Consider the following 66,655-nt stretch of genomic DNA (forward strand, 5'->3'; position numbering starts at 1 on the left):
GTTGGTTGGAGGTTGTAATTAGTGTTCAAAAGTATCATTTTATTAGTCTTAAAGTTTAAAATTAATTAAGTTTTAATTAATATTTTCATGGATCTATTGTCATATATTTTATATTTGAAAATATTAATTTTAATTTTATTTTTTGTTTAATTTTCAGGAAATAAAATCTATTTTAACACAAAGAAAAAGAAAGAAGAAAGAAAGAATTAAAATTGAAGAAATCATGAAAAAATGGCATTTTTGACAAAATTTGGCCCAAAACCGAGCCCAGGCCCAAGTGTACAGCAGTTGCCCCAAAGCCACGCGAGCCAGTAAGCCGAACCATTCCTCCAGCAGCTGCCACGTGTCCCTGCGCCTGCCACACCTGCCGCCTAACGCGCACCTGCCATGATCTGACGCTGTCCCATCTGCCTGACGCGCCTCCCTGACGAGCCAACTAAGAGACGCCATGCGTCCCACTGCCTGGTGGCTGTCCCCCATGCTCCTCCCACGCCTAAAGCCGAGCCAATCAGCTCCTGCCACGTCACCTTTCTGTCCCCCATGACCCAACATCACTTGCCCCACTTTCATCCGTTGTTGTAGCCACTTTCCCACTATTTTCTACACGATTTAACACATTTTGGGTCCTATTTCCATTATAAATAAAGAGCCAAATGGAGAAAAAAATGATCAGATTGTAGAATTAAAGTGGAGAGTATAATTAGAGAGAAAAACATTATTTTCCCTATTTTTCTTTAATTTTTTTTATATTTCTTTGAGTGAAAACAATGCCTATTTTGGGCTAAATTCTCTTGTGGAAATGCTAGAGTGAAAGTCATGATTTACATTATATTTTTAATATATTGATTTATTATTTTGTTCTTCATTTCTATATCTTTGTTATAATTAAATTTATTTTCTTCTAATTTTTATTATAAATTTATTAGTGTCTTTTACATAAGTCTAGTCATGCTCTACTTATGTAATTTAGGCTCTTGGTTTAATTTAGGATATTTGTTATATTATATGCTTTTTACTACATTCTGTTGTTGGTATTTTGTCGATATAAGGTATATAATATGATAGGTTTTTAAAATTAGAAGTTAGTATAATTTAATTAAGAACATATTTTAAGGTGATCTTTATTATATATATTTTCCAACTATAATTAATGGTGTAGAATTATAGTTGAGTAGAATGAATCAATTTTATTAAAATATATATGTCTGCATGAATGAAACTTATGCCTTCCATATTTTCTTTCTTATTCTAATTCCTCGATTTTGTTTATTTAATGTTTCTTCCATATTTATTTAATATTTTCTTTCTGTCCTCACTCACACGCTTCCTAGGAAAACTTTCCAGGAGGTCACCCATCTTGAGATTACTCTAGGTGAAGCACGCTTAACTTTGGAGTTCTCAAGTGATGGGCTACCGAAAAGAAGATGCATCCTTTTGATATAGGTAGTACCCATCAATCCATTTAAGCCCTCTTCAACTGTGTAGTCACATACCTACACAGTCTTAGAATCATCACACTTGACCTTCCGTAGGCAATGTGGGATTGCATAGCTTTACCCGGTCTTTCCCCCCACGGATCACGCGATACTGACTATCACAAACACCCCCCCCCCCTTAGGAGTCCGACGTCCCCGTCGGCCACACTTCCGGCTGGGTCAAGGCTCTGATACCATTTGTAACGCCCCACGTCATTATGGATGTTTCCTGGAATGACGAATGGCCCTACAAAACAACACGAGTCTTTCCAGCGTGCTTTGTCCTCACTCTCACGCTTCCTGGGAAAACTTCCCAGGAGGTCACCCATCTTGAGATTACTCCAGGTCAAGCACGCTTAACTTTGGAGTTCTCAAGTGATGGGCTACCGAAAAGAAGATGCATCTTGTTGATATAGGTAGTACACATCAATCCATTTAAGCCCTCTTCAATTGTGTAGTCCCATACCTACACAGTCTTAGAATCATCACACTTGACCTTCCCCAAGCAATGAGGGATTGCACAGTTTTACTCAGTCTTTCCCCCCACGGATCACAGGATATTGACTGTCACAGTTGAGTAGAATGAATCAATTTTTTTAAAATATATATATGTTTGCATGAATGAAACTTATGTCTTCCATATTTTCTTTCTGATTCTAATTCCTTGATTTTGTTTATCTAATGTTTAAAAAATATATATTCTTTTTCAAAGTTACATTATTTCAAAGTTTATTATTTCTAATTTACTAATATTTCTTTTTACTTGTATTTTACCTCTCTGTGGATACGACATAGTCTGATTACTACTGCGACCGCCTAGGAGTTATTGGGCGATATCAATGACCTTCTATACGAACAAGTCTAAGAATAAAAATAAAACAAAAACAGGATGCAAAACGCAGAGTTTAGTCCTAGTCTAGACCGTATAGACTGGGGGTGAAAAACCCAACTCCTAACAAAATAGGATGAAAGGCTTAGGCCCAGTCCTAACCCAGACGCACATGATCCAAGGGTTACAAAACCCAATATGATGCAAGGCTCAAGCCCAGTCCTAAATCGGACACACATGGTCTGGGAGTACATAAACCCAATAGGACATAAGGCCCAGGCCTAGTCCCAACCCGGATGTACATAGTCCGGAGGGTAAAAAACCCATAAGGAGGTAAGGCCTAGGCGTAATCCTAACTCGGACAAACATGGTCCGGAGGTATAATACCCAGTAGGAAATACGGCTCAGGCCCAATCCTAACTCGGATATGCATGGTCTGAGAATATGAAATACCTAAAAATCTGTTGACCTGATGTGGTCTCAAATTACCAATTACATGTCCATGTTTCCTCCATAATGGCTCGGAACCATTGGAACGTGAGTCTTAGGTTTAATTTTTTTTTTAAATTAGTCTTATAAATGGCCCAGGATGTTGGAACCTAACCCCTAGGTTCAAAATAAGCTAGTCAACAAATCTCTGATGGCCCAGGCCGTTGGAACCTGAACACCAGAATCAGGACAAATAAATGTGATGATAATTATTAGCTAACTAATGGTCCAGGCTGTTGGAACCTGGACATCAGGATTAAAGCGAGTCAACTAGTTAAATCATACCTAAAAGAAATCTTTGATGTTCTAGGCCATTGGAGCTTGAACTATAAAATCGGGATAAAAAAGGCTAAGTTATGTTGGCAAGTCCAAAGTGGTCCAGGTCGTTGGGACTCGAACACGAGTCCCCCGACGAGCCAAATGTTCTCTGCAACTTTTCCCTAATGGTCCCGACCGTTGGAACCAGTACCAAACATTCGACTCATGTTCATGCAAGGTTGTAAAACACTTAGTGAAATTTTGAGGAAAAAACAAACGAATGAAAAAGGGAAAATTTTGTGCAAGAGACAAAGTAAATATATATATATATAAAAAAGAAAGACAGATAAGAAAAATTGGTCTCGGACACACCCGCGTCCATAAAAGTGATACAAAAAAAGCCACAAGTACAATTTAAAGGCCCAAGCCTAGGCTTCGCCCTGCCCCGATGCCTCTGGAGCGACTTCATCTGACTCTTCCCCATCCATAAGCTCCACGTCAGCGTTCTCCTTAGCCTCGAACTCAGCTTTCTTCGTGGGGGGGTCGGGAAGGACCAGAAGGTTCATATTTTTTTCCTTGTGTCAGGCCATGTAGATGGCCTCATCGAAGGTGGCCTCCAGTAAAGCATCCACCTGCTCTTTCTCTTGGCGAACCTCCTCATGTCGTTTCACCTCTAGCTGAAGCAGGTCGTTTAGGGCCTGGATCCGAAATTCAAGAGCAGTGACCTTCTCCCAATCCTGGCAAGATTGGGCTTCAGCTGCCTCCAGGAGGGCCTTAGATGATGCCTCGGATCTTCGAACACGAAGAAGCTCCTCCTCCAAGCTATCCACCAACTTTTTGTGGTCGGCTTCCTTCCTGGACAAAGTTTCTTCAAGTTGGAACTGAACCCGGGCGGCCTCCTTGCAGTCAGCCTGAGCCCGAGTAGTTTCCTTGACTAGGCCCTCCACTCGAGAAACTTCCTTGGCCAGGGCCTCTGCTCGAGCATCTTCCTTGACTAGGGCCTCCCTAACGGCTTCCCGCTGGTTCATGACCCCCTCCAACTCCAGTTGGGCCATCTCTAGCTTCATTGCCATCTCTGGCACCAAGTCAGCATTCCTGTGGGCCAGGAAGGCATCCTGGAACAAATCAAAGTTAGAAAAAATACGGGTAAAAAGTATGGAAAGCAAAAGATCATGAGGACATATAACTTACAGCGGTGGCTTGGTGACGAATGGCCTGGGAGATGAACAAGGCGTTCCAATTGGCCATGGTGGCGTACCATTTCAGTTGGAGAGTAGACATGGTCATCCCGACCTAAGCCAACAGAGCAGTGGCAAGCAGGGCCGTGTCCTACCCTAATTTGGGACGAAACCCAGTTTCAGCAATGAGCCGGTCCATGATCGGTTGCGGAGCACTAAGGGCAGTCGGGCGCTCGGCGAACTCCACTTTTCACCGGACAGTTAAGGCCCGGTAGACCTCCTCCAGTCTATCCTAGCCATCTTCCCAGGCTTGGGATACCATCCTCAACCTCTCCTCCTGGAGGACCATGTCCCCCTCCTAGGGAAGGGCCGGATTGACAGGAAGCATGGGAACCTCCAAGATCTCCCGGGTGACGATCAATCTCTCCCCAGAAGAGTTCTCCTCAGCCAAGGCAAGATCTTTAGTCTTAGCCCTCTTTTCCTGATTCCCAGACACCTCAGCAGCCGAGTCCGCGACTCTTTTCTCCGACCCCCGACTCGCTAGGAGCTCCTGCTCCAAATAAATGATCAGGGGATGAGCAGGCGGAGACATGATGACTTCAATGCGTACCGCCGGAGTGGTAATCGCGGCTGGAGTCCTCTTGACAACCTCATACTCTGGCCTCGAGTCCCCAAGGACCAACTTTAGCACTTTACTCTTGGGCAAGCCCTTGGCAGCCTTTTTGCTGATGCTTTCGCCACGGCCGCCCAGGCCTCCATCACCTGTTTCATCTTGGCCACAGGGTTAGACATATCAGAGTCATCTGAAATAGACAAACAGAAAACGGTCAGCAAGATATACGAGTGGTGACAAAAAAAAAAAAGCTAGTCTAAGGTCCTCCGGGACGAACCCTTATCTAGAATTCGGGCTCGACTCAACTACCCTAAGGTGAAGGAATGGATGCGGTCCCCCATGTCCTCCAAGTCCAAGAAATTACTGTATTGAAGGAACCCAGACGAGTACATGAGAGTCAGCGAGTCTAAGAGAATGGGGGGTGGAAGCCCCATTTCTCTGACGGCCCCGAACAAGTAGCCTTGGTATATTTGCCTATCCCTAACTAAGTCCTTGAAATGAGGAGCATAAGTTGAAAGCAAAATCGAAATACCTTGCCCTGATATACTGGCCCCGGGAGCCCCTGTGTTCGGCTGGGCCTCGTCAGATGTGACCTTCTCCGTCTGGCGGGCCTACTCATTTTTCTTCTTCGCCACATCTGCTCTGGTCGCGGCCTCAATGGCCTCGATGTGGATGAAGGGCAGCTCCTCCCTCGGGGCGGGGTCCCTCTCACATTGCAACCCCCAGAGGCTAGGGGCCACAATCGTCTAGTTGGCTACTAACATCCAAACCAATCACAAATTCTTGGTGTTTATATAGTCCCCCACGTCCAGCTCCTCCGCGCTCATAGTGGCATATTAATTCTTCCGGTCCAGGATCAACTTGGAGAGAGGAGTCTGGGTGTATGGTCCTGTTATCCAGGAATGTGAGTGGGAAGCAGACAACAAAAAGAAGAGCGAAGAGGATCAAGGGGGAAGACAACTTACCCATGCACTAGAAGTCCAGCACCAACGTGGGATTCTGCTCCAAAAGGAACCTGGAGGTCATGAACCAGTAGAGTTTGACATCCGTGGGGTGCTTCCAGGAGCTGTAAGGGGCAAGATAATTGCCACGGGGCTTTAGTCTATAGAAGTCGTCTCAGGTCTTATCCTTGGAGTTGAGCTGCGGCTCCAACTTGTAGAAGTATAGCACCTCCACCGGGGTAGGCCCCAAAATGTCCTTCGCCACACAAAAAATGTGCCATCCCTTGAGAAACTTATAGGCCTGGGGCAGGAGCTGGAAAGGCACGATCCCCATGAATTTCAGGAATCGTGCGAAATAGTCATGGAGCGGGAGAGTGGCTCCCACACTAATGTGGCCCATGCTCCATGCCCCGAACTCGCTTAAGCTGATATGGGCCTTCTCCTCCCTCCTAGCCAGACGATTATAGAAGAGCCAGGGAGTCGATTCCACTCCTAGGTGCTTCTCCAAAGCATCCAACATCTGGTAGTTCCGAAATTCATTTTTCTCCACGTCCATCTCCCATGTGTTGCCACTGGGAGGTTTGCGTCCTTCCAGGACGATGGGGGCTGACTGGACATATTCCTCCGGGTGGTGAGTAACACCAAGGCTCATGGTCGATGATCTAGGAACAACAAAGGAAGCAAACAACCAGGCAATTAGCACCAGAACCCAAAAGGATTGGTTAAGGTACGGTGGCTCTCCTGAAAACTACTTGGAGGAGTCCCCTCCGGACTAGATGCGGGATCACTGGAGATCCCCAGAATTTTGATTGGGAACTAGGAAGAAGAAGTTTTTTCTTAGTTTTCCCAAGTCAGTCTAGAATGCCCTGAGAAGATCCGGAACGACCTAGGCTGCTTGTTCTACAAATCTATTATGCACAAAACCACCCTAAACGGTGGCCCTGGCTCTAATAACCCTATAGCCACAGATGTAATACTACAAAACGAAAAATATGAAGAAACATAAATAAAGGTTCAAAGAACATACTGTCAAGTACTAGTTGTGGAGGTTGTAATATTTTTGGTGATAAGGTCACCAAGATCTTGCTTTTGAACAGGTGGAGGCAACAAAAGACCTCGTCTAATTGTCGAACCGAGATCGCACTGTTAGATGATGGCACAGAAATAGAGCGTGTTTGAAAGAAGCGGTGACTAAAATAGAGTAGTCATCGGAGAAGTTCATCGGCGAATTCGGACATAAAAGGCTCTCTTTATAACTCTGATTGTTCAGAATGTGTAAACTTGCAAATGAAAATCTAGGGGTATAGAGCCAAAAGCACATTTCTTGATCCGACGGTTCAGGATGACTTCCCTCATTTAACGGTCCTGGATGACGCATGGGCTTTAATTAGCCCACTCGAGTATCGGATCACGGATTCGCCAAGTCGCGATTCGCGCCATCCCGATCCAACGGTCCAAAAAAGGAAATTTCAGAAATTTTCCCATCCGACGGTCCCAATTAAGGCAGAAATATTAAATGATCAACTTGATTACCCTATCAGCATCACTCGTACAGATAGGACGCCTCAGAATTTATGCTGACACCTGTCTGCCGACTCGATATTCAAGAGAGTCTCTCCAAATCTATCAGGCGCAGTGATACGGACGCACCAATTATAGGGTAACACGTACGTGTAGCATGATGAAGTTGAAAGGTCAGGGGTCACCCAAGCGTCCTTGAAGTAAATGAACCCGCCTCCTGGTAAACGAACCGGGCCGTTGGGATTTGATCAGGGATATTGGCGCAAACACTTTTCATGCGAGTTTACATCAAGCAGTCCCTCACGAAAATGATCCATTTCCCAGGGAAAAAACCGGGATACTGAAAAATTGATTACACAGGGTAACACGTACGTGTAGCATGATGAAGTTGAAAGGTCAGGGGTCACCCATGCGCCCTTGAAGTAAATGAACCCACCTCCTGGTAAACGAACCAGGCCGTTGGGATTTGATCAGGGATATTGGCGCAAACACTTTTCATGCGAGTTTACATCAAGCGGTCCCCCACGAAAATGGATCCATTTCCCAGGGAAAAAACCGGGATACTAAAAAATTGATCTGGGAAATGAAGCAAGCCTCCACTGTGCGAAGACAAATAAAGGCATGGGGTGTAAATTCGACCCCCGTTTCCTCCCTACACAGGTGGCATGATACACTAGGTCCATGGTCTATCCTGAAGGGATCCGAGGCCCAGACTGAGCCCAATGGATGGGGAAGGAATGAATCCTGGTGACCCAAATATCAGCAAGGCCAACATTATTCACTGGACATCCTCGCACCGAGGAATCCGGGACCATGACTAAGGCACAGTTCATCTTCCCGGACCCAATATAAGGCATCGTCCAGGTGTGAATAAGGAGGGTGTTTCCAAGTTTAAAAATGGACTGGGATGATAGAAGATGAACCCGAGCTCTGGTAAATAAACCAGGGTCCTAGTAAATGGACCAGGACGTTGATAAATGAACCTTGATTAGGCGTTCGGGTTAGGTATGATAGACTGTTCCCAACACTGACATCACCCGAAGAAACACAATGTTTTGTCTCCTCAACTAACCTACAGAAGAGGTTACATACAGAATGTATGCCGTTATTCAAAACAATACTGCCACTACTCTGATGGATCCTATTGCCAGGATCTCCTTAGAAGCCCACACGGACCAGACTAAAGCTGCATACTATTGTCAGTCATACAGCATGGTTATGCTTGAGCTGGCCCAATGGGCCTTGATTAGTGTATTTTATTTGATAGAACCCTTTGTATTAAGCTTCCGTTAGTGAGAAAATCCTAATTACATCCGTATTGGGCCCGGATTAGTCCGGCCCAAGTCCAGTACATCCAACTGCCTATAAATAGGGCCAGTTGTGCACTATAGAGAGGATCCGAGTTGTCTTTTGTAAGCATATACTCTGCCCAAGCTTGCAGAAGACTCTATTTCTAAATCTCTCTAAGCTCTAACACAACAGACTCATGGAGTAAGCCTCTTTAACGCCCCAACCACGTAAAAACCCTTGTGTGATTCTCTTTAAATCTTTTCTTTTTGCTCTCTTATCTTTGATAATTCAAGTTTTTGAAAAACTCGGTAAACACTTGCTAACCAGTCAATTTGTAGTGTGAGTAAGTCGTCCTTGGCACTAAATACGTTTTTGTAATGTCATCCTAATCCAATACCATTACACTGTGTATTTTAAATAGTTTCAGACTTGCTAATCAAGTCATTTGGTTATAAACGTGTAAGTAAGGTTAATGTCAAGAGTTAAGGTTAAAAATTTTGGTCAAAGGAAATGTTGACTTTTCATTTGAAAGTTTCACACATACATGGGGTCCCAAAATATTACAAACAGACGTTTAAAATGGTATATACAAATCAAAAGTTACAACCAGCCGGCCTGGGCGACAAAATAAGGGATACAACCCTAGTTCCTCTGAGATATCCTCTGTTGTGGTGGACGAGCAGTCGCATACACGCCACCACCAAAGCTCTCCAACTCATGGCTGGTCTAGCTTTCCTTTTCCCTTCCCTGCACCACATAGCACCTGTGAGCCAAGGCTCAACAAGAAAACTTAAACATGTGCAAGAACACTAAATACATAATTCAAATACGTACTCATGCCCAGCAGTAATAACCTACTCATGCATGCATACAATTACAAATAAATGATCATTGGCTCATTCTGGGTCCCGCTACCCTGAATAGCTGACCATAAAGTCAACCAGGGGCCCTACGCCCTATCTATCTAACCCTAAAGTCACCTGGGGTCCGCTCTCTTAGCTCTGAGTAACTAGCCATAGAGCTAGCCAAAGCTTTGCACTGATGTCTAGTTGTAAAATCCCTCTTGAGCGTAACCATTGGTTACCTAGGGCATTGATGATAATCTCAAACAAAGAACAGAGTAGGTGGATCCATATTGGCTCCTTGACACCTCTAGGTTTACCTGGTATACTTACCTCTTGGCTAAATGTCACGATAGCTAACCGGACCAAATAATAATAAATCACACTGGAGCATAAGCACTCCTAAGATCGTTCAGACTCCTAAGTTTACCTGGTATACTTATCTCTTGGCCAATTCTTACGATTTTGAACCGAATTAAAAGGAACTAACATAATTTAATCGAGCATAATCACCCCTAGGATCGTTCAGACTCCTAAGTTTACCTGGTATACTTATCTCCTAGGTCTCGGGCAAAACTCGAACTACCAATACATAATATCTCACGTGGCGCGTAAGCAAGCCTAGAGACAATCTCCAAATGAACCCTATCTTTATAACTAGCATATAAGCCCTTATTCTAGAAAGAAATACACTAGTTAACTCGTGTTGTAGACACGAAAATAATAAACCAACTTACAGAATTTCCTTAGCTACATGCAAAAAATCTTTTCTCGGAGAATTATGCTTTGTTAGCCAACATTGTAACTAACATATAGTGTACTCGAATTACTTATGGCATTATAGTAGATTAGCACTCTACTTTAGGCATTAAGGTCACAACAAAATACCTACCAAAGGTATTTTCATCCTCACACATTTTAAGTCATAACGACATTTAAAAGTTTTGGGAAAACTTCCCTTAACAAGTCTACTTATTTGAAAGTCGGCTTTGTATAACATTTCCCAATCCATTCTCTCTATCGAGCCTAGGTGGAAAAACTTAGTTTCGAAAGCTTTCAAGCTTAATCAATTTTACCCCTTTCTTTGATTTTTTTTTTTTACCAAAAATCCCATATTTTCTAGTAAAATCACTTTATTTATAAAGATTGGTAATTTAAATTGAATTAATTAGTTAAGAAAGAATTATAATAAATTTTGATTGGGTTTATATTAGTTAAGTTAAATTAATATAAATGTGGATTTTAGTTAAAAAGATTATTTTTGTTCATGCCTTGGAAAATTTTGGGTTTTGGACCAATTTTTAAATTTTCTTAAACCAAATTAATAAAATAGTAACTTTCTTATATTCAGACTAATCTTAATTTAGTTATTGGGTTACACCTACCTTAATAATTACTAAAACTAAAACACATCCCTTAGTCAAATACTTTGAAAAATTTTCATTATTTTCTTGAGTGAAAACTTTATACATTTAAGTTATAAGTACCCTAGTTTAGGAACTTATATTTTAAAAACTATAGCTCCAAAAGTCAAAAATCTTTGCAGAAATAAACTTGGATATTCCAAGATGGTCCTTTCCAAATTTCATTCAAAACTAATCATTTTTATTAGATGAAAATTATTTTCAAAAACCCTATTACAAAACTGCCTAAAGAAAGAGCAATTTTTTTAGTGAATTTTGGAAGTTCATAAAATCATTTTGGTTCATTATTTAGGTCTGAAATTTGTTAGGTTTATGCTAGGATATGCAAAAGTTATTCATAACAAAAATTAGGTCATTTGAACCATTTTCACTTAGTTAGACGGATTCCCAAACTTTGCTATCCAGAAGCTATTTTGAGCTTCCATAAATTTTTTGTAACTTTGAAAACCCATAACTCTCAGCTTTTTCATCATTTGTCTTTGACATTTTACAAGTTGATTTACCAATAAAAAAATTATTTTATTACAAAAATTAGCCAAAAATTCAATAATTTGGCCATGAAAAACGTAGTTCAAAGTTGGTTGTTTATCTAGTTTTTTAAAAGTAATTTTTCAGATTGCACATAAGTTTTGTAAAAATCATATCTTGTTCATTTTAAATCCTTTTTGCACGTTTCTAAACACTATTAATATTTACATATCTTAAAATTCAACATGAAAATAAAAAAATCTATAATTAGATTGGTACACATTTTACTTGACCATTTGGAAGTCAAGGCTTAAATATTTTTCTTACAAAGATCATGGTTTTACCTGTGGATTGTTGGATTTCAACCCTAACAAATATCCAAATACCCATGCACGAATGATCAGACAACAAATAAGCATTATTACAGTCCCAATATTTAATTTAAACACATCAAATAAATTAAGCAAGGTCGATTTAACAATAATTTTTAAACAAAACTCATAGGAGGTGACCATATACCTCTTGATGATCTTGATTGGGATTTAGGTGACCTATAACTCTTCAAAGTCTTTTCTTAGCTTTTAATATATATTTATGTACTCCCCAAAAGACCACAAGTCATTTTACACAAATATGCAAACATATATAAGAGCATAAACTAACCAAAACTCAATTTTTGACATGGTAGAGTTTAGCTTATGACCTTTGAAAGTCTAGCCTTTCCCTTAACTCAAACAAAACTCAAGTGACCTAGAACTAGGGGTGTAGAAGAAAGAGGATGAGAGAGAAAGTATTTAAATGAGAGTCTTGAAGAAAAATTCAAAGAATGAGCTATAGAGTGTTCAACCAACTAGAGAGAAGGGGGCAAATTTAGAGAGAATAAATTTTTTAGAGAAAAAGTCTTTGTGAAAAATGAAGAATTTTTTACTTTTTACCCATTTGTAGGTGGTTAAAATGGACCCGAAAAGACACTTATACCTCTCTAGCTTCCACCCCTTTTAAGCCCAAAAACCCTTTGAATAATTTCCTAATTAATGTAACTTAAGCTAATTAATCTTAGTCTAATGGTAATTTTCACCAAAAAGTCACGGTTGTGGTAATTTTTTTCTTGGTTTTCCTAATTGAGATTTCACTAAGTGGTCACACTCCAGTATTTGTTACTCAAAATAATTTAATTATCCAAAATCCTATTTTTGCCTAAAATGTGCATTTTTCACAAAACTACATTTCTAGAGATTTTTCTCACAAAAATCAAACTTTTTTACCTTAATATAAATTAATCCAATAATTTAATGCCTAATATTATTTTTTCATAATTATGCTTATGAAATAACAATTATCCGAGAATTTACCCGGTTAAGGTTTTCATTTCAGTCCAGGTCCGAAATGCTCGGTTTGTGCTCACCAAACTGCACATTACACACTTTGGCTAACATTTGCAACATGAAATTTTCTTCTCAAGCACATATTATTATTTTTAATAATATCCATATAAATTTCCCCGTTCATAGCTACTCATATGTGCCTGAAACGGGGGGCGTTACAGCAAGAACAATTGGCTAGAGAACACAACAGAACACCTGAATCAAATGTCACTCAATTGCACACACGCAGGAAATATAAGATCCACAATCCAGCAATAATGAAGAGCGAAGGGACTCCTCTTCTCAAAGGTAGTGATGGACAAGGGCGGAGAAAATGCAGCAACTGGAAGAGGCTAGGCCACAACAAGACGACTTACAAATATAAGAAAAACAATAAAGATGTCCTCGACGAGTCATATAGATCAGAAAATGATGACGGGGGCTGCTGCTGTGAATTTAAGTGATGATAACGATGGAATATTTGATGACTTCCTTGGGTTTGGGTACGAAGGAGACGAAGGATCAAGTGAAGGATTTGACGCAAACAATGTTGATGGACGAGCCCGAAACAACCAAGACACATTACATATGATGGAGCATAAAGAACAGGTAGCATGGTGGGGTCAACCATATGGAGCAAATGAAGATTAGCAATGTTATTTACACCTCAACTGTTTTTAAATTGATTGTGTATTCTTTTGCTTTCCATTTTTGATTTTCAGTGGTGAACTTAAAAATTGCAATGAAAATGGTCCTTGAAAAAGGATGAAAGAGTATAACTCTGTCCAAATTATAACTTGTAATTTTTTCATCCTTTACGGCAACCTTACTGCACTTGTCCTTATGAACAACTAGATTGTAATAGTTATAACTGGTTACATTCGATTGCAATACTTGACAAGAAATTCAGGTTCTAAAAGTGTAACCGATTACTAAAATCTATAATTGATATATAACAGGAGAATAATCACACTAAGGAACTTTAAAAAGATTACTATTGTAATAGTTGTAACTGGTTACAGTCGATTGCAATACTTGACAAGCACTTCAGGTTCTATTAGTGTAACCAATTACTAAAATCTATAATTGATATAAACAGGAGAATAATTACACCAAGAAACGTTACAATCGATTGCAATACTTTACAACCACTTCAGGTTCAATTAGTGGAACCAGTTAGTAAAATTTATAATTGATATAAACATGAGAATAATTACACCAAGGAACTTTAAAAAAGACGATTGTTGTAACTTGTTACACCATAATCTATTAAAAGAACCTCAAAATTATTGGACACAGATAAATAAAATGATTATGGTCAATAAACCTAATAAACCCCATAGGACATGTAATTACATTCAATAAGTTTACAATTTACAAGTCTAACACACACTACAAGAAAAAACAGTATTCATAAAACTTAAAAACTGCTAACCGGAATTATTGATAACACTTCTGAAAACGCTAACATAGCCCATGTTATTAAAAGTCCTGTCTTTTCTATAACAGCATTTGAATGTTATGTTCGATGTTATCTTAAACTATTCAATAACACATTTTTAGTTGCTATAATATTCAAATTATAACATTTAGTTAGAGTATTTGGTTATAAATTTGACAGTTAATCTTATACTTTTTGCATAACACTTTTCAAGTGTTACATTTGATTATTTTGATAGCGTTTTTAGTTTGTTATATTATATAAATCATAAAGATTTGTTACGCTTATAGTAATAAATTTTTGTTACTTTAGTGTGGATAATATATTTTAAATTTTATTTTGATAAGTATACTTGTAAGGTTTTTTTTAATTAAAAGATTTTCATTATTGTATTTTGATAAAAAAAAAATCAAAATTAATCATAAAATGTAATTCTCAATAGATTGATAAACTATAAGTATTACATTAAACAATAACTAATTCAAACAATGAATGTGTCTACTTCATGAGATCTTAGTTCTTGTAGTGCACCAAATTTTTTTTTTTTTTTATTATTTAAATTTTTGTGATTTATTTTATTTAAATGTTAAGTGTGATGAATTGTTTTATTTAAGTGTTGTTATTTTATTTAGTTGATTATTTGTTTTATTTGATTGTTTATTATTTTATTTAATTGTTAGAATTGTTTGGTATAATCTTTTGAATTTAAATTTGTTAATTGTTTGTTTGGTTAATTAATTTAATAAGTGAATAATTATGTAACATGTTTATTTTACTATTAGTGTTACATTTTAAATAAGTGTGACAATTGATGTGATTATGTGAGATTTGGTTGAATGCACTAAGGTGCATGGTAGATAGTGATGCACCCTAGTGATTTAGTGTGTGCTAGTGCATGGTAGCATGGTACACATGTGTAGATTTTCTACACACTTTATATTTCCTTATTTTAGATTTTATTTGAATTAATTTATAAAAAAAATAAAATGAAAAATGAAAGGGAATTAAAGGAAAATGGGGAAGAAAGGAAACTTACCATTTCCTCTTGATAGTGGCTTTATGGGAATGAGAATTTAAAAAGGGGATTAAGAAGAGATTAGGCCATTTGGCCGTGACCTAGAGAGGAGATAGAGAGAGAGGGAGGCGAGCTAGAGAGAGGGAAAGCAAGGGCTGCCATATTTTTCTAGAGAAGAAGAAGAAGAAAAGAAAGAGAAGGAGAAGAAGAAGAGGGTTTCGAACCCTAGGTAAGAATCTATCAACTAGTGTTTCACATATGTGCATTTGGATCTTCTCCTCTTCTCTAATCTAAGGTTAATTTTGTGGTTTCTTTCTTTGGGTATATGGTGTTTGGAAATCCTCTATAGGTGACAAGGTTTTCTTGCTAAAGTGTTCTTGATTTTACAATCAAGAGAGGTAATGGTCTTTCTTAGCCTATATATTGGTTTTGATGGGTTTATCTTTGAGGTTTTTGATGGTGATGCTAATGGTTGATTATTGTAGGATTGATGATTATGATTTGTATATTTTTGAGAATATGATTTGTTTAAAAAGGGTTCATGGGTATGATTGAGGGAATGGATTTGATAGGGTTTATAATGAGGATATATGTTGTGTTTATATTGCTATGGTTATCTTTGTAATCTTTGATTTATGTAAATGGTAAATGATGATTGTAGAAAAATATGATAAGAATTATGTTAGGGTTTTTGTAAAGGCATGTTCATGAGATATGGTGTTATGAATTTATGTATGCTATTGCCATGGTGGTTGTTGTTGGATTTCATGTGTAGATTCAATGGAATAGAAAAAAGATAGTTTTATAAGATTTCATGTGAATATGTTAGTAATATTAGAATCATGTATATAATAAGAGTATGATGAGATTGTGGACATGTATGATTTTATGTGAAATTTTTGGGATAAAAGATGAGTTTCATGAGAAATTAAGCTTGCTGATTTTTGTAAATAATTGGGTAAAAGTTTGATAAAAAGATGATTTGCATGCATAAGTAATGTCATTGATGTTATGTTAATTTTATGAAATTAAAAAGGGGATTTTAAGTCTCATTAAAATGATATTTTACTCAAATAACTACCTATAGAATTTTTATTGATTTTTGAGAAAATATGAGCTTTTAAATTGAATATGGTGATTTTTAATGATAAAAAAATAGTTGCTGGAATTTTTGTAAGAAAATATGAAGTGAGTTTCACTAAAATGAATGTGATGAGTTTTTGGAACAAATTATTTTTCCTGAGTTATGGTAATATTGAAAAATTGTATTTTTAATGGTATGAATGCATATTTTGATAAGTTATGATTTTCCCTTGTTTTGATTGAGAAAAATATTTAGATTCTATTTATTTGTGATTTTTGAAGAAAATAAATAGTGGCTGAAAGTTTGTTTTAAAAATGTTAAAAATTGTTATTTAATTGTCACATATGGATTTTTGTTGCATAAAACTAAGTCTTAAATAATTTAAATAAAAATATATTTTCCACACTTAAAAATATATTTTTCACATCATTTATGTAACACAATGATAAAATTTATTTTTCTAAAGAAACATATTAAAAAATAGGCATTTTAATTAAATCCAAGCTTTTTGGTTAATTCTTTGTAATTTGAGATTAATGAATGAAATTTGTCACATATTTTATTTTTGAGCTAAAATAAAATAATTTTATAAAATAAAATAATGTTTTGAGAAATTTAATCAACTTAGAAATTTTAAGAAAAATAAAGCATGTGATATGTCTATTGATTTTAAAATAATAAAAGTAAGAAATGAAGAATTATTGTTTTTGAAAACATTTCTCTTACGCAATGTTATCACGTATGCATGTTACATGCAAATCCACTTTTATGTCCAAAATTATGTTTATTATTCAACTATGTGGTTTTTATAAAACGATCATGCTAGTAAAATGGGTAAAACGAGCATTATTCTTTTATGGCGATAATTGCATGTTTTGTGTAACTGTTATTACATAAGTTGTGTGGAAGGGCAAAATAGTAATTTTATGAACCTAAGAAATGTTATTTTGATTATGATATAGGCTCGTTGAAAGATTGTGAAATTTCTTAGCTTGGACCTGAGGTAATGAAGTTAGATAGATTCTATGATTTTATGCTATGAATGGTAAGATTGTTGTATGAATGAATTGTTCTGAATTATGAATGTCATAATGTGATGATATGTTGAATGTGATATGTGTATGGATGTTAGATACATCAAACCAGTTACGATGTCAGATACATCGAACGAGTTACTAAGGACATTGAGACGTAACTCCTAGGGCGGACGCGCCGAGGTTATTCAAGGACCAGTGATCTCCTGTTTACCTCATAGGGTGACATGGACAACTAGAGATCCATGCTCATCATGTATGCTGTATGTTTGTGATATGATGATATGTCACGATTATGTTATGATATGATGATATGTTACGATTATGTTATGATATGATGATATGTTACGATTATGTTAAGACATACTTTGATGTTTTAGATGAACGTTAGTGTTTGTATTTGTTGTATTCTTACTTGCTTATTTGTTTGTACTTCCTTACTGGGCTTTTAGCTCACCCCCTTACTTTCCTTCCAGGTAGCAAATAGGATTTCTTTATGGCACGCGTGGTGACGTGAGGAGTTCTTTCATCATGGGGTGTATGGCGTGGGGTAATCCTATGGACAGAAAAACGATCAACGTAGAACGCCATTTAAATTATGTTTTGTTTTTAAGAGACTTTCCTAAATTATCAGTGGGACTCAGTTATTTAATTTTTGGTTTCTTTGAACTTTGCATAAAAATCTATGTTTTATTTTAAAACTTGTGGCGCCAACTTGCATGGTTTTAAACAAGTTCCCTTGAGACTTTGATAATGAATGGTATTCTTTTATAAACTATGTTATGCGAATGTTTTGCAAGTATTAAGCTAGGGCGTTCTTTACAGTTCTAACTTAAGTTTGAAAGCATAACATAATAAAGTTTTATAATCTTGAATATTTTTACTTCAAAAATGAAAAACAGAAACATTACAAGATACACAAAATTAAACCATGCATGAAACTTGCTCCATTCTTCAATTCATCATCCTTTGTGCACTTGTCTTTGTTGCGAGTTCATTTTCTTAGCTACAACAAAATTTGAATAATTAATGCTTCAACTTAAAGTTAATAGTAAACTAAAAGAGTACATAAAAAAAAGTTGAGTCATTATGCTCTTGTTTCCATTGTGACATCCACTTGCTCAACTACATAAGAAATTAAATGATTAATACTCAAATTCATACCTGATAGTGAACTATAAAATAGAACAAATAGAACTACCAAAAAAATGAATCAACAATTGTGACATCCACTTGCTCAACTACATAAGAAATTAAATGATTAATACTCAAATTCATACCTGATAGTGAACTGTAAAATAGAACAAATAGAACTACCAAAAAAAATGAATCAACAATTGTCATGGATGGTTTCCCTTGATTGCATGATAATTATCGTGAGACTCTTAAAACGAAATGGTATCATGATAAAACACAAACCAGATGATAAAACATAATGATAATAAAACTGAATCAGATATCCTTTTGGTGCCCGAAAGTACAAACTGTCACACAATAACTCACAAAAACAGAGTGAGAAAGAAAGCAAGAGGTTATTACACAAATATCAAACAGATTCCTAGATGCAATACAGAAAATGAACAAAAAGATAGCAGGAAGTAATTGAGCCTAATAATCTTGCAGTAAGACCAATTCAGGAAGAAAATCATTCCAACACTCTAATTTGGTGAAAAAATCATAGCATTTCAATTCCTATACTTATACGATTTTGAGGTCATTCTCATGTACAAACTCGTAAACATTTGAAATCTAAATGTCTAAGAAAATAAGAATGAGAAAATAGAGTCAGCCTGGACACAAAAAGACTAATCTAAACAAGATAATCAAGGCACTAATTCTGCCATAAGAAGATAATAAAAATACCAATGTTCAATCCAGTATCAAGTCAAAATACTAATTCAACCACTGACATATTTTTTCATTAATCCAATCACAATACTTTCAGCCACTATGACACCAAAATATACCAGTAAAAAGAAATCTCATTTTTTTAAACATTTTTATACAAAATAAATCTCATTTTTTATTAGTATTAGTTTTATAACATTTACATTATATATAATAATGTTTATCTATTTAGATTCTAAAGGGATTCATTTTACATGTGCCAACTCAATTAAGTTTAAGTATACCATTAAACATGGTGCAACATGACTGCAATAAAAATGATTTCAAAGAACTCTTCACATGTTAAAAAATAGCCTTAGACAAATAAAAAAACTGTCGTTCACTCAATAAATATAGGCAACATAAAGGCTAAGTCTTTCATTAAATTTCTATTATTAATTAAATAAACAACATAACTTATTATAAACTGCTGCAATATAAACGAAACCCTGCAGAACTAAACTCTTAAATATTCAATAATTTGGTGTACTTAAACAAAATACAGAAACAAAGAAGGCCAAAACCAGAAAAGAAAATTTTAACCTTTGTCCATGCATATAAAAGAGTTAAATTGAACAGATCTTAACTCACCTCACAAAATTTGAAGCCATAACTCACAACACAATATCGAACCATTGATTAAAAAAAAGACACAAAAAAAATGTAAATAAGATCTTCCTTACTAAGAATTATATATGTATGACATTTTTAACACCTCAAATTAACCCAATTCTAGTTTGAACAAACAACCACGTGCACAGAAGCAAACTATAAGGTTACACTAATTTTATCATTAAAACATTTTTGCAAATAAATGGTGTGCAATGTCAATATTCAGGGCAATAAAAGAAATATTCTTGAACTAAATTAGAATAACATCAGAAATCATGTTTAATAAATAGAGTCATACTGAACAAGACCCAAAGCAAAGGAAAAAAAAAATTCATATATAAAACAAATATAATCAGATTGGAATCATTAAAAGAGAGGAAGATAAAAGAGAGAATAATTAAATATGAGGTAGATCAACAACTACATTATTATAAAATTACTCCACAGTAGCTAGTAAGTAACTTACATTATGATACAGAGCATCTTCAGCAATTTGAAACATCAGAGCAATAGATGGATGTTTTTTGTTCTGACTTCACCACAGAAAAACCATACCCAAGTAAGGAAAAATGCTTTACACGGAAGAGTCAAACACTCAAGAAGACATGGAAGTGATTGGATATCCAATAAAACATAAGGGTGTTCTCTTAATCTCTTATAAATACCCATTAAAGGCTTCAATTACTAATATAAAAACTTGGTAAATACCCAATTTAAAATTAAATTAGTCATATTTATTTATATAACTAATTTAATTTAAGTTTCTACTTTTTTATTATAAACTTACCAAATTATACTTCTCAAGTGAAAAATAAAATTAAAAATTAATAACCTGGAGAGAGAATTTTTACTTAGAACAGTTAGAAAGAGTTATACTAAGAATCAAGTAAGGGTGCAATACGAAAGTTAAACTAAAAATTGGTATTTTTGTAATATTTTCACACAAGAGGCATTTTCCAACTAGAAATTCAAAAAAATGTGTGATTTTTGTGCTAAAATTAATTAGTAATTTCACACTCATTGGTTTTGTAAAACTCCTCTCCCTTTTTCTTCCCTGTAGCTTATGTTTGGTATTGGGGAAAAAAAATTACTGGATCCAAAATAATTATTTTTTCTTTTCTTTCCACTTTTTTACTTTATTTCTTTTCTCTTTTCTTCTCTACCAAACCTAGTACTAAAGAATAAATTTAAGAAGTTTTTGTAATTTTTTAAACTTCAAGGTGAATTGCATAATTTAATCGAAACAGGAACAAATGTTATCATATTTCTTAATTAATTATTATTTTTGTTGATGAAAATGAAAACTTCATCAATTGCTTTAACGAAAAATTGTTCAAATGAGGTTAGAAATGCCTAAAGAGTAGATACAAATCTTACACAAAGATGATCTATAATGATTAACCAAGTCAATTACAGAGGTAGAACACCAAAAAGCTAACACCTATGAAGATAAACCAATAAAATTTCCCACAAACATATACAACCCACCATGGAAGAAGAGCTTTAACAAATCTAAATGTAAAGTAAAGACCAGAATCAAAACTATGACAAAAGCTAGTGATTAAACATCACACATAAATAATTACAAAAAAACATTGCATACATATCAAAGGTCAAAGCTCCCCCAAAACAGCAAATAACTGCAAAAACACTACTTACACCATCCTCCATTTGACCAAAACTAAATCCAAGCGATCTTGTTGTTAGTGTAATTTTTGTCATGCTTTGAATTTCACGTTTAAATTATATAATGTCCTAAAAATGAATAAATGTAAATGATATAATGTCCCTTCTTTCTCATGATTTGAAGCTTTTTCAATATTAAAAGATAGATTGTAAAATCATTCACATAATTGCCAATTCAATTCCACATAATGGATAAGGGAAGCTTTGGTTGGGACAACCTTACAGTGAGGACACAGAAAGGTGAAGACAACCGTACTGTTGAGATTAGCTTACTATAATTGTTGAACGTATTTTAACTTAGAGGTGGATTTAGTTTTAAGATGAAGTTCTTGTAATTTTGAAAACTTAAAGGTGAGTTACATAATCATCATTTCTAATGATTCCTTTATTTTATGAAACTAGATTAAATATGCATCGTTTGCTATTACTTACCTCAAGCAAAGCACTAAGGGCGAGCTTGACAGTTTGTTGCCTAGTTGTCTCCTTGTAGTTTTTCTCAGGAAACTCACGTAATGAGTTAGAGTTTCTTCCAGTGCCATTTGCTTTCCAGGTTGAAAATGTCCCAGAAGGATCTGTCTGATATAGTGTCGGTGCACCTGTGTATGGGTCAAAGCCAATAATCAAAGTTGAAAGCCCAAACGATCTAACACACCCACTTTGTGTATACTTCTGTTGAAGACCAGCAATGTAGCAAGTAATATACTCAACAGTTACTAGATCCTCAACCGTAAGTTGGTGGCTTTGACATTCAATTCTCACCTTGTTTATCAAGACACGAGCATTAGCTTTGAGCCCAGGACATGCCAATGCAATGTGATCATCCAAATTCACAATCTTCCTCACCGTTCTACACAAAAACAACCAATGAGAGAAGATAATCTTCTGTTCATCAACATAAAATGATTCCAACACATGAGCATTGCCAACTCCCAGTTCTTATTTAACATAGACTCTAACTAGTTCAATCTCCATTTCTTATAAAACTACACAATCTAAAATAATCCAAATTTCAAGGCTCATGCCTCATGGGGTAAGGGATATAGCTAAATCTCTCTCTATTTCCTCTATCCCCAAAAACTAAACATTAATTCATACACCTATTGGGCTTAATTGAGTATCAAAGTTCAGTAAGATTATGCAAAAAAGAGCCAATTCCAAGATCAAATCAAAACCAATGAATTTCAATTTCCAGCAAAAGTACATTTAAAAAAAAAAACACTACATTTCCTTTCTTTCTTACTCCAAATAAAACCCCTAAAATCATAATTTCACAAAAACTAGATCAACCCAAACCCCCATAAAATGCAAACCGTTTCGGCCTCATCAGACTTTACAAACATCTAAACATAAAACCCTAGTTCAGGTTTAAAATCTCACTCCACTCAAATAAAAAAAAATGAGAAAATACCAAAATAAAACTCAGTTTGGAAAGAGAAAGAGAACCTGGAGTCCTGAAGTTTAGCAGTGGACTTTTTTTTAAGCCCCGTCGCGTTCTCAAATCCCACACATCGTCTCTGTAATTGCAAGTAGAGAGAGAGATATCATTCCATTGCAGAGACTGAGAGAGAACACGAGGGGAAGGCAAACAGTCCCTGCCTGAAGCCCATCGCTGAGACATAGCAGCCTCTGTAGCCTTCCATTCATCCTTCGGCCATGCGAGAGAAAGAGAGAGAGAGAGAGAAGTGATAGAGAGAGAGAGAGACCGAGTGAAGGGGAGAGGTGTGAGGCATGAAGGTTAGGGTAGAGAGAACCCATTTCAGGAGAGAATTTTCTTTTGTTTTATGATTTTAGAGAATGAAAATGTGAGTTAATAGTGGGGAAAAAGTAAAGGCGGGATGTTTTAACAAAAAACAAATCATTTGGCGCCAGTATTAATTTTATTTAGTTTTTTGGCTAATCAATAATAATGCTTTTAAAATTGTGTAATATTTTACTGTAATATTTAGTCAAATTTGTTGTGGTGACATGAGGCATAAGTGTATTTAACCAAAATCTGGTTACAAGGAGTTATAGTGTAATTGGTACAAAAAAAAAATATTAAATGCATCCACTACGCTACCCTTCATCCACCACAATACAAAATATAACTTTACAATGCTATGTTCATCCAACACTATAACAAATCGATCACAAAATCATTTACAGTGTGCTCCCTAAGGCCTTAGATTTCACTTTATCTCTTATTGTATTCTTGTTCAAGTTAAATATATTTGAGGCAAATCGAACCCGCTCGTTCTGGCTATCAAACTAGAAAAGATATTAATTACAAAAAACAATTATCACTTAAGATAAACACAAAAATTAACACAAACTCCAACAAATACAATGAAAACTAAGAAGAATCTCAATTTCTACTGTAAAAAATATATATACATATAGATAAAAAAAATTATGCTTGCCAAACCTTGCCCTTCGAAAGATAATCAAATATGCGACGTTCCATTAAGTTAATGACAAATATACCACAGTCAAGCCCGTTCGGTATGGTAACTCAGTCATTATCAATTTTTAAATTTCTTGAAATACCATTGCACACCGTAAATTTTGGGAATATCATTGCAAAGTTCTATATCCAAAACACCAGCCTATTGCAAAGCAAACAAAATCACTAATCAACCCCTCCAATAAAACTTTTGTCACAACTTTAAAATAATTAACTGTGAAAAAATACTTAACACCTCATTAACAAGGTCCTCCCCAAGTGCCTTATTGCACACAAGAAAATAGACTCATATTTGAACTATAAAACTATCAATCTTAAATATCGACAAGAACAAATGACATCCTAACTCATCGAAAACAGAAGAAAAAAAATCTGTCATGGTAAAATTTGTTGGGAAAACTTATACAGGATCATGTTTATTTTTATGTACATCATACAATAAACACATTAATATAAGATAACCTAGAACATGTTTCTAAAATTGAATTCATATAGAGATAATGGTAAAAACACTTACATTATACGCAGTGGAATGATTAAGTCCTTCCTTCATTTTCTCTAACCCTTGTATCATTTCTGTCGTAGAGTATCACAAAGAAACTAAACCGTTCTTCAATTTTCTTCACAGCCTTCCAAAGTATCTTTAGAATCCCCTATACTAGAGTAGGAAGTTATCAACACATGAGATAGATACAAAGAGAAGAAGAGAAAAGAATATTGAGGCTTAGAAAAGGACTTATGCTGTAGAGAGAATCTAAAACCTACTAGATCTTCTGATCTTCTCAAAAACTTCTTGTGTTTGTCATCTGTTTTCAACTCTCACTAAGCATTCCTTTTATAGACTCAATTATGTCATTTATTTAATTAAATATCAATAAAATAATATCCAATAATCAGCCCTAGGTCGAAATTATCATGGGCTTTAGGCCCGTGAAAATTTTCATTTAATTATAAGCCCATTGGACTTAAAATCAAGGGCTTTATTATTTTCTATTGATTAATTAATTAAATAATTATTTAAATCATTTATCAAATTAATAATTTATAATTTGAACCTTGATTTAAACTTATATATATTAATTTAGACACCAATTTATCTTAATCAATAAATTTGCCATAATTTCTCTTTTCTTTTCTAAATTACATAATTCTGCGAAACTATCCAAAATTGACCTAGTCAACTTTTATAATGAAATCAATTAATTGAGACTATCTAGATGATTTTATCCAAGGTACAGTGGGGACCATGGACCTGTGAAATCAAGCTCCAATAAGTTATCATAAATTTAACAAATAAATTTACTAACTTATTAATTCCTCTTGACTCCACTAAAGACTTAGAATTGCACTCTTGAATTCATAGAACGATTTATAACAAATATAGATACGTTATCAATTATCCATTGTTACAACCATAATTGTCACTCAATCCTCTATAGACTGTCTACAATGAGATGGGACTAAAATATCGCTTTACCCCTCATTGTATTTTATCCTTAAAACACTTAGTTCCTTGTAAATGATATTTCAGTAAACTAATATTAATTACTGAAATTAGATCTCTATCATTTAGCACCTTGAACCAAACTAAAAGGAAACCATCGTTTTACTTCTTTATCAGAAGTTATAGATGTTCATATCAATGATTAACACTCCCACTCAATTATAATACTGAGTTTCCAAGATGTAAGTACGGGCTAGTCCATAGGGTAAGCTGGTAACGAACAAGTCAAAGAACTCAAATAATACAATCAATTAGAATACTAACCACTTGGAATTGAGATTGAATTGAGCTATGGTCAACTATATGAAATGACTAGAATAGATAATAATGGTATGTTTACTTATCCTATCTACTGTCAATATCGGTCCAATCCGATGTAACAAATACATCCAATCTTATCTACTTTGCTAATGTTCTAGAAAGAACATAACACTACACTGTGTAAGTAGATCATATCGTAGATTAGCGAGTCTGTGTAAATCCTGTGCACTGACTAATCAGTGGACTAACTTATTTTGAACATATAATCATATTTATATTCCACTATGATTACGTCACTATAAATATGATTAGCTATATCCCTAGGATTTAATAGAAGTTTATATTAAACAAACAATCATGAAAATAAAACATGTGAGCAAAGTGATGGACCAAGTCAAAATTTGATTTCTATTCTTTTATTGATAACAAAATGAGATTACAAAGAAATTGGGTTTAATTAGGGCATAAAACCCCAACAAAAATATTATCCACTTAACATATACAACAACTTATCTCAACCAATATTTAAAGAAACAACAAAAAGAAATTTAATAAATTAATATACATACAAGTACATCTTTTACAACAGTAAAATCACCCATAATAATCACCGCAAAAAATTGGTCCCTCGGCCAGGGTCGGTCTCTTACTAGCCATAAATTTGAAATACAAATTAAATTTTTTTCCATTACTTGTAACAAAAGGATTAATAAAAAATATATATCTTCCCAGACAATATACATTTACTTATAGTCATTCGAGTTGTCAAGAACCACGTTGTTTGCAATTCTTTACGGTACTTTTTCAGTGTTAAAAACTCAAATATCACGTTCAATACCTATGCAACGACACCAAAAACTTGTTGTAAGAATTTTGAACTACACAAGTGCATGTAATCGTTTCAAGTAATACAATGATAAATCAAGTATCATTCCCACGGAGACTTTTATTAAATAGCAAAAATCCATCTTTAATCCTAATTGATTCAACAAAGAATGAATTAAAAATTTATAAGACTAAAGTAATAAAATAATAAAATAGAACAATAGAGAATCAATATTAAAATTTAAATTCAATAGAATAAGAATTATGCTTATTCATTTCATCAACTATCCACCTATGCCTCTCTAATGTGAATTTAAGAATTCTTATCTCTATTGTGATAGCGGATTAAATTGTAAATTATATTCTTACTAGGACTTATAATTCTCTACAATAAGCAATATCCTACATCTCAATGGCAAACTAACATATTGCAGGCATTAAACATGTAATTCCTATGCTGCACAAATCATACGGGTACTTTCGTCCAATATAAATCTATGATTATTTGAATATAGCATATTTATCCTTCATTTCTCAGATCTCAAGATAAAATCATATAAATCATGTGAATGGTGATCAAGCATTCACAAGCATTAAACACAAGTCAAACAATTCACAATATTGCTAGTAAATTCATAAAAATTGCATTAGATAATCATAAGGTTTCAAGAGAATCCATTAACAATCTAATATAAGAAAATTAGTTCATGCTAAACATAATCAATTCCACCAAACTAAATATAAACATCATTACAGAGAAAGTAAAAGAGGAAAAAGAAAAAGAATGATAGAACTAGTTGATCTCCATGCTTTTGCCTCCACAAAGTGTTCCTTGAGTCTCTTCTTAGGGTTTTCTTTTCAAAAAATCATCATAATGTTGCTTAATGTTGCTTAAAATTCCCTAATGTACACATTGACCACCTCAGGTGCCGCGACCCCATAATTGTGCACCGCAGCCCATGTCCTCGACTGCAAAACTCACTCATCTTTGACTAAACAAGCACCTCGACTCTACTATGCTTGCGGCCCTCGACTTCTCAGGATTTGGGGTCTCTGTCTAATCGCAGCGTCGTAGCTCTAATGCTCAATGTTGCAACTCAAATGCCTTTTTTTTTTTTTTTTACCAAATCACATATTTTTGACGCCAAACATGGTCATTTATCATTTTTTCCATAAATCCTAAAATATTATCAAACACAGGCAAGAAAAGCATCATATTACACAAACATAACTAAATAAGCTCGAAAATTCCCTAAAACAACTCTCCAAAACACTATAAAAAGTACTCTATCAACACTTTTTCACTGTTAAAAACTTAGAGTTCACGTTCAGTACCTATACCGCAATTGTGGGTCTTTCAACAATAAGTAAAACAAAAAATTAAAGTAATGTCTAAATTTTAAATTCAACTCTGTGATAAATGTAAAATATTTAAAGAAATGCCTCGCCTCACCCTTAATAATTGTGAAGGACCCAAACATCTAAACACATGTCGTTCCAATTAATTAAACTCCATCTCCACCAAGGGCTCATTAAAATCACCATAGGAAAAATTCAAGAACTTCAAATATTCAATTCGTTAAATAATATCAAATATTCATTAGATATATAATATCTCTAGATTCAAATAAACATACAACTCCATATATTGCCATCCCCACCCCCTAATCAAGGCCCTAAGCCTTATTAGGTAATTTTGGGACGTTACAACTATCCCCTCCTTAAAGAAATTTTATCCTCAAAATTTTACCTGAACAGCTTCGGATACTGAGTCTGCATATCCGCCTCTAACTCCCAGGTCGCTTCCTCGACCTTCCTGTTCCTCCATAATACTTTAACTAAAGGTATAGTCTTGTTCCTCAGGACCTTGTCCTTCTTGTCTAAATTCTGAACTGGCTGTTCTTCATAGGACAAGTCTGCCTCCTGTTCCAGTTCCTCATAACTCAGTACATGAGTTCCATCTGACACATACTTCCTCAACATGGAAATATGGAATACATTATGCACACTAGACAGTGCAGGGAGTAAGTCCAACCTATAGGCCACCTGCCCAATCCTCTCTAGGATCTCAAACGGTCTCACAAACCTAGGGTTCAACTTGCTATTCTTCCTGAAGCTCCTCACCCTCTCAGAGGTGAAACCCTAAGGAAGACATAGTCTCCCACCGGGAACTCTACGTTCCTCCACCTTGGTTCTGAATAGCTCTTCTATCTACTCTAAGATGCAAGCATCCGAGCTCCAATCTTCTCAATAGCCTCAGTTGTCCTTTGAACTACATCAGGACCCAAATATTTCCTCTCACCCATCTCATCCCAGTGAATGGGCGACCTGAATTTCCTACCACACAACACTCATAAGGTGTCACCCCAATGGTAGACTGGTAGTTGTGGTTATAGGAAAATTCTATCAAGGGAAAATATTTACTCCAGGACCCTTCAAACTCCAACACACATGTTCTCAGCATGTCCTCCAATATCTGGATAGTCCTCTAAGATTGACCATCGGTCTGAGGATGATAAGTTGTACTAAACTTCAGCTGTGTACCCATTGCCCTCTACAAACTTCCCCAAAACTTGGAAGTAAAGATAGGGTCCCTATCAGACACAATAGACCTCGGAGTCCCATGAAGGCAAACTATCTCTCTCACATAGAGTTCTGCATACTGGTCAGCCGTGTAATTCATCTTCACTGGTAGAAAATGAGCTGATTTCATATATCGATACACGATGACCCAAATAGAATCATGCTGGCCCACTGTCCTGGGCAACCCTGCCACGAAATCCACCGTGATGTCCTCCCACTTCAACTCTGGGATATCCAGAGGTTGCAACAACCCTGCTGCCCTCTAATGCTCAGCCTTGATCTGCTGATAGATCAAGCACTTTGCCACATACTCAGTTACATCCTTCTTTAATTCAGGCCACCAATATAGAACTCTCAGATCTTGGTACATCTTCGTGGTGTCCGAATGTAGAGAATAAGGGGTAGTATGAGATTCATCTAGAATCTCCCATCTGATCCCGGTGTCCATCGGAACGCAGATCCAATCCTTGCATCTCAACAAGCCCATGCTTGACACTGTATAGTCCTTAGCTATTCTAGCTAGGACCTCCCCTCTAATCTGTCCCAACTGTGGGTCATCTAACTGCTTCTCTTTAATCCTCTCCAAAAGAGTAGACTGTAGAGTGATGTTGGCTAGCTGACCCACCACTAACTCAATTCCTACCCTAGTCATATCATCAGCCAATTTCCTCGATATCTGTCTGGCACTATATAACTGTCCCGGACCCTTCTGGCTTAAGGCAGTTGCTACCACGTTGGCCTTTCCAGGGTGGTAGAGGATCTCACAATCATAATCCTTTACCAGTTTGAACCACTGTCTTTGCCTCATGTTTAGATCCTTCTGGGTGAAAAAGTATTTTAAGCTCTTATGGCCAGTGTATATCTCACACTTCTCACCATACAAGTAGTGCCGCCACATATTCAGTGCAAAAACTACTGTTGCAAGTTCTAAGTCATGTGTGGGGGTATATCTGCTCACATTCCTTCAACTAACGTGATGCATAGGCAATCACCTTCCCTATCTACATAAGTACACAACCCAGACCCTGCCTCGAGGCATCACAATAGACTACAAACTTATGCTTGTCTGTAGGAAGGCTCAAAACTGGAGCAGTGATCAAACTCTTCTTGAGTTTCTGAAAGCTGTCTTCGCACTTGTCTGACAATACAAATTTTTTATTCTTGTATGTTAACTCTGTTAGTGATGATGCAATCTTGGAAAATCCCTCCACAAAGCATCTGTAATACCCTACCAATACCAAAAAGCATTCTTCGGTTTTCGCCAATCTCTTACCGCCTCAATCTTCACTGGATCCACCTTAATTCCATCCCTACTGACTATGTGACCTAAGAAGTCACCCGTGGCAACCAAAACTCGCATTTCTTGAACTTCACATACAGCCTGTGTTCTCTCAACATCTGTAGTACCCATCTGAGGTGCTACTCATGTTCAATCTCTGTCCAAGAGTATATCAATATATCGTCAATAAAGATGATCACAAATTGGTCCATGTAATCTTTGAACACCCTGTTCATTAAATCCATAAATGTTATTGGGGCATTCGTCAATCCAAACAACATCATCAAAAACTCATAATGTCTGTACCTGGTGAGAAAATTTGTCTTCGGTATATCCTCTTCCTTGATCCTCAGCTGGTGATAACCAAATCGAAGATCTATCTTAGAGAATACCTTTCTACCCTACAACTGATCAAACAAATCATCAATCCTTGGCAGTGGATATCTATTCTTGATTGTCAACTTGTTCAGTTCCCTGTAATCGATACACATCCTCAGAGAACCGTCCATTTTCTTCACAAAGAGAACTGGTGCGCCCCATGGCGAAAAATAGGGCCTGATGAAACCCAAGTCTACTAACTCCTATAGTTGAATCTTTAGTTCCTTCAGCTCAGCTGGAGCCATCCTATAAGGTGCCCTAGATACTAGCTCTGTCCCCGAAACCAATTCAATTACAACCTCAATCTCCCTGGCAGATCCTCTGGAAGCACGTCCAGAAACTCACAGACTAATCAGGTCTGTTCTAGTCCCACTGGCACGACTTGAGTGGTATCCACCGCCCCCCCCCCCCCCCCCCCTAAAATAGGTCTCTAGCTCTAAGTACAGATATAATAGGTATATGGGGTCCATGCACAGTGCCAACGAATACAAATGGGTCCTCACCCTCGGGCTCAAAGGTTACCATTGTTACACCCAGATTTCGAGAATGGGAAGTTTGATCTCAAAGCTCAGGCTTGTAAGGTGTAAGCTCGAGACTAAAACAGTTATCATGTGATCCACAAGTTAGATACAGTTTCGCTAAAGCTGTAAGTGACAACCCCGGATTGGTGAGCTCGAGCATTATGTAGCCTCGAAGGTGCTTCGAGCTTATAAGTTAGGCTCGCAACTCACAGTAGCAATGATTCAACACTTGTATAAATTTCTTGATTTATTTCCTGCCCTCAGACAAGACAATTCAAGCTCGAGTATTGTAAGCTTGAGGAAGATGGTCTCGTCAAAGATCACTTCTTGGGAACATAGACGAACCAAGGTGATGAGCTCGCAATAGGCAAACGGTCTCGAAGGCATGTGAATCTATCATCCAAGCTCATTAGCCATGTGTGAACGTGTTTATTGTTGAAAAATCCCTATGTTTAAGGGATTGTATGTAATTTGTTATTAAATCCCAAATATCATGGGATATTACTGCGTACATAGTAACTAATGCATTTAATGGCATTATTTTGTTTGATTTGTAGAATAACTTCCTGAAATATGTGGGACACTAAACGTGGTCCCAATAGAACCTCTATCGACCCCCAGTATCAGTGAGCCTAATGGGGAAGACATGTGGATGATTGACTCCCAACTGACCTGGATGACCAGCATTCTCCTAGCAGAACAAAGGAGGCTCAGAAATTGATGTATCAGATCCTGAGATACACTATTGTGGAGGGAAGGTTGTACCGAAGAGGATATTCTATTCCACTACTCCGATGTGTAACTCCACCTGAGGCAAAGAAAATTCTGGAAGAAATTCATGAAGGATTTTGTGGATATCACACTGGGGGGCATAGTTTGTCCAAAATAGTTATAAGACAAGGATATTTCTGGCCCACAGTCAAAGCGGGTGCGTTCGAGTATGTCAAAAGATGTGGTAAATGCCAGTGATTTGCCTCGATTCCACGAGCTCCACCAACTGAGCTCAACATGCTGACCTCCCCATGGCCATTTGCAGCATGGGGAATCGATCTCATAGTCTCATTACCAATAGGCAAAGGTGGAGTGAAATATGATGTGGTCGCGGTCGATTATTTTACAAAATGTACATAGGCCGAACCCCTGGCGACAATTACCTCGAAAAAAGTTTTAGACTTTGTGGTAAAAAACATTATCTGCCGATACGGAATGCCCAGAAAGATAGTGTCGAACAATGGTACCCAGTTCGACAGTTATTTATTTACCCATTTCTGTGAAAAAAAAATGGAATAATAAAAAGCTTCTCCTCTATTGCCCATCCCCAAACAAATGGTCAAGTCGAAGCGGTCAACAAAACCCTTAAAGGCTCCATGAAAAAAAGGTTGGAGGAGGCTAAAGGAAGATGGCCCGAGGAGTTACCCCAAGTTTTGTGGGCTTATCAAACCACAACTCGCACTTCCACAGGACATACTCCCTTCTCCCTGGCATATGGATGCAAAGCCATGTTGCCAATTGCAGTTGAAATACTCACAATTCGGAGTCATGCTTATGATCAGGCCTCGAACCAATCCCAGCTCGAAGAAAGTCTGGACCTTATTGAAGAGAGACGAGATGAAGCTCAACTGAAAAATGTCGCATATCAGCAACGAGCTACTCGATACTTCAATAAAAAGGTTTGAAATAGAAAATTCAGATTTTGAGACTTGGTATTAAGATGTGTATTCCTGGCTACAAGGGACACGTCTGTTGGAGTACTCAGACCTAACTAGGAAGGACCTTACCAGATCGAGTCTATTATTCGACCTAGGGTGTATAAATTGGCCAGATTAAATGGAGAATTAGTACCACGAGCTTGGAATGGCAAACATCTATGACCTTACTATCAGTATTGTAGGAAAGATGCTTTTGTTGTAATCAAGCTTATTTATTTTTCAGACTTTTTAATGAAGCATTCAACTTTGCTTAAAAGTTATTTTATTTACTAAATGTTGTATTTTTTTTCAAACTCTCTTAAATCAATAACCTATGGTCACACTCATAGGATATTAAGGGTGCATCAGTGGTATACAATAATACCATAAGCTTTAAAAAATAAATAACATAGAATAAAAATGTATGGATGGTTAACCCGACATGAGAATATTGTATACACGTAAACTAACAAAAATGTCTGAATCATTAACCCGACATAGAAGTTATAAGTGTATACACGAGCTAAAGTTGTCTGGATATAACCAGATACGTGAGCTAAGTTGATCTAGACACAACCAGATTATCAAAATTATAAGTGTCTGGACATAACCAGATACACGAACTAAGTTGATCTGGACATAACCAGATTATCAAAATTATAAGTGTCTAGATATGACCAGATACGCGAGCTAATATGATTTGGACATAACCAGATTACCAAAGTTACAAGTGTATGGATTACAAACCAGACACGAGCTAAATAAGTTTGGAACAAACCAGCTAAAACTAATCGACAGAAAGTTGGAATATAAATAAACCTACTTTGATTTAAGTCGAGATTGAAGCTGGAATATTTTGCAAAATGATAGTTTCGACCTCACAACCTTGGGGAGATACTCGAGGAAGAGGAAAAGTGACTAAAAAAGCAGGATATAACTAAATTACCTATCTTACACACCATATAAGTACTTTCGAGTTCATGGTAAAAGTAAGGTCTGACCTTGAAAAATAACAAGATCGGACATGGATACATCGAGTAAACTGTGCATTAATGCATTGAAACTCGAGCTTAAATCTGATAGATATGTTTGTACGAACAAACAAGCATAAAAGCAAACCTTTAATATTAAATGCTTAAAATATATCGACTTAGAAATGTAAAGCAAAAATGTTAAAGTAAAAGCTTAATAAAGGTCTTCGAGCAAAGAAAATCATATACATAAATGGCTGTCTAAATAAATATAAAATAGCCCCTGAACGAGCTGTAGATTGTCATTGCCCCAAGGGCATAAAAAAAAGTATTAACGGGACGCAGCCCATGGCCTTGCTTCTATGAAGCATGTGCATCCCCCCAGCAGTATCCGGCTTCTCCATTGCCTTTTTAGCCTCCTCCTCGACGTCCTTCTCATCGAGTCGAGCTTTCCACCTTGCAAGGAATTCCAATTCGAGAGTATCAAGAAAGCTCGTATCGAGATCAGCATTGGTGGCCTAGATTCGATACATGGCCATATCAACTACGTGATCCTTCTTTTGCTTGAATTCCTCAAGGGGGCAAACTTTCTCACCCTCGATTATGTCAAATGTGGCCTTCTTCTCCTCCTCGAGCTTGGCATTTAGCTCTTCAAGCCCCTTGATTCTCGATTCCCTGTCCTTAATCTCAGAGTCTTTAGCCTCAAGCTTTGACTTTGTAGCCTTAAGCTCGTCTGGGAGCTTGAGCTGGAGATTCTTCAACTCCTAAGCATAAGACATGCTCGAATGGACTTCATTGTTCAACTTTTAGTTTAGTTGAGAAAATGTAGCAATGGCCTATACACAAACAAATTGGGTTAGAAAACATACCAAATAAACTTGAACAGACAACATGATAGAGTAGAAATAGAAAATTACCGAGCAGATGAGCTCGCTATCCTTATCAGAAAGGGTGTTGGTGTCTCGGCAGGTGGTTAGGAACTGCCATTGAGGAGCACTGAGATTGTTGAACCTTTGGCCCACTTGACACAGAATGTCCGAGCCAAGGGTGGCTCCGTGTGTCCCCGCGGCATTGTCGATCATGTACTCACTGGAATGAGTCGAAATCGACAATAAACGCTCTCGAGTGGGAACCAGCTTATTTGGAGCTGATGTGGTCTTTTGAGAGGCTCAGATGACAGGAGGCAGGGGAAGGGTGATCTCGTCAGATACCCCGATGTTGAGGTCTATGGAAGTAGCTTGGCTCGGGCCCTGAGAGTCCGGAGGAGGAGGGGTCATCTCAGTTCTTTTCGGGACCTTAGAAGGCTGTACCACCCTCTATGATGCCCTCGGGCATTTGCTTTGCTTTGCTACCAAATGAAGGTTGAGTACGTTGTCGAGATCAGACTCCATATCGCCTGCATATACAAGTCACATATTAGTTAACCAGTTTAAACTACTAAAAAGAAACAAAGGTTCAAGTAAGAAGAAACGTAACTGGAACTCTCCCCCGAGCATGTGCTCTGCGACCATGTAATCCCCCTATCTTCAGACGAGGCTAGAGGAGTCCCTTCCCTATACAAGGGTGGCAGCCTCGAAAGGTCCCTATATTCATTGGTACCGTATTGAACGGCGACCCCATCCCAGACTTCATTTAAACTATACATAGTCTGGAACTTTCCTAACCAACTATCGAACCTATGAACCCTCTCATCTACCCTAGACGATACATGGAAATTATCCCTGGAATCTGGGAATAGGATCAGGGTGTTGGGCTTATGCTTTAGTAGGGAGGGGGACCACATAGCTGAGCTGAAAATGACATTACCTCCACCGCTCGAGCTCGAAGCCTCGTCGTTTGCTTCATTTCTCGAGCATGGGTGTTCATGATGACAAGCCACTAGGGAATGGACCCATGAGCTCGTTGACCTCTATCTTGGAGGAAGCTTCTCAGTCAGAAGAGGTACGTGCTCCCACTCAGTATACTTGCGGTAAGTGACGTTGTCCGTCGGCTGATCCTGCTCCAAAAGGTCCCAGGCTTGAAGTTTATCTTCATGGAGAAGATAAGACAGAGAGCGCCTACCGTAAGGCAATTGGAGTAGAGCCTTCTTGTGCTCCACCATCGAGTTCGAGGGCGTGGAATGGTGATAATTGGCTGAAGAAACTAATACGTGTCATTAGTTCGAGCCTAATCACTAATCAAAATAAAAAATAATAAGTATGTGAACTTACGAATTCATTGGAGCGAATAAAATTTGGAGGGAGAAGGCTAGCATGATGTATGGAGGATGGTTCGGCATATCCTCGAAGATCTTCTTCTCCTTCGAGTAGCTCGACAGATACTAAAAGTCGTCTCCTCCCCGAGCTCGAGAAGGATTGCTTTTCAAGCAAAAGAGATAGAGGATCTCTCTTGGTGAAGGTCCTTCCAACATTAACTCGTGGTATAGCGACCTCAGGGCAGACAAGACCCTGTATGAATTGGTCTGGAGTTGGAAGGACGTGAGCCCAACAAAATCCAGAAAATCCTTAAAAAAGGATTTCAGGGGCAATAGAGCCCCTGCCTTCATATGTTCGCAACTCCTGGCCGCGAGCTTAATCTTATCGTCGGGTTGACAATCACTTGGGGCGTAGAAACTTCGCTCATTTGGAGTAGCAGCTTGGCACATCAGCGAGCCGGATAGTCTTAATCCGTGGCGAGCAAGGATGTCAGAATTTGTCCCATCGAAGTCACCGAGCTCCAATAATGCTTGGCTTCGAAGAATTCCTCCCTGGAGGTAGGAATGGTAGCTTGCGAGGTAGATGGGCGATTTGAAGGATCCTCCATTAGAGAAAAGGAAAGTACACTAGGGTCAAAAGCAACGGTGACTTTAAGCTTGGGATCGAGGGGGATAGGTCGGAGCTTGGGTTCTGGATCTAGGTAAATTGCGACCCAAAGTTTCCTCCTTTTTCTTTCCACGATCTCGTCGATCTAACGTCGGAAATGGGCTTGAATATCCTGTTGTTCGCACTTCACGCGATGCTCGTGTATCAATCGCTGGTTTCGGGTGAAGGGAGATTCAGGACTTGGAGTTGTTGGAGAGTAAAGGATTGTGAGCAGTGACCCCCACCGTTTCTCAGAATTCTGCGACATCTAGCAAGAAAGAAAAGGGTGAAGGCCAGGCATACAAAAAATCAGAGTATGATTTTAGGTGATTCGAGCTCGAAGGCTCGAGATCACGGAGTAAGCTCGATCGAGACCGAGGTCTCGAAAAGACAAGCCGAATTTGAGGAAGAACCCAGAACTATTGTAAAGTTTGGGCTTCGAGTGTGTATTTGGCGTGAAAGTAGGAAAGTGTGTGTTCATTTTAAGAATCTAGAATTTTCAGGGGAAAAGTTGATGGTTACCCAAAAAGGTGATAATTTTGGGATTTGTGCAATTAAAACCCCAATTCAGAACCCCATTTCTTGGCTTACACGACACACTACCCGTAATATGAAAAACCCTATCTTTGCATTTTATGCACTAAATATGGGTTTTAAGTCTATGATTTCAAAAAAATTGAATCAAAAGTTTGTGTAATATCAGATGAACAACTTGGCAAAAGCTAGAAGTAGACACTAGTAAACACATTCATACAGCAGAAAAACACGTAAATAACAGAGCAAGGGTGAAGAACGGGAACTTACACACAAACGTCTGAGAGTACAATGAGATTGACGACTGAAGGAGTGGTGTCAAGGAAGCTCTCAAAGAGTCAAAAAAGCTAAGGGTGTTTTGCCTCTTCGGTTTGGAAAACATGCAAAGGTGAAACAAATTTTTTAGTTTCTGGTTTTTTTTCTCTGAAACTCAAAACGTGAACAGGTAAAAGTAAAATGAGGAAGATGAAATGGGCATATTTATAGACCACAAGGAATATCAAGGGTCGAATTAATCTGGACCGATGGCTGGATTTGGTATCTGATCGAACAGTCGGGTGCAAACGTGGCGATGGCGGCAAAAATTTGGCAGGCGAATAGACGTGGGTATGGTGAAAAAGTACTCGAGTACTCTGATTGAGCAACCCGTGATTGACGTGTGTCCACACTCGAATGTAATAAGTGGCTCAGTTTTTGAAAGGGGCAGTTGAAAATTTTTCTTCTCATGGGATTCGAACTGATACTTTTGATGGGGCAAAATGTTACACCCAGATTTCGAGAATGGGAAAAGTTTGATCTCAAAGCTCAGGCTCGTAAGGTGTAAGCCCAAGACTAACACAGTCATCATGTGATCCACAAGTTAGAGACAGTTTCGCTAAAGTTGTAAGTGACAACCCCGGATTTGTAAGCTCGAGCATTATGTAGCCTCAAAGGTGCTCTGAGCTTATAAGTTAGGCTCGCAACTCACAACAGCAATGATTCAACACTTGTATAAATTTCTTGATTTATTTCCTGCCCTCTGACAAGACAATTAAAGCTCGAGTATTGTAAGCTCGAGGAAGATGGCCTCGTCAAACATTACTTGTTGGAAACATAGGCGAACCAAGGTGATGAGCTCGCAATAGGCAAACGGTCTCGAAGGAGTGTGAATCTATCATCCAAGCTCATTAGCCATGTGTGAACGTGTTTATTGTTGAAAAATCCCTATGTTTAAGGGATTGTATGTAATCTGTTATTAAATCCCAAATATCATGGGATATTACTGTGTACATAGTAACTAATGCATTTAATGGCATTATTTTGTTTGATTTGTAGAATAACTTCCTAAAATATGTGGGAAGCAATTCAGAAAACCCCTCTATAAATAGAGTGGGATACTTCATTTTTGTATGGACCGAAAGATTGAGATTTGGGAAAAACTCTGTACAATTGCTTCCAGAAAGCTACCAGAGAATTCCAAAGAGCTAATAACATAGACTCGTGGACTAGGCAGACTTTAATTGCTGAACCACGTAAAAGATTCAGTCTACATTTTTTATTTCCTCTGGTATACTTTTGTTTAATTGCTCTTCTTCTTTAAGTTGACGAAAAATGGCGTCAACAACCATCTTCTTCTTGCAATCTATCGTTGCCCCATACTTCTCTAGCCAATCCATACCTAGAATTATATCAAAATAAGTCATCACCAATTCGACCAAATCAACTGATAATTTCCTGCCATCCACTGTAACTAGTAGTGATCTAACCCATCTCCTGGAAACCACTAACTCCCCAGTAGGCAACATAGTACAAAACCCCACAGGATAAAAGTCACATGGTCCACACAATCCATCTATAATTCTAATAGTAACAAAAGAGTGTGTGGCACCCAAATCAATAAAAAAAGTATAGAAGGTTCCAGCAGTAGAAAGTTGACCTGTAACTACCGAAGGACTAGCCTCGGCCTCTACCTGGGTCAAGGTGAACACTCGAGCTGGCGTCAGGCTGTCCACCTTCTTTGGCTCTTCCTTTCTGGCTCTCGGGCAGTCTTTCTTCAAATACCCCACACTATCGCAAACAAAGTAGACCTTCGCCTGATATTCCACAATATGGCACCTCCTGCACCAAGCACACTCTGGGAATGCTCTCCAGATCTCAACGCCACTCTGCAGCCCATCTGTATGCCCCATGGCCTCCTATCTAGCCCTGAGGCTTAAACTGTATCCGGAGTCTTCTTTTTCTGATCACTAGGGAGGTCCCGACCTCCTAAAATCCCTTCTGGCTGCATTGTCACGCCAAATCTTGTTCTTTGCGCTCTCAGCTGTATGCGCCTTCTCCACAACCTATGCATAGGTATTCAACCCTGGCACAGTGGTAATACGAACATCCTGGGCTATCATAGGTTGTAGCCCTTGAAGAAACCTCTCTCTTCTGGTCTCATCAGTGGGCACCAAATCCCTTGAAGTAACTTGCTGAATTCCTCAGCCTTCGCAGCTTTAACTGCGTCGTTGTAGTATTTCTCATTGAACAAAGTTCTGAACTCTTCCCATTCCATGGTGGTTACTGCTTTGGTCTGGGATACCACCTCCCACCATATTCAGGCATCCTCCCGAGATATATAAGTGGCACAGGCCACTCTCTCATTACCACCTACCCTCATAATATCCAGGATGGTGGTTATCATGGCCATCCACTGCTCAGCCTTCAATGGATATGAGCCGCCCTCAAAGAGTGGAGAGTTTTGCTTTCTGAACCTCTCATATAGGGGTTCCCACCTATCTCCCCCTGCCTGGGGCTGCACTACTACTGGTACCTCTGGCTGTATCACTGCCGGTACCGCAAATTGTGGGTTCCCTACTGGAACCTGTTATCGTCTCAAGATGCAGATTTCTTCTTCCTGCCTCTCTAAGCACCTACTGCCAATTTTCTGGGGCTGGCAGTGGGGCCTAGCCCTGATCATTCTCTTCACTAGCCTGTAACTCTTGGCCAGCCAACCTCTCTGACCTTCGAGGATTCATACTATTACTTAATCCACCCTACAGTGATCAAATTGACCGTTAGGTAAGTAATAACTATACCTCTTGTCGCCTAACGTTCCAAGATCAAATAGATTAACAAACAAGTGCAATGCTAATAAGCATGCAACCACTCAATATTTTCATTCATGGTGCTAATAAGCACTTCTTGATATCCATCAGCAAATAACAATGCACATAAACATATCCAAGCTTTTACGCAAGTATAACATTGTTAATAAGCATGTTCTTTTAATCCCTCCATTATTAATAGTGATAATAAGCATTTCCTGGCCTATAAACAAATAATAACACTAATAAGTGGTTCCCTTGCATTCACAAGCGGTAACGATGCTAATAAGCACGTTCTTTATCATTCATGTAGTAGTCAAGGGTCAGGCCCCATCAGATTATCTCATGCTTCCTAAACAAGGCACGCAGATAAGACATTCATATCATGTTTAAGCATTTAAACACATAACACAATAATAAATACCGAACCCTGAGTCGACCTTGTCTTTAGTGGCGAGTGTACATGCCCGGCCAGTCTTCAGGAACCCTTAAACCTTGGCAGCTTTGATACCAAATTGTAATGTCCTCCTAATCCAAGATCATTACATTGTGTACTTAAAATTGTGTGAGACTTGCTAATAAAGTCATTTGGCTTAAAACATGTAACTATGGTTAATGTCAAGGGTTAGGGTTAAAAATTTTGGTCAAAGGAACCATTGACTTTTATTTTAAAAGTTTCATACATTCATGGGATCCCAAAATATTACAACTCAACTTTTAAAAAGGTGCATATACATAAAAAAATTACATCCAGCCGACCTAAGCGGAAAAACTAGGGCTACAACCCAAGTTCTTCTAAAATATCCTCGGCCGTGGTGGTCGAGCAGCCGCATATGTACACACCGCCACCGAAGCTCTGCAACTCATGGCTAGTCAAGTTTTCCCTTCCCCTTACTTGCACCAAAAAGCACCCGTGAGCCAAGGCTCAACAAGAAAACTGTAGATGTGCGTAAATTGAAAAATACAGATTTTCAGATACTTATCTACCATGTCCAATAATAATAACCTACACATACAGTCATTTTGTTACAAACAAATGGTCATTGGACCAATTTGGGGTCACTGCCTTGAACAGTTGACCATAGAGCCAACCCCGGGCCTATGCCCTAGCAATGTGACCATAGAGTCACTTGGGGCCCTCGCCCTTAGCTCTGGGTAACTAGCCATAGAGCTAGCCAAACACGTTTTGTTTTCCAACGACCATAGAGTCAACTAACGTAATAGTACGTTGCTGATTAAGGCCTAAGCCTTTCGACCAACGCGCTTCTGTTGTCCTTGACTTATAAGTCAAGCCCTGATCTAGGTATTCAAACTTCAATGCAGAAATTGATATGAGTAGGCATATCCCAACAAAATGCGCATGCATGTATGTTAATCACATAACACCACCGAGTAACTGAACTCATAATTCTACTCATGCCTATTTAACGGGGCCTATGGCCCTAACCACGAAATTCATGCAAAAAACATGAAACACTTAAGCAGGTATAGAATATTAAAGTAGGATCAATCAACATGGTGAAACAATAGCTTAAAAATAAACGTTCTCAGGGGGCCCAAGCCCTAATCATAATTATTGATAACAGTCAGGCCAAGCCCTGATCACATATAACACGTATTTGGTGCATTTTTCTTACCTCAGGTCCAAGTGTAGCGTAAATTAAGGACGACCCTCGAGCACGATCCTGGTTCCAAGCCCCTAGCAATAACATAGGATTCCATCAATAACGAGCAAATAAAGGCTTTCCAACTGAGTCCTAGCCTCTGAGGCCTGGGATTCCACTAAACCGGGTAGTAGAATCAATCCCAAGCCCTAAGAAAAAGGTTCCCGTTATTAAAAACTCCCCAAGGCCAAAAATGGCAGGCAGGTTGCGACCTGCCCTTGAGGGTCACAGCGCGCCCCTCTAATCCAAGGCCCCCTCCCTCTGCCAAAGGGATGTGGGCCACGATCTGCCCAAGAGGGTCACAACGCACCTCCCAAACAGAGGCCTCTTAGGGCCTTAAGTTCGGCTGAGTTGCGACCCCTCAAGAACAAAGCCACGACTTGCCCCTGCAAATCCAGATTTTCCTCATTTTCCAATAGCTAAATCCAACCTAAAATATCCCAATTTCACCACAAAACCATAATTCAATCACCACAACAGTTCTAACATCTTCCCAGTAGAAAAAGCCAACAAGAATCTAGTTATAAAACTCTACAAAACACCAATTTCAATTCTTGAGCTAAAAGGTTCAAGAACACCTCAAGAACAACTATGATTTCTAACATAATTCAGTTAAACACAGAGACTAAAATGTTACCTCAGCTGTGAATGATGATCCCCTAGCCACAAGCTATCCAAATTCAAATCCCTAGCCTTCAATTCATTGGTTTCTAGCCAAAATCCCTTTAGTTCTTCAACAACTAGCTTAAGGAAGCTTAGAGAGAAAAAGAAAGTGAGATGAGAGAGGGAGTCGATTCAGAAAGAGTCTTAACGTTTTGTTTCTTTCTTTTTGTTTCCTAAGGCTTAAGTGACTTAAGCTAATCCCGAGGCTCGGGGTACCAAAAACGTCCCCGAGGCTCGAGGTACGAAAAAGTCCCCGAGGGTAAAATGGTCAAACTTTCCAGTATTCCCTCCTAAACTCATTAACTCCCAATATATCCCCAATTATTCATTCTCATTACCTAATAACCCAATTAAATGACAGACACTCAAAATACCCCTTGACTTGCCCCAAGTCGGGTATTGGGTCCCGTTATGACTTTCCCGCTAACCTGCTCCCAGAGATCGTCTCGTGCCGAGTAACTCAAATAAACCAACAGAATAATGTGGTCACACATATATATCACATATATGCACACACACATATATATATATATACATTTATGCCCATAACGGGCCAAATTACGAAAGTTTCCATTCTAATAAAAAAAACGGGCCCACAGCATATTTAATACCCCTAAACATGCGCAATTAGTTTTATTATCATATAACTCACATAATCACAATCAAATATATCAAATAAACATATAACTCCATATATTGTCATCCCGCCCCCCTAATCAAGGCCCTAAGCCTTATTATCTATAGGCAACCGCTTCAACTCCTCACCCCAAACACTGTACATATCAATACTACAATGAACATTGGAATAGTTATCACACATACTAGCATGTTCCCCTTTATATCCGTCTACCTCGACATCTTCTTGACTCGTACTGAAATGTTCCCCTTTATCTCCCTGTACGACAGCATCTACTACTCTCATATTTACATGTTCCCCTTCATATTCCTCTACCACAACATTTGCTCCTCTTGTACCTAGATGATCCCCTTTATCTCCTTCTAAAAAAATCATCTTGTACACTCATCTTTTCAATCCTCACCTCCTTTTCCAAACAAGTGGCAAGAGATTCAGATACTACCCCCCTCACATAATCAAGGGCTCTCAACATTATTCCCATTAGTTCCTTAGTGGATTCTCTCCGCTCCTCGTCACTCTGATTAATTGCTTCCACAACCATGTTCAACTTCATAACTTGCGACCTTACTCTCTCATGCATTCAAATACCTATAACATCATAAATATAAATATTCAAATAAATGATTCTGAAGTTAGTTACTGTTTAAATTTAATTTATAAAATTCACAATCACAAACTTGTAACCAGTTACATCATCCTATATAAAAACACAATTAAAAAATTAAACCAAAACAAAATTCACACTTATAATAAAATTTCAGTAATTAATGACAGTAAACGACAAAAAAATATTAAAATATGTTGACCGCGTTTTTGGCCAACGACGTGTAGACGTCAAAACGACAATAAACCTTCAAGAGAAAAATATGACACAGACAATTTTTATAGTGGTTCAGCCCCAATGTGTTGGTAATAGCCTAATCCACTAGGGGTTGTGATTTATTTAGCCTACACTTAAGATCAGATGAACTTGAGCCAACTGAGTTTCTTAAGTGCAAGTAGAAAAATATAGAGTTTCTCTCTCTAGAGAATACAGGCTTTATCTCTCTAACCTCTCAGAAAATGCCCCAAGAATGCCCCAAGTAACAGTCTCCAAAATCTCAAAACGAGAGAGTTTTCTCAGTCTAAAAAGATCAGATCCCCCCAAATGATGCCATGAGCCATTTATTTATAGGCTCATGGATCGTACATAAATATCTCCCTTTTACCGGGTCATTTGTTCTTCCAACAGACTTTAATTAATAAAATATAAATAAATCTAATATTACAACAATATGACTATTATTCCGGGATATCTGAGAGATTCCCGCGGCAGTTGAGAATGATTCGAGTTGAGGCTGTTACTGAGGACATAAGCAAACACCTCTCGTTGGCAAAGCACACCTCTAGCACACTTCTGGTCTAACATGACACATCTCTGGTCTAGCAAAACACATTTCTGGTCTAGCAAAACGGGCTGACTGGTCGGCCAAAATGACTGACTGGTCGGACAAACGCCTGACTGGTCGGACAAACATCTGACTGGTCGGTCATGACACCTGACTATTCGGACAAACACTTGACTAGTCGGTCATGACTCTGACTAGTCAGTCAAAAATCCTTATCCGTCTGACAGAAACTCTACCAGGTCGGTCAGATCACTTTATCACAACTCCGAAGAGCCAATACATTTATTGACTATTAATGTGTCGTTTACAGACCATGTATTTCCACTTGTCACTTCTGATTGCCATGTCATCGAACTCCAATTTTTGGGGATAACAAAATACACAAAATAAATTCTTCATTTCATTATCTTTAAAACATCTTTTACAACAACAAAGTATAAATTCTCGATTTTAATTCTAAAATTAATATATTAGTTATCAAAGTTAATTTAAAAAAAATAATTACATAATTGTAACCAATTATCGCATCCTATATAAACACACAGCAGTGTCCTTTTAAAACAAAAACAAAGATTATGAAGTACTATCGCATAACAGGGACCAAGCTCAATAGAGCAAGATGAAGAATAGGGACACCCCAAACAAATTTCTTCTAGATTCACTAACGTCAATTATTGAAAAGGTAAGCAGTTGGGTTTCGTGATCGATTAGTTGTTGTCCCTGGAAGATTTAGTAATTCCAATCCCGGTAGTACACAACAGCCCCTCCCACAATACTTCTAATACCTTCATTAAGAACAATTTCAAAAAATGAAAAAACTTATTCATTCACGAACCACAACAAATTCTCTCTCCATAGGCCTGTCCTTTGCTGGGCACTAACTTACAATTTCAGTTCGTCTACCATGGGTCAAAACTCTTCCATCCTCCTCATATGCTCCATAAAACCAGTTCACCCTTCCATGGCCGCTCATTTGTACCTAATCCTCAATCAACATTTGCCACCTCAGTTATCCCCTTTATATCCCCTTCTTTATTGCCCATTTAAAAAGTGATTCATTCTCCAAATAAAGCAAAATACACGATTATAAAAACGTTGAAGGTAAGTTAATTATTTTGAATTAGCAACTGAAGCACCTTCAGTTTCTAGTACACGACCCTTTATACGACATAGAGCTGTGTAGACATGTGAACAAAGAGAATTTCAGCACAAATACAATTTTTTGCATTCATTTTTCTTTCTTCAATACATAGGGTATATGTTGTGAATCATGATCAATCACAATCACAAGAACGAATCACGCAATTAAGGTGTCCAGTCCAGATCAAGAATCATACACCAACGTTAGCATTATATATTCCATAGATGGCAAGAAGCATACCAGAGGTCAAAATAAATAAATCTAAGGCTTTTTGGGAGAAATTCAGAGAAGAACCTAACAACTTTAGGTGCAAAATGGCAGGTAAAACAAATGAAATAAGAGCACAGATTGTACTCCCTAAAAAGGAGACGAATGCATCAAACTCAGGCACGAATGAGGCCAACACTGCCAACCCAATCACCAAAATCCCACGGCTCACATATATCCCAAACATTCCTATTCTTGTCGTTGAATGACAATCGTTGTCGTCCACCTTTTCAAACCATTTGTTCTTCTTCAACCTTCCCTCTATGATCTCATTGATGGGATGAACCATTGTGGGAAATGTGAATATGAGGCCGAAGCACATGCCCATCTGTACCCATTCAGCCAAAACATTCAATTTTCATTAGTACACAATTAATTATGAACCTAGATCTAGACTCTTTACTACATTTTTTATTACAATAATATATATGATACGTGTATATAACCGTGTATATAACCTCATGTTGACAGATTTTTTGAGAAAGTTTTTATTACATAATTAACGAAACTACCAACATAATTTAGATTGAGCCCAAAGTTTATTAACCCTAATTTCAATAGGGTAAACAAATTGAGTAATGATATGCGCACCAAAAATATACATACAAACATTACACACAGTGATGTGGCAGTTTAATCTAGCCAATCACATTTATTAAAACTAGAACCTACTGTTTTAAAAAACAGTGACACACCACTGTATATATTGTTTTGGTGCATATTTTGGGTGCACGTATCATTACTTAAACAAATTATCCCAGACATATGCCTTCATAGTCATATGAAGACAATAATTAGAATGAAAAAAGGAAGAAAAGACAAAAGTTAGAATGAAAAAAATGGGAGATACCCAAAACTTTATGCACACTTCTAATAGTATTATAGATATATTTTTAGGGGTCCTATATTTTAATAATTATTTGAATGTAGCATGGTATTTATAAATATATGTGATTGGAATAATAATAGTATAGATAATATTTTAGCAATTTCTAACGAGAGAAGATATGTTTTCACAGCAATTTTGCATTACACAATGTTTAAAGAATAAAAATGTGTATATAAGTAGTTTCATATATTAAAAAGCGAAATGAAAAATAATACTCAAAATATAAATAATAATAACTTTTACTTATTATATTACTAACTAGGAAATATAGCGGGATTTTATTAAAAAATTATATATATATTTTTAAAATATTATATTTATTTAGTTATTTTATAATTTTTATAAAAAAGAATATAATATAAGTAAGGAAACTATATTTTTTTATGATAAAAAACTATAATTTTTGTATACATTACTAATTCTTTTACTTTTATTTAATGTTATATATTGTTGTGTAATTCACTCAAAATTATATATACTTACACATATATTAAATCATCACTTAAAATTGTCTCATAACTTATTTTTTTCAATTTGTTAATACCTTTTCTATTTCTTATATTAAAAAATATGAGAAATTATATGTAGTATTATAATTTTGTTTTACTTTCTTATCAAATATGATAAGCACAAAAGATAAATATAATACAACAAAAATAAATTAATATTAGATGGTCTTAATTTCCTTGAGTGTCTTGAACTTATTAGCATGTTAGGGCATTTATACTTTTTTTCTTCCAAATAAACTCACTATCAGCACATCATATATAATCTTTTAATGTCTCTTTAAAGATAAGATTGTCAGCGCATTTTTTTTTTTAAATTGTGTTACAATATATATATTTATATATATATATAGATTCTTGTTACAATATATATATTTGTCATTTTTTCAATATATAATATATAATTTACAAATTGAAATAATATAAAAATATATACTATAAAATCAAATATAGAAATATAAATAATATGATAAATATTAATATAAATTTGATGAACTAAAAAAATATAACTATTGAGGAATGAGGGGTACTTTATTTATAGGCTAAAAGTATATGGGCATTTATTAAATTGTCAATTAATTTTTTTATTAAATAAAAAAGAATAGAAAAAACCAGTCAAATAGATAAACCATATATCACAATACCTTTCTATATCTCTCATTTATATATATATATATATATATATAAATAGATGTTTATCAAAGTTGGAAAATAGTACCTTAACCGCTATAGCCCACCAATTATGAGTGAGATTAAGAGTAATTATGTCTTTTGTTTGATCACCATAAGCCATGTAACCAATGAATCCAAACAATGCATACAAAAATGCTATCCCATTAAACGCATGAGCAAGCACTTTTGGGAAAGTCGTTTTGTCTCTCATTGAAGCTTCTATAGACAATGTCATTCCAAACCCTTCAAAGCAAAACAGTGCCACGCCTCCAGCAAAGGCCAAACCCCCCAAATAGGATGTTATAGTCGTTCTTTCATCAAAGGAAAACTCACCCTTAAAAACTTGTTCCACATCTTCCTTAACCACAATTCCCATAGCCAGTATATTGCAAATATTAGCAAATATGCTAAACGGTGCTATAGAAGACAAGCTCCTAATCCATGACAACCCGATTTCTAGTGGGACTAGAAAAAGTATGTAGAATGAGGAGTTTAGATGGCCTTTGATTACCGATGAAAGATTCTGTCCAATGAATACAAGATTCGCCACGCAACTTCCACAATAAGATATGAGAAGGAAGGATTCAACTATAAAACGACCCGTCGTCCCCATACACTCATAACCTAAATCACCGTACGTTCTTTTGCTTGTTGAATCTTTATCTTCTTCTTCTTCTACTTCTAATGCCAACTTCTCCCTACACTTGACCTGTCCATCCCATCCACCACAAGTTAAAATTTTGTTTTAAATTGTTAAATTGAAAGATGTAAGATTATTGACATTAATACACAATCATTATAATTACATAAATTATGTTAGGTATAAACTTATATGATATCGTATCTATTCCTTACTAATATACACACGTACGTAGTAAAAAAAGAATAATACTTACAAGGAGAAGCATGCAATAGTAGTTGGAGAGGGCACCAACGAGAATAGCAAGCAATCCTGCAAGCCAACCTGCGACACGAAAAGCAAAAGGGAGAGCCAAAACGCCGGTCCCAACAATCGAAACGACAATGTTAGCCAGCGTTTGAACCTTGGAAGCGGTTCCCGACGTTCTTCCCCAAGTACTTGTCGTCGACGGTTCCAACAATGGAAATGACGTCGTTTTGAGTAGTCCACCCTCCATACTTTCTTATCTCGATCTTTTGTAGTACTAGAGCTCTGTGTCAGTAGTAAAATGTGAAGCAGAGCAGTAGTGTGTACTACTAGACATGGATGTATGTGAGAATGTTATGTACAATTCTTGTATATTATAATATCTTAGCCAATGCATCCTGACACTAAAATATGGGTTCAATAGTTTGGTTTTGTTTGTTTACACAAAAATAATAATAAATAAAACAAGAAGATTGAGTAGAGTACTTGGAATTATATGCTAAGAGATTGCAGTTAGGGAGGTTACATAAATCAATATGGTATGGCCGGGCATCCAACACGAGACACATGGGAACACCCAACACTCAAACAATAAGCCAGATCAGGCCACCTTTATAAGTTTATTTGCTCTATAATTTCTTCTATTTGTGATATGGGTGGATTTCGATATCCAAAATCACAAATTCAATAATTGTTGTTATTTTATTTTATTTATTTGTGGTTTTAATAATTTAAAATCATTTTTAAACTCCCCATTAGTGTATTTTTTTCACTCTTCGTATTCACATTTTTTCCTCAATTGTATTAATAAATAAATTTCATGAAGGAACTTTTTTATTTTTCGAGAATAAGACAAGACACAACATTTAGTAGATTGTAAATTGGATTTTTAATTATATTTATAATATTAAATATTTATATATGCGAATTTTAACATATTTACAAATAATATGTAACTTCTACAATTATTCATTTGATAACTATTACGTGATAAATCAGAAGTCACCAATTCGTTTACCAAAATCATAGCAAAGCTTTTTACATCCGATTACAACTAACACAATAAATAAATAAAAAAGTAATATATATGTTTTTTTTTATCAAAACACAAATTTTAATATCATATTATTTAAACATAATCAAAATTTAAATAACTTAACAACCATTAAAAGTACAAATTGGCCAGACAAAAATATAACTCCCCTTCAGATTTATGAACATATTGCAAGAGTTGAACTTGCCGTAAACATAAATAGATTAACATATATTATTCATACAAATAAACAAAGAAAATTACGTACAAATATCATATTAACAACTTATGCAAATGCACAAAAATTTCAAAATCACATCAGGCTAAATGGTACATCTTGGTATTATATTTTGGCCATTATAATTAATCGTATTAAATTTGGGCGTAAAAATAATTATTTATATAAAACACTGGTTTGTATTTTTTTTGACCATATATTTTGTCTCATTACATGTTTGGATCATTTATTTTAACAAATTACTTTTTCGATCATGTATTTTGTAAAATGATTCAAATAGACTCATAAATTCAATTTTGATCAGAGTTTTTTGAAATAAAATCACAATAATTCATCAAACTAACAACTCATAACAAAAACACAACCATTCTGCCTAAGAACTACATTGTTATATTCAATTTTTTTGTACATCAAAATTAGGTTTAGAGACATATTTGAACAATTTTACAAAACACATGGTCCAAAAATGTATAAACTCAAACCATAATTGCATTATAAGAGGTATTATAAATAAGTATCACACTGAATAATTGTTGTATTGATTTCAATTTTATATTCACATAATTATATACTGAATTTAATTTTGAATAGATAATTGTCTTATTTATGCTTTATTTTTTTAACTCATGAAGAATTAACTATAAATTAGAAATTTAGGGAATATCATGGCTTTAATTATAGTTTTCAAGAGCTAAAAATAGATTGTCTAATTTAGCAAAAGTAAGCGTAAGCTCTTAACTATATATGGCTATTTTGTTTCCGGGATAACATCAACATTCTTTTTTTCTCAGCATATTGTGTAAACCATTTATGTCAACAAAACTTAAATTTATTTCAGTTATTAAACTAACCTCATATAAATTGAGCAATATTGTTTAATTAGTATACATTAAAAGTTAAAGTAGCAGATATTTTAAAGAAAGAATGAATAATTCTATTTCTTTAATACCTAAATTGACATATAACATGGAATAAGACTCCAAATATATATATATAAATATAAATATATATATATATATATATCTTTTATGTATATATATATATTTACCAATTTCTCTTCTTTTATATTAACATTATAATTTTGTGTAAAAATCAATCATGTGTTTTTTATTGCTTCTACGTGAAGGATAAGGAGGGATTCAAAGCGGGATAAGTAGTGACGTGGTTATACAAAATTATTGTGTTGCAATTGGAATCACTTGATATATTGTTAAATATTCTCTTTTCATGAAATTGTCAGAAACAAAATAAAAACAACAAATTCTGGCAACATTCAATAATACACCTAATGGCGATTTTTTTGGGGCCATTTCTTTATGTAATATTATTGTGGATTGAGTATACGCAATAATGGGGTAGACAAAATAAAAATAAGGATATATATATATATATATATAAATGAGAATTCTCTTATAGGGGCTTCACTTTAAGCCCTACCGGTGGAACTCTCAGTGTTTCTCGACCTGTGAACAGTTTTCGGTACGATTTTTTTTAATGACCGTGTATATTGTAGCTATTTAGAGCATTCTGCAAATTTTCAGAAAATTTCGAATAGTTTACAGTACCGAAAACTAGGTTCAAACACATTAATTTCCACGCGCATAAAAAAAATTAGTCACACGTGCAACAACATGTTTGAACTTAGTTTTCGGTACTGTAAACTATTCAGAATTTTTTGAAAAATTTGCAGGATGCTCTAAATAGCTACAATATACATAGTCATAAAAAAAATCACGCCGAAAACTTTTGACGGGTCGAGAACATTGAGAGTTCCACCGGTAAGGCTTAAAGTGAAACCCCTATAAGAAAATTCTCATATATGTATATATATTCACTAATAAAAGTGAAAAAGTGGTTAAAAATTATTATATTCAATACAAAATTATATTTAAAAATAAAAGTGAAAAAGTGGTTAAAAGTGGTTATATTCAATACAAAATTATATTTATTTAATAATATAACATATTCTTATATACATAATATTATAAATTATTATCTAAATAAACATAATGTATAGATCAAAATTAAGAAAAATATTCACATATCATTACTAATTAAAAGATGTCATTTATATATATACATAAGTAGTCAATATAAATACATAAGAAAAATTAATATAAACATACGAATCAAGCTAGTAAGTTACACATAAGAAAAATTAGATTTTATACATAAATGGCATCAATCTTATTGTTATCCCTGTTTCCTCCCCGCACACGTGGCACGACACACTAGGTCCATGGGCTATCGTAAAAGGATCTGAGGCCCAGACTGAGCCCAATGGACGGGGAAGGAATGAATCCTGGTAGCCCAAATATCACGAAGCCCAACATTATCCACTGGACATCCCCGCGCCGAGGAAGCCAGGACCATGACTTGGGCACGGTTCGTCTTCCTGAACCCAGTATAAGGCATCACCCGGGGTGCGAATAAGGAGGGTGTTTCCAAGTCTAAAAATGGATCGAGACGATAGCAGATGAACCCGAGCTCTGGTAAACGAACCAAGGTCCTAGGAAATGGGTCGGGACGTTGGTAAATGAACTCGGATTAGGCGTTCGGGCTGGGTATGATAGACTGTCCACGACGCTGACATCACCCCGAGAAACATGGAGTTTTGTCTCCTAACCTAACCTATAGATTAGGTTACATACGGAATGTACGTCGTTATTCAGAACTGTACTGCCACTACTCTGACGGATCCTGTACCCAGGATCTCCTTAGAAACCCACGCGGACCAGACTAAAGTTGCGTACTATTGTCAGTCGTACATCGTGGTTATGCTTGAGCTGGCCCAATGGGCCTTGATTAGTGTATTTTATTTGATAGAACCTATTGTATTAAGCCTCTATTAGTGAGCAAGTCCTAGTATTGGGCCCGGATTAGTCTGGCCCAAGTCCAGTGCATCCAACTGCCTATAAATAGGGCCAGTTGTGCATTGTAGAGAGGATCCGAGTTTTCTTTTGTAAGCATATACTATGCTCAAACTTGCAGAAAATTCCATTGCTAAAGCTCATGAATCTCCAATACAATAGACTCGTGGACTAAAACTCTTTAACGCCCCAACCACGTAAAAACCCTTGTGTGATTCTCTTTAAATCTTTTCTTTTTGCTCTCTTTTATTTGATAATTCTAGTTTCCGAAAAACTCGGTAAAAATTTTCGTGCTTTCATTGAGAGCCTGAAGAAAGCTTGAGAGAATTCTTGAAAATCTACAACAATGGTGAACACCAAACACACTGTGTTCGATCTTGCTCACCAATAACAACAAGGCAATGGGGAGCCATTGCCCAATCAACCGTTCCCTCAGGACCAACCCGAGGACACACCCTATCAAATGCCTAAGCCTGATGATTCCCAGAATTTTAAGGACGGAGCAGACTACGAGGATGGTTACTATGTGGAAGACGAAGAAAATGAAGGGGGATACCAGAATCACGATGTTGAAGATTCTACTATCCCTGAAGAAGAGAAGAATCCCGAACAGGAGGACCCATAGGTGGTCAGACCAAACAGGAGGACCCAGAGGTGGTCAGATGAATCAAGAGGCCAGGGTAGCTGAACAGAAGGAGGCCACCCGCCAAATGCAAGAATCCCTCCTGGCCCTTCAGGCCTTCATTGCTGCCCAAGGATTGGCAGCCAATCCTCCAACCGTTCCACCTCCAGGAACACAACCACCGACCCCACTAGTTAGGGCCGACGCCCCTGAAAACACAAGACCGATCCCTCCTTCGGGACCCCATCCCAAAGAAGGCCCATCAAACCCGGCTCAAGAAAAAGGGAAAGCCAAGATGGCTAACCCTGTGTGAAAAGCGAACCCCTGGAGGAAAACTCATCCCATCCCAAAAACCGGGGCCAACCCAGGGAAGCTCCCTAGGAAGGAGCAGATGCGTCCCATCCCAGGACGGGATCATCCAATCGATCCGCAAGGGAAGCGCCTGCAGGGTGACAAGCCCCAGACTGTCCCTGGACAGACCAGACGGGAGCAACGTCTCCATCCCAGTGCCTTTGTGAACATTCATGATGGTTTGAATGCTCGAAAAGAACAGATCCGCAAGGAAAAGATCTGCCCCCGAGGGGGAGGTCTGAGGAATAACCTCAGCGACCGGAGAAACGAAAGGGTTTCCTTGGACGACGGAATGGCCAGAAAGTTCATGGAACAGTTGGCTGCATTATAGAAGATCATACACTGTCTGGTCCAGAAACAAGAGGGATGAGGTTTTGATTTCGAGGAGGAGGAAAAAGAACCACGCACCAAACACATCTTGGATGTGGTGCTACCAAAGGGGTTTAAAATGTCAAACCTGTTTGCCTACACTAGGAACACAGACCCCAGGGACCACTTGTCCCGCTACAATCGGCTGATGATCATAACCCACGTCTGTGACAACGGCAAGTGCCTATGCTACTCAATCACTCTGGACGGGCGCGCGGAGGAGTGGTGGAAGAGACTCAAGCCAGGATTAATCCAATCCTGGTCTAGATTACAATCGGCGTTCCGCAAACAATTCGTGGCTGCCATGAGAATGGATATGCAAATCAGTGCCCTCGCTAATATCAAGCAGCTCCCCATGGAGACCCTGAGGGCCTACATTTAGCACTTCATGGAGGAAGCCTCATAAACCAAGGTGGACGATGGACAGCGCCTAGTAACTCTCCAGTCTGGGATTCAAGCTGTGTCCTCTCTTTGGGATGACATGCAGCGTAGCAAGGTGGCCACCCTCGAAGAATTCATAAGGAGGGCGCAAGGCTTTATCAACTAGGAAGAAGCCCAGATCCAAGCATTCGGATGGCTAAGCTGGCCCCCCAGCCAAATGCACAGACCTTTCCCAAATATGGAATGCAATACCCTGCAAACCATTATTTGAAATCGCCGGTGACGCCAGGATCAACTAGCACTCACAGAATCACCTTCACAGCCCCAACGGTCTACGATCCAACTTCCTCGGGATATGTTCCAGCTCAATCCACCCCATTCTTCGGATACGGTATGCCGTCGGTCGAATACAGTGTTGCACCCGGTGGAGCCCTGCCGTCTCTAATGGGGGAAACAGAGGCAAGCGTGAACCCCTCCCAGGGGAAAAGATCAGGGAAAGGAGAAAATTGATCTGAGCCCTCCAAGAAGTGCAAGAGGGGCTACGAGCCCCAATACACAAAATACACCAACCTAGTGGACACCAGAGAGAACATATACTTGGCCACGGGAAGTACGGTCCATTATAGGAAACCCACCCCTATGTTCAAAGGGTGAAAGAAATCAAGGGAAACAAGCAAGACGTGTGCCTACCACAAAGATGTGGGTCATACGATGAAGGAGTGTCTTCAGCTAAAGGATGAAATCAAAAATCTGATCAAGCTGGGCCATCTCCACCAATGGGGAGTTCCGGGACTGCCAACAGATCTCAGACAACTCGCGGTCCCGGGTGTGCCTGGACCGTTACGACCTCCCCAGGGATGGTACTATGCGGGCCCGGGAGCACAAGCCCCTCAGGGGGCCCCAATTGTGCAGGCACCCAGACTCAGAATGCCATTTCCCTCGGGAATTGTGCCCCCGCGGATAGATGGTCACGTGGCCACACCTAGGGGGACCATCCCGGAATGATCAGAAACAGTACCTCAGCGAACTCGATCACAACCGCGAGGTATGCGCCTTGTTCCAGACTCTGGCTCAACGCCCAAAGTTGATGAATTTACCCATCACTTTCACAGAAGAAGAGCCTGGAACGTACACTTACCGCATCATGATACTCTGGTCATCGATGCCCAAATCACCAAAAAAATAGTGTCCAGAGTGTTAGTAGATGACGGAAGTTCCATCAATGTGCTGTTCAAGTCGGCCTTCAGTGCAATTGGCTTGACTGAGGCAGATCTGGCCTCATGCTCAACACAGATCTATGACTTCAATGAGGATTCAATACTCCCAATGGGGAAAATCCAGTTGCTGGTAACGTTGGGGAATGAGATTCAGGGCTCGTTCAAGTTCTGTACGTTAGTAGTGGTGGACTACCCCGCCGCTTACAACGTTATTTTCTGTTGGCCCGCACTGGTCGATTTCGGTGCCATCACCTGTATCCGCCACCTTTGTATAAAATTCCCCTGCGACTAATGGAAGGGTAAGAACTGTCCGGGGAGACCAGAAGAGTGCTCAGAAGTGTTATCACATCTCTGCCCGACCAATTTACATGGTCCACAAAGAACCTCTTGAGGAGGAGAATGTTGATCCAATCCCGCCCCCTCCCCAGGTGTGGAGGATGGTCTGGGAAGAAGATGAATTGGATCTGCGAATAGGAGAGGACTAGGCACTAGAACCCATGGAAGAGATTAAAGAGGTGTACATCAGTGATAGCGATCTGACCAAAGTGATCCAGGTCAGGAAAAACCTAAACCCAGAGGTCAGGGCTACCATCGTCGCCTAAGTGAAAGAAAACTAGGACATCCTGGCCTGGTCTCATTCAGATATGACCAGGATTGACCGCAACATTATATTTCACGCCTTGAACATTGATGAGATTGTAACTCTGGTCTAGCAGAAATGGAGACCTCTAGGGGCAAAGAAGGTCAAAGCCCTCAAATAAGAAGTTGAAAAGTTATCTTCGATCAACTTCATCCAGGGCATTGTATCCTATTTGGTTAGCCAATCCGGTGTTGGTGCCAAAGCCAAACGAGCGTGGAGAACTTGCATCGACTTCACTGACCTTAACAAGGCCTGCTCCAAAGATTGTTTCCCTTTGCCCAGGTCGATCAGATGGTAGATGCAACATCCGGGTATGAGATGTTGAATTTCATGGATGCCTACTCTAGCTATAACCAAATCTCAATGCACATAGCGGACCAAGAACACACCAGTTTCCAGACAGACAAGGGTGTGTACTGCTACATTGTCATGCCCTTCGGGCTCAAGAAGGCTAGAGCCACTTATCAGAGGCTAGTCAATAGAATGTTCCTGGCCTAGCTGGGAAGGAACATGAAGGTCTACATAGACGACATGCTGGTCAAGTCTAAGACCTCCAAGCGACACACTGATTATCTGGCAGAGGCGTTTGTAATCATTCGGAAGTATGGGATGAAGCTGCACCCCAAGAAGTGCAATTTTGGCGTGGCATCCAGGAAGTTCCTGGGCTTCATAGTAAGCTCACAAGGGATAGAAACCAACCTGGACAAGATCAGAGCAGTGATCAAAATGCCCTCGCCACAGAAGCACAAAGATGTGCAGAGCCTAACAGGAAGAATAGCAGCCCTGAGTCGCTTTGTCTCAAAGTCCACAGACAAGTGCATCCCATTCTTCAACATCCTTCGCGAAAGGCAAAGGTTTGAATGGTCGGCCGAATGTGAAGAGGCCTTCCCAAAGCTGAAGGAACATTTGGCTTGGGCACAAATTTTGGCAAAGCCAGTAGATGAGGAGTCGTTATTCCTTTACTTGGTCGTGTCCGAACACGCCATTAGCACCGCACTGGTACGGGAGGAGGGAAAAGTCCAACTCCCGGTTTGTTACGTGAGCAAAAGGTTATTGGGCGCGGAGTCTAGATACTCACTAATTGAGAAATTAATATTTTTCTTACTGATTGCGTCCCGGAAGCTGAGGCCTTACTTTCAGGCCCACGCCATAAAGGTACTAACGAATCATCCCCTACGGCAAGTGTTGTAGAAACCCGAGTCATCGGGAAGACTACTTAAGTGGGCCATATAACTCAGTCAATTCGACTTTGCATATGTCCCCGGGATTGCAATCAAGGGGCAGGCCCTGGCCGAGTTCATTGCAGAATGTACCGGGATCACTGAAGATGAAGATCCCGTCGACCCCGGCGCGTCTCTATGGAAGGTCTTTGTGGACGGAGCTTCAAATGAAAATGGGGTTGGGGCTGGGATCATCTTAATATCCCCTCAAGGACATCAGTTGTAGAGCGCCCTACCTTTCCAGTTCGAAGCATCAAATAACGAGGCCGAGCACGAGGCCGTGCTAGCCGGACTATGTTTGGCCCGGGAGGTAGGCGCAATAATTCTAGAAGTCTACAGCAAGTCCAAATTGGTGGTCAGACAAATCTCGGGGGAATACCAAACGAAGGGGTAAAGGATGGTCGCTTATGTGACACAAGCCCGGGAGCTACTCCAATCTTTCAAGAAATGTTTCATCTGCCAAACCCCTAGGGAAAGGAATGTGTTTGCAGACACATTAGCTAAGCTGGCCACAGATGTTGAAGCTGAGCTCTCTAGGCTTGTCCCGATCAACCACCTTTCCGCACCAAGTATTCAAGCTCCCGCAATCAACGCCATAGACTATTCCACATCCTGGATGGGTCCTCTCATCCACTACCTAACCACAGGGGGGTTGCCTGCAGACAGGGCGACAACTAGGAAGCTTCAATACCAGGCTCCCAAATACGTCATGGTGGATGGCAAACTCTATCGCCATGGGTTGACCATGCGATACCTCTGGTGCGTGTTCGGGATGGAAATGAGTGCAATCATGCACGAAGTACAAGAAGGTTTCTCTGGAGATCACATAACTGGATTCAGTCTATAAAGAAAATCCTAAGGTAGGGCTATTTCTGGCCAACAATGAAGAAGGACTGTGTTGATTATGTCCGCAAGTGAAAATAGCTCCAAAGGTATGCGAAGATCTTGCGAGCCCCTCCGACGGAGATAACCTTGATGACTAGTCCCTGGCCCTTTGCAGTGTGGGGAATCGACTTGGTAGGATCGCTTGCGACTAGGAAAGGTTGGGTAAAGTATGCCATCGTGGTCGATATGGCCTCCCTCACAAAATCGTGTCTGACAACGGAAGCAATTTGATAGCATCCACTTCACTGATTTATGTGAAAGACATGGCATTGTTAGAAGCTTCTCTGCAGTCACCAAGCCTCAAGAAAACGGGCAAACAAAAGCAGTAAACAAGATTTTGAAGGGGACACTAAAGAAAAGCCTTCAATCCTAGAAGAGCAAGTGTCCGGAAGAACTGCCCCGCGTCTTATGGGCATACCAGACCATAGAAAGAAGTTCTACAAGACACACTCCCTACTCAATGGTGTACGGATGTGAAACGGTCTTCCTAGTGGAAACGGCCGTCCCATCTCATAGACGAGACACATATGATCCTGCCCAAAACACGCCTTCCTCCAGAAATCTTTCAACCTCATTGAAGAGATCAGGGAAGAATCCCAAGTTCAGCTGAAGATGTATCAAGGAAAGATTGCCAGGCACTTTAACTCTAAAGTTAAAAGTCAAAAGTTTGAAAGCATTGATCTAATCCTGAGAAGAGTCTTCCCTACAACCCAAGACCCAAGAGTGGGGGTTTGAGGACCAAACTAGGAAGGACCTTATGAAATCCAAAATGAAGTGTGTCCGAGAACGTATCGCTTAAGGCGACTAGACAGATCAGAGGTCCCAAGGGCCTGGAATGCAGAACACCTCCACCAGTACTATCAGTAGTCAGAAGGGCATGGTTCTGTTCTTAGTTTTTCTTGTAAACAATGTATGCCCCAGGGTGATTTCTTATTTAATAAAAATGATGTGTACAAGACATCATAGAGAAATATTGTAAAGAAATAAAGTTCGCATCCGTCTTCACCTTTTTTACGAACAAGTGACCCAAGACTACAGTCTTCGCTCACTTGGGGGGGTGTGACTGATTAGTGTTCAAAAGTATCATTTTATTAGTCTTAAAGTTTAAAATTAATTAAGTTTTAATTAATATTTTCATGGATTTATTGTCATATATTTTATATTTGAAAATATTAATTTTAATTTAATTTGTGTTTAATTTTCAGGAAATAAAATGTATTTTGACACAAAGAAAAAGAAAGAAGAAAGAAAGAACTAAAATTTAAGAAATCATGAACAAAATGGCATTTTTGACAAAATTTGGCCAAAAACCGAGCCCAAGCCCAAGTCTACAGCAGCCGCCCTTGAGCCACGTGAGCCAGCAAGCCGAGCCATTCCTCCAGACGCCTGCGCCTGCCACACCTGCCGCCTGACGCGCGCCTGTCACGATTGACGCTGTCCCATCTGCCTGACGCACCTCCCTGACGAGCCAACCAAGAGACGCCACGCATCCCACTGCCTAGCGGCTGTCCCCCATGCTCCTGCCATGCTTGAAGCCGAGCCAATCAGCTCCTGCCACGTCGCCTGGCTGTCCCCCACGACCCAACATCACTTGCCCCACTTTCATCAGTTGTTGTAGCCACTTTCCCACTATTTTTTACACGATTTTACAATTTTGGGTCCTATTTCCATTATAAATAGAGAGCCAAATGGAGAAAAAAATGATCAGATTGTAGAATTAAGGTGGAGAGTACAATTAGAGAGAAAAACATTCTTTTCCCTATTTTTCTTTAATTTCTTTTACATTTCTTTGAGTGAAAACAATGCCTATTTTGGGCTAAATTCTCTTGTGGAAAGGCTAGAGTGAAGTTCATGTTTCACATTATATTTTTAATATATTGATTCTTTATTTTGTTCTTCATTTCTATATCTTTGTTAAAATTAAATTTATTTTCTTCTAATTTTTATTCTAAATTTATTAGTGTCTTTTACATAAGTCTAGTCATGCTCTTCTTATGTAATTTAGGCTCTTGGTTTAATTTAGGATATTTGTTATATTATATGCTTTTTACTGCATTCTGTCATTGGTATTTTGTCGCTCTAAGGTATATAATATGATAGGTTTTTAAAATTAGAAGTTAGTATAATTTAATTAAAAACATATTTTAAGGTGATCTTTATTATATAATTAATGGTGTAGAATTATAGTTGAGTAGAATGAATCAATTTTATTAAAATATATATGTTTGCATGAATGAAATTTATGCCTTCCATATTTTCTTTCTGATTCTAATTCCTTGATTTTATTTCTTTAATGTTTTAAAAAAATATATTCTTTTTCAAAGTTACATTATTTCAAAGTTTCTTATTTCTAATTTACTAATCTTTCTTTTTACTTATATTTTGCCTCTCTGTGGATACGACATAGCCTGATTACTACTGCAACTGCTTAGGAGTTATTGGGCGATACCAATTTGTGGTGTCGTTGCTTGGGAGGTAGTTCTACAATTAAAGGTTTGCATAGTAAATTAATTTTTTTTCTCTATTTAAAAAAAAGTAGTATACTTTTTTGTTTATTTGTCTTTTATTTTATTTTTCCTTAGTAATTTTTTTTTTGTTATTGTTTTATTTTATTTATTTTAGTTTTAGGTTTAGAATTTATTTTCTAGATTTAGTTTTTTTTTCGAAAAATAAAAGCATAAAATTTTAAATCATATAATTTTTTAAAAAAAGTATTGAGAACATTTGTGTAATTTTGGAAATTAGTAAAAACCAAACTTGTTCTATCTTAGAAAAATTGGTTCTTAAATAAGGTCTGTGTTAGCGTTACCCTCCAATCTTTTCTAAGAACCTCGAGGAGTTCTAGAAAAGCTCTTGGGCCTAAAGTTGTACCTTGGCAGCCTTCCCAAATGGTCTGGGAACATTTTTGGTGTATACTTATTACACTATTACACACTTGTGCTTTAGAAAACTCTCCTAGTTCGTCATTTTCTTCCATTCGTTCAAATTCTCCCGATTCACCGAGACTTCATGAACCACCCATGATGGCTCATCAAGATGAAGTCAAACAAAGAACACTACAGGATTATTTACATCCTATGCGTACGGCCACACCTTCATGCATAATGTATCCCAACAATATGCCAAATTTCGATTTGAAACCCGGCATGATTAACCTCTTACCAATCTTCCATGGGTTTGAAAAAGAGAGCCCGTACGTGCATATACGGGAATTTGAAGAGGTGGTGGCTACATTCAACAACCGAGCTGATGTCACCAACATTGTGAGATTGAATTTTTTTCCTTTCTCTCTCAAAGACAAAGCAAAAAGCTGGTTGTATTCCTTAACGCCTAGATCTATCGAAACATGGGACGAAATGACAAAAGCAGTCTTTGCCAAATATTTTCCGCGCCATAAGACTAGTAGCCTTAAGAGGCAAATCTCTACCTTCATCCAGAAAGACCATGAAACTCTCCATCAGGTCTGGGAGAGATTTAGAGATTTGATAAATCAATGCCCACATCATGGATACGAAAGTTGGCATCTAATCATCTATTTCTATGACGGTCTCACAACCGGACAAAGACAATTCGTACAAATGATGTGCAATGTCGAATTCGTTCAAGAAGATCCCGATGAAGCTTTCGAGTACCTCGGCGATCTCGCTGAAAATTCCCAAACATGGAATGGATCGAGTCCTATGGACAAACCACGATCAACTGGAATCTACCAATTACGGGAAGATGACATTGTCAGAAGCCAAATTTAATCATTGAGACATCAATTCGAGGCTTTCAAATCTCAAGAAGACAGAGGAATCCACATGGCTGCAAAGGTAGAGACACGAGATCCATGCTTCATTTGTGGAGGGACGGAACATCAACCGCAAGAGTGCCCAACTCTTGGTGAGTTAAGAGGAGGAAATGAGGAACAATGCAATGCTTTAGGGGATTACAAGAAGCCTTATAACCCTTTCTCAAACACTTACAATCCCGGTTGGCGCAACCATCCAAATTTCAGCTGGAAGGATTCAAACCAAGCATCTGGAAGCCAATGGAGGCCTGAGCAGCAACAACCACCAAAAGCATACATTACTCCTCAAAATAACATGCAGTCAAGTAATTATCTTGAGAATACTTTGCAAATGCTTGTGCAAACACAAATAGCATCAACTCAAGAGCTCAAATCTTGTTTCACACAAATGATAGAGGAAATGAAAGACATAAAAATCCAAATGACAAAGCTAAACACTACTTTGGCGATTCAAGAGCATGGTAGACTTCTCACTCAATCTTTAATCCATCAAAAAGGGCAACACATGGCACAAACCTCCTCCTCTCCAGATACAAATTTTAAAAAGGTTAATGCCATCTCTACTCGAAGTGGTCAAAGTACGGTTTCACCATTAACTAAGACAACGAGTACGTCAATACCTGTTCCAGATGATGACGTGCCAATAAGCATTCTAGTAAAGGCACCCTTTCCTCAAGCTTTGAAATCCACTAGAAAGTCATTGTGAAATCCTAGACCTTTTAACACAAGTGAAGATCAACTTGCCATTGTTGCCTGTGATAAAAAAAGTGTCGGCTTATGCCAAGGTTATCAAGGATTTTTGCACCGTTAAAAGAAAGCACCATGTCAAGAAAACTGCATTCTTGGCAGAACAAGCTAGCGCGATAATTGACTACAAGACACCGCCTAAGTACAAAGATCCTGGCTGTCCCACAATTTCCTGCCAAATTGGGGAACAGAAATTTGGTCAAGCCCTTCTAAACTTAGGAGCAAGTGTAAATCTCATGACATATTCAATATACTTGTAATTAGGTCTATGATAACTCAAGCCCACATCTGTGGTGCTACAATTGGCCGATCAATCAGTTAAGAAACCTCGGGGAATAGTAGAAGACGTTCTAATTCAAATTGAAAATTTCTATTACCTTGTTGATTTTCTCATCTTGGACACTCAATTTGAAGTTAGTATAGAGTCCAAAATTCCCATCATTCTCAGTAGACCTTTTCTCGCAACAGCAAATGCACTCATTAACTGTAGGAATGGTCTCATGAAAATATCTTTCGGGAACATGACTCTAGAAGTGAATGTTTTCCACATCGGCAAACAACCACCAAACAATGATGAGTGTTTCCAATCATATATGATCAATACACTTATTTTGGAAGAGGTCAAAGCGAAATACACGTCTAATCATTTTAATCACCTCATTTAAATTTCAGAAAGTTCTGAGCCCGATGAGTCTAAAATCAACCCTGAAATCTTCAAACACTCACAGGCTAGAAGAACCATGATTTGGAATCCAATCTTTGAGGAACTCCCTCAAGATCAAGAAACACCAAACCCCTTCATTGAACAGGCTCCTCAACCAAAGTTGGCACAACTTCCTGAGGGTCTTAAGCATGTGTTTCCTGGGAGCTGACAACACTTTTCCTATCATAATATCTTCCAAGATCAATGCCACACAAGAGCGCCAACTCATCAATGTGCTGCAAGATAGAAGAGATGCATTAGGATGGACGATAGCTGACATCAAAGGTATTAGTCCTTTAATTTGCTCCCATCACATTCAATTGGAAGACGGGGCTATACCACGTCGTGACCCTCAAAGAATATTGAACCCAACGATGAAGGAAGTAGTTAAGACTGAGGTCTTGAAACTTCTTGATTCTGGAATAATCTATCCTGTTGCTGACAGTAACTGGGTCAGCCCAACTTAGGTTGTTCCCAAGAAATCAGGGGTAACAGTGGTACAAAATGAAAAAGGGGAACTTGTTCCTACCAAGGTCACAACTGGATGGCGCATGTTCATGGATTATAGAAAATTAAATGCAGCCACCCGCAAAGACCATTTTCCACTTCCATTCATTGATCAAATATTGTTACGTGTGGCAGGTCATCCTTTCTATAGTTTTCGCGATGGTTATTCAGGGTATTACCAAATCAAGATTACCTTAGAAGATTAGGATAATACCACATTCTCTTGTCCTTTTGTTACTTTAGCCTTCCGGCGTATGCCATTTGGCCTGTGTAATGCTCCAGCGATGCATGATGAGCATATTTAGTGATATGATCGAGAAATGTATGGAAGTATTCATGGATGATTTGACAGTCTTTAGAGATTCCTTTGAATCAAGCCTTCTCAATTTAGAGTCTGTGCTTAAACGTTGCAAAGAGAAAGGCTTGGTACTTAACTGGGAAAAGTGTCATTTCATGGTGCCATCAGGCATAGTCTTGGGGCATGTCGTGTCAGAACAAGGAATTGAGGTTGATCAACAAAAGATTGAACTCATATCAAAGCTGCCCACCCCCAAGACTGTTAAAGACATTCGATCTTTTCTTGGGCATACAGGATTCTATAGGAGGTTCATACAAAATTTATCGACAATTGCTCGCCCTTTGTCAAACCTCCTAGCAAAAGATGTTGTGTTCAGTTGGACACCAGAGTGTGAGAAATCTTTCCGAACGCTCATTGCAAAACTCACTTCTGCCCCTATCATTCAGCCCCCAGATTGGAACTTACCGTTCAAAGTCATGTGTGATGCTAGCAATTATGCTATAGGGGCTGTCTTAGGTCAAAGAAGGGAAGGGAAGCCCTTCATTGTCTATTACGCAAGTAGAACTCTTAATAGTGCTCAGATGAACTATTCTACTACTGAAAAAGAGTTACTTGGTGTAGTATTCGCACTTGACAAGTTTTGTTCCTACCTGACTGGTTCACCTATCACAATCTTTACGAACCATTCCTCCTTAAAATACATCCTTTCCGAAAAGGATGCTAAGGCGCGTTTAATTAGGTGGATCCTTCTGTTACAGGAATTTGATCTGAGCATAAAGGACAAGAAAGGAGTTGAAAACATGGTATGAACCACTTATCTCGTCTTGAATTTTCTGATTCCGCTGATGGCTCAACCATTCGAGATGATTTCCCTGATGAACATCTCTTCGCAGTCACTAAGTTGCCATGGTACGCTCATATTGTTAATTACTTAGTGACTGGCGAACTTCCAACTGCATGGAGTGCACAAGATAAATGTAAATTTCTGGTCGAGGTTCGTAACTTCTATTGGGATGATCCATATCTTTTCAAGTATTGCCCCGACCAAATTATGAGACGTTGCATTCCAGATGATGAAATTTTTAGTGTCCTGATCTTTTGTCATAATGAAGCTTGTGGTGGTCATTTTTCTATGAAAAAGACTACTGTAAAAATCTTACACTGTGGTCTTTATTAGCCCACTTTGTTCAAAGATACTAACAATTTATGTCGATCATGAGAAAGGTGTCAGAAATTAGGTGCTTTGTCCAGGGGACATATGATGCCATTAAAACCAATTCTTGTAATAGAAATATTCGATTGTTGGGGGATATACTTTATGGGACCATTTCCACCTACTTCTGGCTACCTTTACATTCTCCTCGCCATAGACTATGTCTCAAAATGGGTGGTAGTTGTGCCTTGTCGAAATAATGATAACACAACTGTTGTGAAATTCTTAAAGAAAAATGTGTTATCTAGGTTTGGCACACCACGTGCTATCATAAGTGATCAATGCACCCATTTTTGCAACTATTCTTTCGAGATCTTAATGCAAAAATATGGTGTAATTCATAAGGTTGCACACACTCACAACTCTAGATTTATTCAAAGTAATCTTGATAACTCTTATTGACTTGTTACTAACATTTTGTGTTAATACTTAAGTTCTTTTATAATTTTTGACCTAAAATATATCATGTTGACATTTATTATTTCACTTAAATTGCTAGAGACTAGCAATAA

General features: G+C 37.9%; 2 protein-coding genes and 1 non-coding gene across 3 annotated transcripts; all 3 read right to left on the bottom strand.

The window, feature by feature from the left end:
• Positions 1-21,841: 21,841 nt before the first annotated feature.
• LOC133811038 (proteasome subunit alpha type-7-like) lies at positions 21,842-36,005 on the bottom strand. The gene is made up of 4 exons (XM_062246110.1): positions 35,850-36,005; positions 34,453-34,668; positions 22,895-22,965; positions 21,842-22,298 (listed from the first exon to the last, which is right to left on the bottom strand). The coding sequence occupies exons 1-4, from the start codon at positions 36,003-36,005 to the stop codon at positions 21,842-21,844; spliced, it is 900 nt and encodes a 299-aa protein (XP_062102094.1).
• A 9,999-nt stretch (positions 36,006-46,004) lies between these two features.
• On the bottom strand, positions 46,005-49,306 carry LOC133811039 (amino acid transporter ANT1-like). Its single transcript, XM_062246111.1, has 3 exons — positions 49,067-49,306; positions 48,217-48,879; positions 46,005-46,431 (listed from the first exon to the last, which is right to left on the bottom strand). The coding sequence occupies exons 1-3, from the start codon at positions 49,304-49,306 to the stop codon at positions 46,027-46,029; spliced, it is 1,308 nt and encodes a 435-aa protein (XP_062102095.1). The 3' UTR covers positions 46,005-46,026.
• A 12,980-nt stretch (positions 49,307-62,286) lies between these two features.
• LOC133811040 (small nucleolar RNA R71) lies at positions 62,287-62,393 on the bottom strand. The gene has a single exon (XR_009882671.1). It is a non-coding gene; the product is annotated as a small nucleolar RNA R71 (small nucleolar RNA).
• Positions 62,394-66,655: the final 4,262 nt, after the last annotated feature.

The sequence above is a fragment of the Humulus lupulus genome, unplaced genomic scaffold (assembly GCF_963169125.1).
Source record: "Humulus lupulus unplaced genomic scaffold, drHumLupu1.1 SCAFFOLD_108, whole genome shotgun sequence".
Lineage (NCBI taxonomy): Eukaryota > Viridiplantae > Streptophyta > Magnoliopsida > Rosales > Cannabaceae > Humulus > Humulus lupulus.

Excerpts from the sequence above, each read along its gene's own strand:
- LOC133811038 (XM_062246110.1), bottom strand. The coding sequence starts at position 36,005 with ATGGTGGAGCACAAGAAGGCTCTACTCCAATTGCCTTACGGTAGGCGC. Across the intron at positions 34,669-35,849 it reads AGTATACTGAGTGGGAGCAC|GAGTTGAAGAATCTCCAGCT; the intron begins GTACCTCTTCTG and ends TCTTATGCTTAG. Across the intron at positions 22,966-34,452 it reads TCAAGCAAAAGAAGGATCAC|AGACGATGTGTGGGATTTGA; the intron begins GTAGTTGATATG and ends TTGCAATTACAG.
- LOC133811039 (XM_062246111.1), bottom strand. The coding sequence starts at position 49,306 with ATGGAGGGTGGACTACTCAAAACGACGTCATTTCCATTGTTGGAACCG. Across the intron at positions 48,880-49,066 it reads ACTATTGCATGCTTCTCCTT|GTCAAGTGTAGGGAGAAGTT; the intron begins GTAAGTATTATT and ends TGGGATGGACAG. Across the intron at positions 46,432-48,216 it reads GGTGGGCTATAGCGGTTAAG|ATGGGCATGTGCTTCGGCCT; the intron begins GTACTATTTTCC and ends GAATGGGTACAG.